The sequence below is a fragment of the Urtica dioica genome, chromosome 1, assembly GCF_054948205.1.
Source record: "Urtica dioica subsp. dioica isolate 48M chromosome 1, U.dioica_male_clone48M_v1_H2, whole genome shotgun sequence".
Taxonomy (NCBI): domain Eukaryota; kingdom Viridiplantae; phylum Streptophyta; class Magnoliopsida; order Rosales; family Urticaceae; genus Urtica; species Urtica dioica.
In genome coordinates, this window is record NC_142756.1 from 54,869,384 (window position 1) to 54,941,472 (window position 72,089).

At 45.2% G+C, this 72,089-nt stretch overlaps 1 protein-coding gene across 1 annotated transcript; it reads left to right on the forward strand.

The window, feature by feature from the left end:
• The first annotated feature begins 15,232 nt into the window (after positions 1–15,232).
• Positions 15,233–25,068, forward strand: LOC149408135 (indole-3-acetic acid-amido synthetase GH3.10-like). Its single transcript, XM_089616239.1, has 4 exons — positions 15,233–15,730; positions 15,893–15,994; positions 16,091–16,899; positions 24,337–25,068. Exons 1-4 carry the CDS (start codon positions 15,387–15,389, stop codon positions 24,870–24,872), a joined length of 1,791 nt encoding a protein of 596 aa, XP_089472365.1. The 5' UTR covers positions 15,233–15,386; the 3' UTR covers positions 24,873–25,068.
• The last annotated feature ends 47,021 nt before the right edge of the window (positions 25,069–72,089 follow it).

Here is a 72,089-nt window from a genome sequence, read left to right on the forward strand (position 1 = left end):
CGGCAAGTCTTCAAGCCCTCGCACAAACTCTTGACTCCTTGAGTCGAGCCTAGCCCCTCGAGTTGGGACTTGAGTCGGCTCCCCGAGTTGAGCCTCGCTCCTCGAGTTGAGACTTCATACAGTCTCCTCGAGTCGAGCTTCGCTCCTCGAGTTGAGCCTTGAGTCAGTCTCCTCGAGTCGAGCCTTGAGTCAGTCTCCTCGAGTCGAGCTTCGCTCCTCGAGTAGAGACCTTTATATTTCGCGTGGCAAGCATGGTATCTAAGACCCCTAAGGACCACACAAGAGTCCGACAAGACGGCCCATGCACCGCGCACCCCTCGGGGAAACCGCGCGCGCAGCACGTCGCGCCGGCCGACCAAGCACAGCAAAGCAGCACGCCGGCCGCGCGCCGCGCCAGGCAGACCGCGCGCCGTGCGCTCCATGCGCCGCGCATCCCGCGCCGTGCCCGGTGACCTGCGCGCCGTGCGCCTCCAATTGACGGCGCGCGCGCCCCTAGTCCCACATGGACAAAAAAGGGAACTTCTAAGGCCCTCAAACACCTATAAATACCCCTCTCATTGAGGGGAAAGCCATCCCTTTCATTCTCAAGGAACTTGAGACTTCTCTCTGCTTCTCTAGATGCCATCCTTGGCCTGAAGTAGATTCTCCTCGATTTCTCGTTCTCGGAGAATCTGAAGCGCTTTCCGGGGACTCCCGAGTGCCGCCTCTCTTGATCGAATGATTAATCTCGAGCCCACGAGTGCTCTAACGGTTTTCTACTGAAAATCGCCTACGCGTCTAGCACCCTAGACGCGTCCGCCATTTCTGACAAGAAATCGCCTACGCGTCCTGCATTTCTAACTAGGAATCGCCTACGAGTCCGGAATCTTCGCCACGACAAGGAACTCTTGACTTAGAGTATTCCACGTCTCCAAAAGAGAGAAAACACACATTCTCTCTCGCGCATGCGATCTCCGAAGTTCTGAGACGCCGCCGAGGACTCCTCCGCGCACCGTCTCCTTTGTCGAGTAAGCTTCTCAACCAAGGCTCCGTGCCTCATACTGCGTCTTACACGCTTGAACTACGTTATGACCTGATCCCACACACGGGTACGTAGGCAGTCGACACCCAAGGAACGGTCACTCCTCCTCCTCACCCCATACCTCTCCCGAGAGGCGGGTTGATCGGAGAAAACCTAGCTCGAGACCATCGAGTTCACACTTTTGGCCCGGGTGCGATCACTTGGTCCGGCCTTGGATCGAACCGCCCGAGGTATATAATAGTTGTTCATTTTCGTGCGACAACATTTTGGCGCTAGAAGGAGGGGACTTCCCGACCTGTTCAGCTAGAAATCCCTTCTGTTCATCTTCTTCTTTTCTTCTACAAACTCAACTTTCTCGAACTTGAGAAAAGATGAGTGGTCGACCACCCGTACGTTCTGAGGGCATGAACAACCCCGATAACGTCACTGGGTCCAAAAAATATTTCTTGCGCTCCCACGCGCATGGTGACGAAGAGTCGCTCCACGAAGAGAGCTCGACCCGCTCACCATCTCCATCTCCAGATAGCAGGGACGACCGCATCATGGAGTTGGAGGAGAATATCCGCCAACTAAAGGCGAAGAACGTGAGGTACCACAGCCGACTGGCTGCGAAGCAACCCGCGCATGACACAATGATCCCCAATGGGGATCCTGAGAACCTCAACGAGGAAAGCCGTGACCGCGACCCTGATTACGAGGGTACTGGCGATTCAGAGGATATCGAGACTTCTCTCACGAAGGACGGGGAACACCCCGCCGTGTTTGAAGCCAGTCCTTCGAATCCCCTACCCCGGATAGGCGACGCGCCGACTGCTTCTCAAGAGGGAAATTCTCGACGTTCGGCCCTCGACCGACTAGGTCAAAGGGAGAATGTTACGGAGAGTCAGGGCACGCGGAGAGCGCGCCGTCGCAGACGAAGCCTGCGCCTCCGTACGACCAGCCCTGATCTTAGGGATCACCTCTCCGCCCAACGCATTGAGCATGGCGATGACTTAAGAGAGCGACTAAGCTCTCGGCTAAACATCCTCGTAGCAGCCCCAACTAACGGGAACCGCCGCACGGGTCAAGGGTCAAATGAAAGACGACATGTGACTCCTCCCGAACAGGGAGTTACTCCGACTACCGGTCTCGATGTGATCACTGTGATCCACAATCTTCGAAATGAAGTACGAGATCTCCGAGAACATGGAATAGGCGGAAGTGCCTATGGGGTTGTTGAGGAGAGTTCCTCACCTTTCACGGCTTAGATATTGGTCGAGGTATGCACGCGAAATTTCAAACTCCCGAACCTTGCTCCATATGATGGAAAAGCAGATCCCGCTTACCATATCCAGCACTATGAAACCTGGATGATGATGCAGGGTGTCGCTCCCGGCGCCATGTGCCAAGCTTTTAGTCTTACCCTCGCCGGACCCGGCTTCGAGTGGTTCCAGAACTTAAGGCTGGGAAGCATCCGATCGTTCAAAGACCTGAAGGACATGTTCCTAGCACGCTTCGCTACATCTATGGTCCAAAAGAAGACCAAGATGTACCTGTGGTAAATCAGGCAAGAGAATGGCGAGTCTCTTAGACGATACCTCGCCCGATTGACTGAAGAATCGAACAAGGTCGACCGCTTTGACGACAAAGACGCAATCACTGCCATCATTGAAGGCTTGCGCACAAGTGACTTCCTTAAGTCAATCGTCGGCCGTGTCTCTTCTATTATGGCTGAGTTAATGACTCGAGCCAAGACCTTCATGGGAGTCGAAGATTACCTCGATGGCCGCAAGGGCAATAATCAAAGCCCTCACCGCCGAGATGAGCCTAGCAACGAGTAAGGCCACTCCCGTAAAAGACGAAACAGAGGGTACTCGTCGTTCACGCCATTGAACACGCCGCCATAGCGGATCTTGGCTTTGGCACGTGACAAGTTCACTCCCCCGGATCCAATAAGCAAAGATCCCGCGACTCGCGATAGATCTAAATATTGTGAGTTCCATCAGGAATACGGTCACTTGACCTCCGAATGCTACAGTCTTAAAAGGGAGATCGAGGCATTGATCCAACGGGGTGAGCTAAAAGAGTTCGTGTTACGCATGATTAGCGTTGCGGGCCCCACCTTGAACAGACCACAGTCTGGCAAGGGAGGAGGAACAGCCGCTTCTGCCGACCGAACCACGACTACTGCCGATGCCAATCCATAACTCCACATTGTAACCACCATACTAGGTGGCCCACAAGATGGAGATTCAGCACGACAACGGAAAAGATTCCTAAGGGCCGTGGCTCAAGAAGACGCTGCTATGCACGTCAACCTTCGTCCGTGCCTCACGAGACGATGTACTTCACCAACGAAGAGGCCAAGCGAGTTGCGCATCCGCACAATGACGCAATAGTGCTCAAAGCCCAAGTAGCTAATAACTTGGTGAAAAGAGTTCTCATCGACAACGAAAGTGCTGCCGACATAGTTTTCAAGTCCACCTTAGAGCGCATGAAGCTCGGGGGGCTACGCCCAACACCGACCCAAACGCCTCTATTCGGGTTCACTGGGGAGAGAGTCATGACCGAAGGCATCATCGATCTTCCGGTCACCTTCGGAACTCCCAGGGGCATTGAAGTCGTTCACATGGTCCCATTCCTAGTGGTTGATCAGGAGTCGCCGTATAATGTCATCATTGGGCGACCCACGCTGAACCGACTAAGGGCCATTACTTCAACATACCACCTACTGTCGAAGTTCCCCACCGAGGGCGGAATCGGCATCATGGCTGGAGACCAATACCAAGCCAGAGTATGCTACATCCAAGGAATCGATGAAAAGACCGCTAGAAAGACGGTTAACACGATCTCCCAATTCAGAGATAGCGTCGAGTCGACCAAGGTCCTCCGCGAAATCCACGAAGACCTCTGCATGACACCCAAGTGCAAGGTGCCGGCGTCCTCATCCCAAACAGGGAGGGACCCCACAAAGTCTGCCAAGTCATACATGACAGGACATACTACATGGACGAGACACCGATCCGTCGCCTGTGGAATGTGGAACACTTGAGATAGTACTACCACTAGCCAGCGCTCCCCCTATTTTATTTCTTTGCTTTCCAACATTCAATAAGGCCTACGAGCCAATGTTATAGGATTTCATATTTTTTCAATATTAATAAAGTTTGAGGTTTTTCTTTCAAAATCCGCTTTATCAAAGTTTTTCGATAACATTTATAAACCCAAAAACTCAGGGGGCTAGTGACATAGGCCACGGTAAATACATTCAAAATCCTCAAGAAAGTATGCTCCACCCAAAGAAAGTACGCTCCACCAAAACAAAACACCCGAACATAAACGGGAACGAGCGTTCAACTAAGACGCCTCCACGGCGTGCCATAAGACATCCCAGAGATGCAGGCTAAGATGCCTCCGCGGCGCACCATAAGACATCCCAGAGATGCAGGCTAAGACGCCTCCGCGGCGTGCCATAAGACATCCCAGAGATGCAGGCTAAGACGCCTTCGCGGCGCGTCGTAAGACATCCTAGAGATGCAGGCTAAGACGCCTCCGCGGCGCGCCATAAGACATCCCAGAGATGCAGGCTAAGACGCCTCCGCGGCGCGCCGTAAGACATCCCCGAGATGCAGGCTAAGACGCCTCCGCGGCGCGCCGTAAGACATCCCCGAGATGTAGGCTAAGATGCCTCCGCGGCACGCCGTAAGACATCCCCGAGATGCAGGCTAAGACACCTCCGCGGCGCGCCATAAGACATCCCAGAGATGCAGAATAAAGTCGTCCCTCGTGACGCACCAAAGACGCCTACATGGCGCACCTAAGACGCCTACATGGCGCACCAAAGCCGTCCCTCGCGATGCACCAAAGACGCCTACATGGCGCACCTAAGACGCCTACATGGCGCACCAAAGCCGCCTACATGGCGCACCTAAGTCGTCCCTCGCGACGCACTTAAGATGCCTACATGGTGCACGTAAGACGCCTACACGGCGCAGCCAAGTCGTCCTTCGTGGCGCACCGAAGCCGCCTACATGGCGCACCCAAGACGCCTACATGGTGCACTCAAGACGCCTACATGGCGCACGTAAGACGCCTACATGGCGCTACCACGTCATCCCTCGTGACGCACCTAAGACGCCTACATGGCGCACGTAAGACGCCTACATGGCACAACCACGTCGTCCCTCGCGATGCACCCAAATAGCCTACGTGGCGCATCTAGGCCATCCCTCGCAAGATGCCTATGACTCCTAAACGATGCACAGAGCCGTCTCTCACGATGCCCTCTTAGTCGCCACAAGGCGTTGTATGTGATGACTAATCGCAATGCATTTGAACCGCCAGAAGGCACACCCAAACCACCATACAAGGCGAAGGTCCTGCCATCCTCGCCACCATCAACAGAGCGCGATCACACTTGCCTTGGGAGACTCCCCGTTCCACGCGACCTAATTGAAGCTGCTCACAAAGACTCGCGAACTCCGCCTCTGAGCAAGAACTTCGCTCGGCCTGAGCTAACTGAGATTTCGCTTGAGCAAGCTCCTCCTGGAAGAGTCACAGGCGACGAAGAAGGTCGTGTAGAATCTCCTCGAGTCGAGTCATTCTTCTCGAGTCGAGCTTCGCTCCTTGAGTCGAGTCATTCTCCTCGAGTTGAGCCTCGAGTTGAGTCATTCTCCTCGAGTCAATCTTCTCTCCTCGAGTCGAGTCATTCTCCTCGAACCGAACCATTCTCCTCGAGTCGAGCCCCGCTCCTTGAGTCGAGTCATTCTCCTCAAGTCGAGCTTTGCTCCTCGAGTCGAGTCATTCTCCTCGAGTCGAGCTTCGCTCCTTGAGTCGAGTCATTCTCCTCGAAGTCGAGCTTCGCTCCTTGAGTCGAGTCATTCTCCTCGAAGTCGAGCCTCGCTCCTCAAGTCGAGTCATTCTCCTCGAGTCGAGCTTCGCTCCTTGAGTCGATTCATTCTCCTCGAAGTCGAGCTTCGCTCCTTGAGTCGAGTCATTCTCCTCGAAGTCGAGCCTCGCTCCTCAAGTCGAGTCATTCTCCTCGAGTCGAGCTTCGCTCCTTGAGTCGAGTCATTCTCCTTGAAGTCGAGCTTCGCTCCTTGAGTCGAGTCATTCTCCTCGAAGTCGAGCCTCGCTCCTCAAGTCGAGTCATTCTCCTCAAGTCGAGCTTCTCTCCTTGAGTCGAGTCATCCTCCTCAAGTCGAGCTTCGCTCCTCGAGACAAATCACTGTCCTCGAGTCGAGTCATTCTCCTCAAGTCGAGCTTTGCTCCTCGAGTCGAGTCATTCTCCTCGAGTCAAGCTTCGCTCCTTGAGTCGAGTCATTCTCCTCAAAGTCGATCCTTGCCCCTCGAGTCGAGTCCCGCTCCTCGAGCAAACACCTGGAGCGACCTGAAGAACAGGTCAGCCAAAGTAGAGACTCGCGCTCGCGCCTGGGGAATAAGGGCCGATCTTCCGAATGCAGACGGGGAAGCGTCACCAGGGTGGGAATGGCGGATGCCCCGTGAGACCGACTTATGCTTGATGCGTGGTCAAACTTTTAGCGTTGATCCCCGAGCAGTCGAAGCCCTCCGGTGCGACAGAGCCTCCCACCACGTGACACTCCGTCTTCTCGAAGCATTATCCCGCATCATCAACCTCCATCCCCGAGACCTCGGAATGAGCCCGCCATTGCGAAGCGCAAAAGTGCAGTCGCCTTCCAAGTTGGTCGAGATGGACGCCATGATCTTCCCCCAATAGGTCACGATTACACAATCTTCGCCCTGCTAGTCACCGTCAAGTCCCATGGACTCCGGGATGATGATATCGTCAAAACAAAACTCCATCGAAGAAAGACTTGGGCGTGACTTCACCAAAAGATCAACAAGCCGCGACACGCCGGGCCGCCTCTACACAAATACGTGCCCTGCTTGCCCACGCATATCCCCTTTGCTCCGGGGCTAGAGCGACGGACGCAAACGCGTCTGCCTTGCCCACGTCGAGCTACGTCTCCTATCCGCTTGGATCCTCCTCCACGTGTCGATCATACACTCGTGTCGAGAGAGACGGAAAAGCGAGAGAGAGCACTAGCAATTGTGAGAATATTCTTTATAACAAGCTTCGTGATAGTGAAGCTCTGGGAAGTCTATTTTCCTCAAACACCCGGCGGAAACAACTAAAAGTTCACCGCCCGGGGCCTCCCGAGCAATAAACTTGGGGGGCTAATGTTGTCGGTCGTTTTCGGAAAACTCGAGACGCCAAGAAGGCACGTCGCTGAAAGGGCCGATGGTCAGGCCGGAGGTCCTGAAGAGCGACAAGTCTTCAAGCCCTCGCCCAAACTCTTGACTCCTTGAGTCGAGCCTAGCCCCTCGAGTTAAGACTTGAGTCGGCTCCCCGAGTTGAGCCTCGCTCCTCGAGTTGAGACTTCATACAGTCTCCTCGAGTCGAGCTTCGCTCCTCGAGTTAAGCCTTGAGTCAGTCTCCTCGAGTCGAGCCTTGAGTCAGTCTCCTCGAGTCGAGCTTCGCTCCTCGAGTCGAGCCACTCTCGTCGAGTAGAGACCTTTATATTTCGCGCGGCAAGCATGGTATCTAAGACCCCTAAGGACCACACAAGAGTCCGACAAGACGGCCCATGCACCGCGCACCCCTCGGGGAAACCGCGTGCGCAGCACGTCGCGCCGGCCGACCAGGCACAGCAAGCAGCGCGCCAGCCGCACGCCGCGCAGCCCTCACCGAGCGCCGCGCCATGCAGACCGCGCGCTGCGCGTCCTGCGCCGCGCATCCCGCGCCGCGCCCGGTGACCTGCGTACCGCGCCCTCTGCGCCGCGCGCCGCGCGCCGTGCGTTGTGCGCCGCGCGCGCCGTGCCCCTCCAATTGACGACGCGCGCGCCCCTAGTCCCACATGGACGAAAAAGGGACCTTCTAAGGCCCTCAAACACCTATAAATACCCCTCTCATTGAGGGGAAAGCCATCCCTTTCATTCTCAAGGAACTTGAGACTTCTCTCTGCTTCTCTGGATGCCATCCTTGGCCTGAAGCAGATTCTCCTCGATTTCTCGTTCTCGGAGATTCTGAAGCGCTTTCCGGGGACTCCCGAGTGCCGCCTCTCTTGACCGAACGATTAATCTCGAGCCCACGAGTGCTCTAACGGTTTTTGACTGAAAATCGCCTACGCGAGGGTCACCCTAGATGCGTCCGCCATTTCTGACAAGAAATCGCCTACGCGTCCTGCATTTCCAACTAGGAATCGCCTACACGTCCGGAATCTCCGCCACAACAAGGAACTCTTGACTTAGAGTATTCCACGTCTCCAAACGAGAGAAAACACACATTCTCTCTCGCGCATGCGATCTCCGAAGTTCTGCTTTGGTCCGGCCTTGGATCGAACCGCCCGAGGTATATAATAGTTGTTCATTTTCGTGAGACAACAAGTCTCATGTATGTTATGCTTTGCACTAGAATTGATATCTAATTCACAGTTGGCGTAGTTAGCCGTTTACAATCCAACCCTGGACCCGAGCAATGGATTGCTGGTAAGCATGTTCTTAAGTATCTTCGAAGAACTAGGAACTTGAGGCTTACATATTCAAGTACTGACCTGACTATGATGGGATATACCGACTCCAATTTTTAAGCGGATAAGGATTCTAGGAAATCCACTTTGGGATCTGTGTTCATCCTTAATGGTGGAGCTGTTATATGGAGGAGTATTAAGCAATCTTGCATTGCTGACTCCACGGTGGAAGCAGAATATGTGGCTGCTTGTGAAGCATCCAAGGAGGCTGTATGGCTTAGAAAATTCCTTAAGTACTTGGAAGTCATTCCAAAAGTCGACAAGCCCATGACCCTTTATTGTGATAACAGTGGGGCAGTCGCTAACTAAAAGGAACCTCGAAGACATAAGCGCTCTAAACATATTGAGAGGAAATGCCATTTGATTCGAGAGATCGTGTAGTGCGGAGACGTGCAGGTGAAGAAGATCTCAACGGTGGACAACCTGACAGATTCATTCAGCAAGGCCCTAGCGAACTAGGTCTTCGACCAGCATCAGGAGGGATTAGGCATGAAGGACTACTCACATCTTCGTTGAGTGAAGTGGGAGTTTATTGTCATTGGTGCCCATAAGAAGAGTAGTAGTCTCTATTTATGTACATTTGATGTAATATAGTCTTACAAAGACTCTTGCTTGTAACTTCTTATTTATTAATAAAAGTTGAAACGTTCATTCATTCTTCCTTGTCTGTTTGAAGCTTTATGATAATCTATAGTCTATAGTCCTTAAACAAACCTAACAATACATGAAGAGACAAATGTAGACTTCATGAACAAACTCTTCATGCTTTGCTTAAAACTGCACATTCACGATCTAAGGATCAAAGGACTATTGATCTTAGTACGATTGTTAGAAGAATCTATGATGTCTGGTAATGGGAGATTGAGAGCTGGAGACTCTATAGTTCTTCTAGGTATCTTCTAAAGGTAATGAATTGACCAGTGCACTTCTAGAAACAGAATAAGAACAAACCATTTAACTTCTTATGTTTCGAAGTCACTACGTGTGAATTGCATCATGCTTACCTCAATCCTGAAATGAGACATGTCATTTCAAAGCATGAGGTGATATACATTGCATTTGAGCAGTCTTTGTACATGAATTCCATATCTACTCATGTCATCTTCATAATTTAGTACTTCACCAATTGGTCCTGTTCAGAAAACGTAACCTATGAAATGACATGTCTCATTTCAGGATTGAGGTAAGCATGATGCAATTCATATGTAGCGACTTCGAGGCATGAGAGGTTAAATGGTTGGTTTGTTCTTATTCTGTCTCTAGAAGTGCACTGGTCAATTCAATATCTTCAAAAGATTCCTAGAAGAACTATAGAGTCTCTAGCTCTCAATGTCCCATAACCAGACATCATAGATTCTTCTAACAATCGTACTGAGATCAATAGTCCTTTGATCCTAAGATTGTGAATGTGCGGTTTTAAGCAAACCATGAAGAGTTTGTTCATGCAAATCTACATTTGTCTCTTCATGTGTTGTTAGGTATGTTTAAGGACTATAGACTATAGATTATCATAAAGCTTCAAACAGACAAGGAAGAATGAATGAACGTTTCAACTTTTATTAATAAATAAGCAGTTACAAGCAAGAGTCTTAGTAAGACTATATTACATCAAATATAAATAAATAGAGACTACAACTCTGCTTGTGGGCACCATTGACAACCCGCCCAACTCCCTCTCTCACTCTCTCTAAGTTCTTTTCATTTTTGTTTTGGCACCTAGGTCCACATTTGACCTAGCGCTTTAGCTCTATGATTCTTAGACTTGTTCTTGAGTCGTCGTGTTTAAAATTGCTCACACACTAATTCCTTTCTTTCTCGAGTGATTGTTGTGATAGAAACTTTCATGTTTACTCAAGTTTCCCGAATAACGAAGAAAAACGAGCTGCGTGGGGAGACGAACGTTTCAACCTTCCTAAGGCTTCTTAACGTTCAAGCTTCACAAAGGTTAGTAAACGAGTAATGCTCTTAAATAGTTTTAATTTAAATATAAACATGTGCTTGCTCTTTGTCTAGGTTAGTATAATCGTTTTACTTGTTTAAAAGAAATTTTTTAAATTCTGCCGCTTGCTCGAAGCGTTAAATCTTTTCTTAACCCTAGATCAATTCCAACACAATGCACAAAATAATTTCCCTCTTTTTGATGATCGTGGCAACGGAATTTTGATCTAGAACAAGCTTATAGATGTTTCTTTATTTGTTCATGACAATACAAAAAAACTCCATGTAGAATTTTCACATAAAATTCCATAAAATGAAATTCAATCCTCAAGGCCCAAATCCTATTCATGACCGTGTGAATTAATTTACATTGTCATCATATGACAATATCCAAAATCTTATTTTGACATTTATATCATCTTATTGTCCTTATGGCCACGAAATTTTGATCTAGAACAAGCTTATAGATGTTTCTTTATTTGTTCATGACAATACAAAAAAACTCCATGTAGAATTTTCACATAAAATTCTATAAAATGAAATTCAATCCTCAAGGCCCAAATCCTATTCATGACCGTGTGAATTAATTTACATTATCATCATATGACAATATCCAAAATCTTATTTTGACATTTATATCATCTAATTGTCCTTATGGACAAAATTACCCATTAGACAATTTTCGTAAAATTCATCTTGTTCAACACTTGAACTTGTTTTGACTTAGCTCATAGTTTAACAAATCCTACTCAAATGACTAGTGGTAGTGACCTCATGGATCCAAATGAACAAAGCTTGAGCTAGCATGCTTGGACAAAAAATGTTTACAAACTTTTTCCAAGTTCTAGCTTAGATTGACTCCACTAAAGAGTTGACACTGAAAACCTCTAGGTTCAAATGAATATATTTTCTATTAAAAATTTCTACTTAATTGTGATGAGGTGATATACATTGTCTTTTAGCAATCTTGTACATGAATTCCATATCTATAGATCTTCACAAACTTGCTCATGACATCCTCATAACTTAGTACTTCACCAATAGGTATTGTCTATATCACATAGTGAATCTAGAACTCTGACTTTCTCAAATGAGAGTACGTAAGCTATGAAATGACATGTCTCATTCCAAGATTGAGGTAAGCACATGATGCAATTCATACATAGTGACTTTGAGACAGAAGAGGTTAAATGGTTTTTTCTTACAATCTATCTTGAAGTGCACTAGTCAATTCAATATCTTCAGAAGGTACCTTGGAAGAACTATAGAGTCTCCAACTCTTCACGTCTCATAACCAGACATCATAGGTTCGCCTAACAATCATACTGAGATCAATAGCCCTTTGATCTTTAGATTGTGAATATACTGTTTTAAGCAAATCATGAAGAGTTTGTTCATGCAAATCTATATTTGACTCTTCATTTTTTGTTAGGTTTGTTTAAGGACTAAAGACTAAGGTTTATCATAAAGCTTCAAACAAACAAGGAAGAATGAATGAAAGTTTCAACTCTTTATTAATTATTCAGAGTTACAGGCATGAGTTTTCGTAAGACTTTATTATATATAAGTTATGACTACTACTATTCTTGTGGACACCAATGCCAACACATCTAACTTCTATCCTCATAAAAACTCCATCTTTTACCACATTTCTCCCAATAAACCACAAAACACAATAAAAGTGTAGTATTTTCTTTCCTTTCTCTCTATAATTGGAAGAAAATTATCCTCACTATCTTTTGTCACATATTCACTCACATACAATCATAGGCTCTACAAAATGTGCCCTATTATTAACACTACTACAAAACTGGGATCCTACAACGCTTAAAAACAGTTGTAGAATGATTCTACAACGCTTATTAAGCGTTGTAGAATCCAGCGTTGTAGAAGCTTCTACAACGCTTAGATATCCGTTGTAGAATCTTGGCTTCTACAGCGCTTACACATCCGTTGTAGAAGCTTCTACAACGATAGAGTTCCATTGTCCAATTTTAAAAAATTCCAGAATTTCTCGCCGCGGCGATGTATATTTCTCGCCGCAGCGAGATATTCTACAACGGATAAGCTTAAGATATCCGTTGTAGAACTATCTCGCCGCGGCGAGAAATATACATCGCCGCGGCGAGAAATATCTGGGTTCTACCCCAATTCTCGTCGCGGCGATGTGTATTTTGTGGTCGTCTTCTAGTTTTTCTTTTACTGCTACAGCTAAAACTAGTAGTAATGGATGACATAAAATCTAAGAGCCACAATTTCAACTAAATATCAAATGCAAACTCAATTCCAACAAAAATATCAAACAAATATGATGTTTCAACCTAAATTATATCAATCCATACTCTCAATTCCAAACAAACACTTATTTTCAACCTAAATTATACATAATTCTCAACCAAAAATTAACCCGGAGTGTAGATGTGGAGCATGGAGGCGTGCAAGAAAGAGAGAGTCGGAGTTGCCGCCAGAGATGCCTAGGCTTGTGTGAGTTTGACGTGGTGGTGGAGTTTATGGGTTTGTGGTTGTGACTTTTGTTGGTTTGAGGTTTGGGTTTTGTAGGGACGGAGAAGAATAGTGAGGGCGGAGAGAGAGTAAGGGAGAGAAGAAGAGAGCGAGGGCGGAGAGAGAGAGAAGTGAGGGCGGAGAGAGAAAGAGAAGTGAAGGCGGAGAAGAAGAAGAAGAGAGAGAGAGAGAGAGAGAGAGAGAGAGAGAGAGAGAGAGAGAGAGAGAGAGAGAGGTGGAGAAGAAGAATGAAGAACAATGAAGAACAATGAAGAATGAATAAGAAGAAGAATAAAGAAGAATGAAGAAGAAAAATTGACTAAGTCTGAAATTTGGGCGGGCCTTTTGAAAAAATTTAAATTTTTAGGTTTTAAAACGCTTCTACAACGCTTAGAGTAAGCGTTGTAGAACTCTCGCCGCAGCGAAGACTATTTCTCGCCGCGGCAAAGCTACTGAAATGTAACCCCATAATTTTCTTGCCGCGGCGAGAGATAGCCTTCGCCGCGGCACGAAAATCTTCTCCAAAAAAGGCTTTCTGGAACTCTTCTCGCCGCGGCGAGAATCCTTCTTCGCCGCGGCGAGAACCTTCTATCCATTGTAGAAGGTTCTCGCCGCGGCGAAGAAGGATTCTCGCCGCGGCGAGGTCCATTAAATTTCACTAATCCTACAACTCTTAGATTATCCGTTGTAGAATGTTCTCGCCGCGGCGAGAAAATCACGTCACCGCGGCGAGGCTTCTACAACGGATAGTCTAAGCGTTGTGGGAGATTTGAAATATGGTGAAATTTTACAACACTTATAGTAAGTGTTGTAGAAACACCAAGCTTCTACAACACTTATAGTAAGTGTTGTAGAAACACCAAGCTTCTGCAACGCTTAGCCATAAGCGTTGTAGAAACACCAAGCTTCTACAACGCTTAGCCATAAGCGTTGTAGAAACAACAAGCTTTTACAACGGTTAGCCATAGGCGTTGTAGAAATACCCAGTTTCTACAACGCTTATTTTAAGTGTTGTAGAATCTCCAGTTTCAACAACACTTAGCTGTAAGCGTTGTAGAATATGGGTCGTAGAATCCAACATTTGTAGTAGTGTAACCTTCTCAAGATTTCTAGGTGCTTGTTGAAATCATATTCTAAAACTCCTCATATTACAAAGAGGAACATCCCATTTTTTACTATTTCAGTACTTGATTTAGAAAGAGGAGCGCGAAGGAGTCAAGATACTTAATCCCATGGAAAGTAGGTATTCGGAGGTTCATCGTCACCTAAAATCACGTCTCTAAGGCTCTTTGGAGATCTTTCCTTATCGATTTCATCCTCATCCGCCTCGATCTCTTTGTGACTAAGGAGAATGATCTTTACCATCACGATCATCCTTCCCAAAAAAATATTTGAAATCGATATCTTGCGGTCCCTACCCTTCAATAGCTCTAATTTCTTTGAAACCTAGGGAAGAAGATCGTCACCTCACGATGTGTGTAGCCAAAACTCCTCCGTGATATTCATGTCGTAAATTTTGTGTGAAAAACTATATTAACAGATAATATTTTTTAAAAGAATTATTTATCTTGAATAATAAGAAAATCATTCTCCTTTGATTATAAATTTGGAATAATATCAATATAAAGGGTAGTTTTTTTTTCTCCTTCACAAAATTCGAACGGCGGCTCAAGTATAAAATTTGTTTTTCAATATCTTTAACCTTGATATGTCCCAAAAATCCGTCAAAATAGTAAATATATTTAGCAAGGGAAACAAAACATATGTAACCCTATTTTTGTGGTCCGGCCAGGATGAGGACCCTTTTAGCCGTAGTGGGGGAATGGGGCTCGGTTGCTCATGATAAAGTGATAACTCGGTGTCAATTTCATATGTTATTATAAAAGGTCCATTAGATATATAGTTTTTTTTTACAGTTTCACATTGCTACATACTCAATGTTTCTTAATCTTAGATAAATAGTCACATCTATGTATTTACACATGTAAATTGACGTAAATACCCCACTTTTTTTTATTTCAATAAAAGGGTAAATCAGAAATGTGACGTCATCTTTATAGATATTTACTTAAAATTTACGAAATGTTGGCTAAGTAACAATCTCAAACAATTTTAGTTGGTTAGTTACACATTTTTTTGTTTCGTACATTTTGTTTTCTCTTTATTAACATATTTTATTTAGCCTCTTTCCTATCTTGCTTGTGGTCTACAAACAGTCGTATAAATTCTATGATAACTCTCTCTCTCTCTCTCTCTCTCTCTCTCTCTCGTGGGGCACAAAACTTTTTAATTTTCCACTATATACCATACAAATAAATATCTGTAACGCACAACACACACTATTTTTTGTGCACACAACAAGACAAGTCTGTTACAACAAAGTTTTGTTATCCAAAATGGAAGATCATAATTATCAGAATCGGAACGGCATTAGTAACTGGAGCGATGAGTATGATGACGTGACGGGGTGGTTCGAGGGAGTGTCGGAGATGGCCGGTCTGGTCCAGACTCAGACTCTTCGCCGGATATTGGAGCTCAATTGGGGTGTCGAGTATCTGAAGAAATGGGTCGGCGACGGAGAGGAAATTGCTGAGCTGGAAGATTCCGAGTTGGAATCCTTGTACAGAAGGCTGGTTCCCCTCTCGACCCATGCAGATTTAGAGCCTTACATTCACAGAATAGCTGATGGAGACACATCACCTATACTCACACAACAACCCATCACCACTCTCTCTCTAAGGTATGCGATAATAATAAAAATCATAATAAAGGTAATAAGATCTTGTTTATCACTGTTTTTGATCTCCCATGATTATAAACAAAATGAAATCAACATGTTCCTCGTTTCATTATATCATACACTAAATAACTTTCGTACTTAAAATATATAATTATTAAATAGCTCAGGAACTACAGATGGAAGGCAAAAGTACGTCCCGTTTACAAAGCACAGCGCTCAAACAACGCTTCAAATATTTAGATTGGCAGCTGCGTATAGGTCAAGGTCAGCATTCCATTAATTTAAGTATCAATCCGCTCACTTTGATTATTTTTTTTTTTTTTTGTTAGTTAATTTAATTCGGGTGGGTGTGTGTGACAGTGCTTATCCAATCAGAGAGGGAGGTAGAATCCTGGAATTCATATACAGCAGCCGACAATTAATGAGCAAAGGAGGGTTAGAGGTGGGGACAGCCACGACGCACTACTACAACAGCGAGGAGTTCAGAATCAAGCAAGAGAAGACAAAGTCATTCACTTGCAGTCCGAAAGAAGTGATCTCGATCGGCGACTACAAACAGTCAACGTACTGCCATCTCCTCCTCGGCCTCTTCTTCTCCGACGAGGTCGAGTTCATAACCTCCACTTTCGCCTACAGCCTCGTCCAGGCCTTCGCGGCCTTCGAGGACCTCTGGGCAGACCTGTGCTCGGACATCAGGCACGGCACCCTGAGCCCAGGGAGGGTTCAGGCCCCCGGGCCCAGGGAAGCTGTGCTCCGGGTGCTGCGTCCGAGCCCGGGTTTGGCCCAGAGGATCGAGCAAGCCTGCCAGGCTTTGGTGGGCCGGGCCTGGCACGGGCTCGTCCCAGCCCTCTGGCCCAACGCCAAGTACCTGTACTCCATCATGACCGGGTCGATGCAGCCCTACCTCAGGAAGCTGAGGCACTATGCGGGGGATCGGATCCCATTCGTCAGCGCGGACTACGGGTCTACGGAGAGCTGGATCGGGGCGAACCTTGACCCTTGTGTTCCTCCGGAGGACGTGGCTTTCGCGGTCGTCCCCACTTTCTCGTACTTCGAATTCATCCCATTGTCGAGGAGCAATGGCGATGACTTTGTTGAAGGCAGCCCGGTTCCGCTATCTCAGGTCCAGATCGGGCAAGAGTACGAAGTCGTCCTCACTACTTTCACAGGTATGTAACTACTAATTATCATATGTGATATGGTTTTCATCGTCGTTAAATTTCAGCCTTCCTCAGCCTCCTATTTTGTTTTTTCCAGTATTTACAAATTTTCAATTTCTTAAGAAACTTTTTTTTTTTCAAGTATCTCTAGTTTTTGTTACTAACTAAATATATTCTAAGCCATTTCTAAGTATATTACTGTATAATATATCAGAATCATTAGACAAGTTTAAAAATAATTAACGTTTTTATAATTAGTTTTTTTTTATTAACCTTAGAAACTGCCAAATATACGAATTCAAGTAAGACAGTATTACTCTATATATGTTAATAACCGTGGTGTAATAAGAGTGTCTGTGAAATTGGATGGGCCGAAAAAGATTCACAACAATATGTTATAGAGAAAATTTGGATGTGAACTTTATGACAGCATATAATATTATTAAATCAGGACAGGCCTTTCATTATATGAAAAGATCTAGAACATGACCCACTTGTTGTATTTTGGAAGGCTTTTCATGGGTTTTTCGGAAAATTGTGGAAACATATATCATTGATACCGTGATATGAAAGTAATTGGTCACGTTTGTTTACTTTAATATGTGCATATATCATCTATCATTTTTCCTCGCTAACATATTGTTTTATATTATGTTCACATGTTATGTTTTGACTCTCTCTCTCTCACACATACTGTCATAAGTCATATCTCCCCATTAATTAAAATCACATGTAAAATCACACATACTGTCACTCACCACTATGTTGCACTGCTCATATTGGAAATAGATTCGATTATCACAACAATATAGGAGTTTCAGCTGCGACATTTGCCACTACAATTTCCTTGGAAGGTTGCGGCTGCGCAAATAACATAATGAAATTAGAAATAGTTTTGACAACTCATAGTTGAATCATTAATTGTCAAGGCTAAAAAGTCGTGGATATTTACCCAAATTATTGTAGACAGTGTATATGTGCATACGATATGTTTCCTTCTTTATTATATAAATATTTTTTTTCCAAGGAAGATAAAACAAAAATTGTCATAATGTTATGTTTTTCTTGATTCTAACCAAATATTTAAAACTTAAAAGTTTTAAACTATACAAAATACACACACACACACACACACACACACACACACATATATATATATATATATATATATATATATATATATACCTTCATCGTGGATTTATTTCTTTTTTTTTTGTTTGTCTTTAAAGATGCTTTTTTTTTTTCACATTCGATTTGTATATAATTTTTTTTAAATAATCAAGTTTAATAATAGAAGAAGCAACATTAATACTATATATATATATTTAAAATTTTCATAAATTTAAACTTTTTTGTTATTTTTTATTCTTGCCTTATCATATTGTTAGAAAAGGTTGACCTAAACTCTAAACTCTTCAGAGGCAATGAAACAAACAGAAACAAAGCAAATGAAGAACACAACGAGATTGTTGACGAGGTTCAGCCAAATCGGTCTAATCCCCGGAATTCACCACGGAATTCGTTGAACTATGTCTTTCCAATCAAAATACACCCTGAAACCTTAACAGTTCCACGAAGACTCGCAATCCGAGTTCTTCGCGCCCAAACACAGAAGTAACGTGCGACCTAAGCTACCCGAGAAGAAGACGATTTCCCAACCTTACACGCTTAGATCTCTCAATCCCAATATCTCTGTGTTTTTAGTGTTTTCAATTGACCAAAACAAAAGACTCTGATGATAAAACTAGCTAGACTAAGCGGTGCTTTATATTAGCACGATTACAGACTCGATGACTCTAACTAACTCTAACAAATAATGCCACGCTGGCATCTGACTCACTACATTTTGAATGAAAGAAAAGGGGAAGGGGTTTGAGAGCTTTCAGTGCCTTACAACGGATACCAGCTCCACCGCAGCTGCCTTGCTAGCCAGTGCAGCCGGAACTCCAGTGGATCATCATTCGTCCAATTAATTTCTCTTTACCACCCCGAGTAAGTTCAGACAATGCTTAACTTTCCTAGGGGTAGAACTTTAGTGCCACAATCTGCAGGGTTATCTTCAGTTGCCACCTTCTCAAGCTTGACGACATTCTAAGCCAGCTTCTCCCTGATGAAGTGATATTTTATCTCCACATGCTTTGTCCTGTCATGAAACATAGGATTCCTACTCAAGTGTATTGCACTCTGGCTGTCAGAGTAAATGATTGCAATACCATCATACAACATCAACTCTTTGATTAACCCTTGGATCCATATTCCTTCCTTGACTGACTCAGTAGCAGCAATATACTCTGCTTCAATGGTAGAAAGTGTCACAACTGACTGTAGCTGAGATCTCCAACTCACACAGCTACCACAGACAGTAAAGAAGTAGGCTGAAGTAGATCGTCTGGTGTCCCTATCACAAGCATAGTCATAATCCACGAAACCTTCAATAGTCACTCCTTCTGACTTACCCTGCTTGTACATCAACCCTGTACTTGTAGAACCTGCCAGATATTTGAGCATACCCTTGATGGCAAACCAATGGCTCTTTCCTGGGTTAGCCATGTACCTGCTTAAGCAACTGATTGCATGAGCCAAATCTGGCCTTGTGCAAGTCATTGCATACATGATAGAGCCAACAGCTTGGGAGTAAGGCTTATCACCCATAAACTCTATATCTTCTAGAGTACTTGGACACTGATATTTGGACAACTGGATTTTAGGTCCGAGAGGCAACTTTGTGACTTTAGAATCTTTGACAGAAAACTTGTCCACAAGTTTTTCAATGTATCCCTGTTGATTCAAGAACAGCTGACCTCTCCCTTGATCTCTTTCAATCTTCATTCCAAGGATTTTGCATGCAGCTCCCAGATCTTTCATGTCAAATTCAGAGGATAGCATTTTCTTCATGGTTTCAACTCGACCTTTTTCCTTGCTAATAAGCAACATGTCATCCACGTAGAGTAATAAGTACTCAGCCTCTTCAATGTTGGACCCTCTGAAGTATAGGCATGTATCAAAGAAGCTTCTGTTGAAACCTTGATTAGTGATGAAGGTATCAAACCTTATATACCACTGCCGGGGAGACTGTTTCAACCCATACAAGGATCTCTTAAGCAGACAAACCAGATCCTTGTTCTTCTTCTTGACTTCATATCCTGGAGGTTGATCCATGTAGATGGCTTCTTCAAGCTCACCATGAAGAAATGTTGTTTTGACATCCATTTGCTCAAGCTCAAGGTTGAACTGAGCTACAAGTAACAACATGATCCTTATAGTCTTATACTTGACCACTGGTGAGAAGATCTTATTGTAATCTACTCATTCTTTCTCTGTGAACCCTTTAGCCACTAACCTGGCTTTGTATCTGACATTTTTCAGATTCACTGCTTGATTCTTTCACCTTGTAGATCCACTTGCAAGCAACTACAAACAGCTCTTTAGGACGGTCAACTATCTCCCAGGTCTTGTTTTTGTGTAAAGACTCCATCTCTTCATTCATAGCAGCTTTCCACTTCAGAGATTCAGAGCACTTTACTGCTTGTTCATAGGTCTCAGGCTCTGACTTGTGGATCTCTACAGCTGAGAAGAAGGCATAAGCAAGAAGATCTGTATAAGCAGAGAAGCCATATATCTCTACATGCCTTGAAGTCATTCTTTCTATATCTCTGACTAGCTGATAGCTTGTAGGTGACTGCGGTGAGTCTTCATGTACTTCCTCTCTGAATTCACTTGAGCTGTGACCATCACATTCTTCTTGTCTATGTACCATAGACTCTTCAGGCTTGCTTGTTCTGACTGAACCTTGACTAATATGAGCAGCCATGGGAATAACCTCAATGCTTTTGTAGCTGCACAAGGAACATTTGTATTTCTAATACTAGACTCGTTTAGACAAGGAAAGTCAGTTTCATGAAAGATTACATCTCTACTATTGATAGTTTTGAAACCCCTATCTCCTTTTAACCATAATCTATACCCTTTAGTCCCTTCACGGTATCCTAGGAACACATATTTCACTGCCCTAGGGTCTAGTTTTCCCTCTTTTTGATGAGCATAGGAAGAACAACCAAAGACTCTAAGATGAGATATATCTGGTGTTTTATCTGACCATACCTCTTCAGGAGTTTTGAACTCAATGGCACTTGAAGGACTTCTGTTGACTAGATAAGCTGCTGTGACCACAGCTTCTCCTCAGAAATTCTTTGGAAGCCCTGCACTGAAAAGCATACACCTTGACTTGTCCAGCAAGGTTATGTTCATCCGTTCAGCCATACCATTTTGGTGGGGTGTTTTTCTGACCGTGTCGTGTCTTTGGATGCCTTCACTCTTGCAGTACCTATCAAACACATCATTGCAAAACTCCAAGCCATTATCTATCCTTAATGTCTTTAACATTTTATCAGTTAAATTTTCAACAAGAATTTTCCAGGATTTGAATTTTCAAAAGCATCACTCTTATTTTTAATAAGAAACACCCAAACTTTCCTAAAAAGATCATCAACTATAGAGAGAAAGTAAGAGTTACCAACATGTGTTGTATTTGGCTCAGGACCCCACAGATCTAAGTGAGCATATTCCAGGATAGCCTTTGAGTTTTGTCTCCCAGTCTTGAACTTCAGTCTGTGATGTTTCCCTTGAATGCAATGCTCATATAACTCAATCTTGCTTATCTTGTCCTTCCCAAAATACTTCTGATCCTTCATGAGTTGCAGCCCCTTGTCACTGATATGACCAAGCCGCCTATGCCAGAGAACAGCCTGTTGATCTTCTTTGGCGTCAGTGATATTGACTGAGGAGGCTTCTTGAGTTTCCCCAATCATGTGGTACATACCATCCCTCTTTTGGCCTTTAATCACCACCATGGAACCACGTGATATCTACATGACACCCTTTTCAATCTTGTTCACATAGCCAGAGTCATCCAAAATTCCTAGTGACACAAGATTTCTGGTGAGGCTTAGAACCAGTCTAACATTTTGAAGAATCTTTGTACATCCATCAAACATCTTGATGCTGATGTTTCCTGTACCATCAACCTGACAAGTGTCACTATTTCCCAAGACAACACTACCACCAGTGATGTCTTTGAAATCTGTAAGCCACTCTTTGTGAAAGGTCATATCGTATGTACACCTGGAATCAAGAATCCACTCGCTTCTATGACTGTTGGAATACACCAGAAGGACCTCTCCACTATCATAACCATTCCCATAGTTTGCAGCATCTTGACTCTCAGTAGTAGAGGTGGTTGCTTTATCATAACCATTCCCATAGTTTGCAGTCTTTCTTCAAGTGTCCCGGTTTCTTGCAGTAGAAGCAAGTTCTGAGCTCTTTTTCCTTGTCCTTTCATTTGTTTGAGTGATCTTGACTCTTGTTGTTACTCTTTGTTTGTTGGTTCTTGCTTGAGGACTTTCTTGGACTCCTTCCTCTACCGTAGTTGCTTTCACCACTTGAGTTGTTACGTTCAGTTTTCAGCTGGAATTCTTTGGACCTAAGAGCAGATACCACCTCTTCACGAGTGATCTCAGTGCGTCCATACTTGATTGCAGTCTTGAATTCTTTATAGGCTTCAGGGAGCGAGTTGAGGATAATGATCGCTTGATTTTCATCGCTCAGAGCTTCTTTATCACCCGAGTTCACCAGCTTGATCGTCATCTTGAGGAACTCATCAAGATTTTCCTCTAGGGACTTGGAAGTACTCATCCTGTATCCAAACAATCTCTCTTTAAGATTAATCTTGTTCGTGAGAGATTTTACCTGGAATAGAGCATCCAATTTCTTCCAAATTTTTGTCGGAGTGTCTTTGCCATCAACAAGGCGAATGATTGAGTCTGTTAGATAAAAGATGATTATCCCTGTAGCAGTTTCCAAGACTTTGTTCTTCTGTTCTTCGGTGGTTTCTTCTGGCCAAACTATTGGATCGTCAATCACCTTCAAGAGGCGCTGCTGAGCCAAGAGAGCTCGATCTTTCGACGCCAGATCCTGAAATCGCCATTTCCATCGAATTTATCAATGTCAATCCTCATATTTGGTACAAACCAGGAATCTTGACCAATCACTATCGCGCGATTGGGATTGGTGTTGATCAATGACGAATCTTGATATCTGATTTCTGGTTCGTCTCCACCTAATTCAGGTTTTGCCTCCTTGTCCGCCAGGGTGAAGAATTAGGTCACAAACCTTGAGATGATTTGTGAGGGATCGCCAACGCTGCTCTGATACCACTGTTAGAAAAGGTTGACCTAAACTCTTCAAAGGCAATGAAACAAACAGAAACAAAGCAAACGAAGAACACAACGAGATTGTTGACGAGGTTTCAGCCAAATCGGCCTAATCCCCGGAATTCACCACGAAATTAATTGCACTATCTCTTTCCAATCAAAATACACCCTGGAACCTTAACAGTTCCACGAAGACTCACAATCCGAGTTCTTCGCGCCCAAACACAGAAGTAATGTGCGACCTAAGCTACCCGGGAAGAAGATGAATTCCCAACCTTACACACTCAGATCTCTCTATCCCAATATCTCTGCGTTTTTAGTGTTTTCAATTAACCAAAACAAAAGACTCTGATGATAAAACTAGCTAGACTAAGCGTTGCTTTATATTAGCACGATTACAGACTCGATGACTCTAACTAACTCTAACAAACAATGCCACGCTGGCAGCTAACTCAACACATATGAATATTATAAGATACATAATTAATTTAATTAGAAATTATGTTTAAACTTCAACATAAAATATTTCATTTTTAAGGATTTTCGTCTCATAAGTCACGTAACTTCATTAGCATTGGACCTCAAATTGGTCAAAATATCAACGCTAGTGCCCTTTTAAAATATCTAAAAATAGACCTTTGACTAAGGAACAGAAAAAAAATACCCTTCCAGCCTATTTCCTCATTTTCTCTATTTTGTATGAATCTCATCGTACACCATCGTATACCAATGTATATCATCGTACACCATTCCATACAATCGTACATAATCGTACACCATTGTACAATATTGTAAATCTATATGAATTTCAATGTATACTATCGGATAATGTCGTACATATTCGTGATTTTTCTGAAATTCAATAACTTAACTTAAATGAATTTAATCCAAATCATTCAAAATCATCTATACTCAATAAAAACATGAAATAAACAAAAAAAAAATCATACATTTATATTTACATTTTAAAGGGGAAGAGCTCAAATTCATGTGAGAACATCAAACTCGCGTCAAACCCATCGAAATCTTCATGAAATTGGTGAATGAGAGGGAAAGAGAGTGAAAATGAGTGAAAAAAAATAAAAATAAAAATGTTTCTTTTGCTTAAATGGTATTTTTGTGCAAATTTGGGATAAAAGTAAAATTTCGGATATTTTTCTTCGAATGGATCTAACCTTGATATTTTGCTACTTTTAAGGCCTACTTTATGATATTTTGACAACTGTGGCGATCCCAGGCCTATACAGGTACAGACTTGGTGACGTGATAGAGGTGGTGGGTTTCCACAACGCAACGCCAAAGTTGAACTTTATTTGCCGGAGAAACCTCATCCTGACCGTCAACATTGACAAGAACACCGAGCGCGACCTCCAGATTGTCGTCCAGCGCGGCTCCGACCACCTCTCCGCCTCCGGAGCCGCTGAGCTTGTTGACTTCACCAGCCATGCTGATGTGGCGGCCAGCCATTACATCATCTATTGGGAGATTGACGGCCACGTGGCAGATGAAGTACTCGAGGAATGCTGCGCGACCATGGACGCCTCATTCGTCGACCACGGCTACGTCGTGTCTCGCCGAACTCACTCCATTGGACCTCTCGAGCTCCGAATCGTCAAGAGAGGGACTTTTAGGAAGATCATGGAGCAGTTTATCGCCGGAGGAGCTGCACTGAGTCAGTTCAAGACTCCTCGTTGTACGAGAAATACTGCGATTCTCTCCATTCTTGATGTTTGTACTCTTAACAGCTTTCGCAGCACGGCCTATAGTGAGTAATGAAAATAGAAATTAAATAGTTTTATGAAATTGTGTGTTCCAAGATTAAATTTCTTGAGTACTATTCATATAGTTAGGGATGTCAAAACTTGTGTGTGACGAGATAAATGTAATGCATGATCTTATATATCTTGTTCATTTTCATTTTATTTTCAGGGATATTCCCAACTAAAATCTGTGTTGACATGAGATTCTATTTGATTCAAATTGTCCAATGTAGAATATTTCAAATGAGAAATATCATAAAGGGAGCCTAATAAGCAACAAAATATCATGGTTTTACCCACTAGTTAGAAAATATCTAAAAATGATCTTTTATCTAAATAAAATTGATAAAAATACCCTTCAAATCGAATAATACATATTTTTTTCTTTTTCTTTTTCTCTTATTCACTTTTCTCTTACTCTCACTCGAGTTCTGTCTCTCACGCTCATAATTTTAGGACCATGTACAATAGATTAGCGGTTTATTTTGTTCGTCGCAAGTGAGAGGAAACGAACGTGAACTACAAGGACCCGCAAGGTTTCCCTTCAGCGAGCACTCCGACGCTCATCATTAGCAATGGTGTAATGTAATCATGTATGGACCGAACGTCTTTTAAGCTGATAAGCGTACTTGAGCGGATTAAGTGATTTAGAGTGAGGATCCATAGAGTATGGGCACGCTCAGGTTAGGAATGGCTTACAGATTGTGAGGCAGTGACTCCTATTTATATGAGCCGGTGTTGTCAATGGTGCCCACAAGAAGAGTAGTAGTGTCTATTTATGTCCATTTGATGTAATATAGTCTCACGAAAATTCTTGCTTGTAATCATTCATTAATAAAAGTTGAAACGTTCATTCATTCCTCCTTGTCTGTTTGAAGCTTTATGATAAAACCTTAGTCTTTAGTCCATAAACAGACTTAACAACTTACGAAGAGACAAATGTAGATTTGCATGAACAAACTCTTCGTAGTTTGCTTAAAACGATATATTCGCAATCTAAGGGTCAAAGGACTATTGACCTCAGTACGATTGTTAGTTGAATTCTTGAGTATAAAATAAATTAATTTGAACCGAGAGATTCTCACTGTCAACTCTTTAGTGGAGTCAGTTCACATTAACCTAATCTTGGGAAAGGTTTGTGAACTTTTGACTGCAAGTGTTTTAGCTAAAGCTTTGTTCATTTGGATCCATGAGGTCATTGTCACAAGTAGGAATAGTTAAACTAGAAGCTAAGTCAAAACAAGAACGAGACAAGTTTTACGAAAATTGTCTTAAGGGTATTTTTCTCATTTAGGACATAGGACGAAATGAATGTCAATAAATTTTTTGAAATTGTCATATGATGACAAATGATTTAAAAACCACTCGGCCATATTAAAGAATTTGGGCCTTGAAGATTAATTTCATTTCATAGAATTTTACTTGAAAATTCTTGTTATCGGCCCGACGAGGCCCGACGACGCGATCGACGTTTCGGACGGCCGGAGGAGCTCACTCGGCCAATGGCTGGCCCAGTTCACTCGGCCATTGGCCGACCCAAACAATTCACTCGGCCAATGGCTGAGTGAACCCACAGCCGGCCCATCACGCTCACTCGACCAATGGTCGAGTGAACCCTCAGCCGGCCCACCAAGTTCACTCGGCCAATGGCCGAGTGAGTTCCCTGCCGGCCCAACAGCTCACTTGGCCCAGGCCTTTCACTCGGCCCAGGCCTTTCACTTGGCGAATGGCCGAGTGAACCTCATCCAGCGTTCACTCGGCCAATGGCCGAGTGAATCTCACTCGGCGTCCGGCATTCACTCGGCCAATGGCCGAGTGAACCTCATCCAGCGTTCACTCGGCCAATGGCCGAGTGAATCTCACTCGGCGGCCCACATTCACTCGGCCAATGGCCGAGTGAATCTCATCCAACGTTCACTCGGCCAATGGCTGAGTGAATCTCACTCGGCGGCCCAACTTCACTCGGCCATCGGCCGACCGAGTCTCACCCGGCCGATGGCCGACTCACCCTCACTCGGCCAAGGGACTTTCAAAACGTCCCTTGGTCGCCTATAAATACCAGGGTCCCTCCCTCGGTCCAGGTAATCCGAATTTAAGTACTGAAACGCTGTCAAACTCGTACCTCGCTCGTTTCTCTCAAGTCTCGGCCTCTAATCACCTAAACCCTCTATATCCACCTCAATCCTACTAATGTTGAGCGTCGGAGAGGTAAACAGAGGCAACCCCTCTGTTTCCCCTTTGTAGTTCATCGTTGCCTTCTCTTGCAGGACAAACGACGGATGAGGCAAACACCAACCACAGCTAAGGGAAGGCTCGGGATACCGAGTCCGACACGCTCAAGCCCGAACGCGACCACTTGGTCCGGCCTAGGGTCGAACCGTTTGGGGCTTCTAAATAGTTGTCCGAGAAACAGCGACAACAATTCTTAATGGACTTTTCTTATGTTGTCATGAACAAATGAAGAAAAATCTTGAAGCCCCTTCTAGAAGGTGTGCACATCCAACCCAAGAAAAAGAGAGCCAATTTTGTGTATTAATGTATGAAGATACTTGCCAAAAGAAAAAGAGGAAACAAATTTCCTCTAGAAGAGAATAAAATGGGCGGCCAACCAAGATAATGAACAATAGAGGACACAAATCCAAGGCCTTCTAGAAGGCATTATGGACGTGTAAGGCAAGGGGAAAAGAGGAAATAAGATTTGCTCATGAATGCTTGGAAAAAAGAGGAAACTACTTCTTTCCAAGGCCGACCCTTCTCCTATAATTAGGACCTTTATTCCTCTCATTTCATTCATCCCACATAAGTTAGAGATTGAGAGCTTCTCTCTCAAGAACTTGTGGTTGCCGCCCCTTCCCTCTTCTCTCTAGTTTTCTTTTCGTTTTTGTTTTGACACCTAGGTCCACAATTGACCTAGTGTTTTAGTTCTTCGACTCTAAGACTTGTTGTTGAGTCGTCATGTTTAAAAGTGCCCACAACTAATTCCTTTCTTTTGTGATAGAAACTTTCGTGGTAGCTCGATTTCCCGAGGAAAGAAGAGAGACGTGTTGCGAGGGGAGACGAACGTTTCAACCTTCCGAAGGCTTCTCAACGTTCAAGCTTCTCAAAGGTTAGTAAACATTTGATGCTTATTAATAGTTTTAATTTTTATGTACTTGCTCTTTGTCTAGGTTATTAAAAACGTTGTACTTGTTTTAAAGAAAATTTTTAAATTATGCCGCTTGCTCGAAGTGTTAAAATTTTTCTTAACCCTAGATAATTTCCAATAGCCGGAGCACATGGGCTGGGCCGTGAGGAGAAGGCCATGGAGCACCCGTCTTGGTCACTGCGCGAGGCCCTATCGGTCTATGCGAGGCTTGTGCCACCGTCGGTGAGACCTGCGACGCCATGGTATGAAGTTGCCGGAGCATTGAGCTCCTAGGCGGGGTCTAGAAGCTCCGGGAAGACCCCCGTTCAGGTTCACTAGTTTAGACTCAGGCTGGGCCTCACTAGAGAGTGCGCATGTTGGCATTGGTGCCCACAAAAAGATTAGTAGTCATTACTTATATACATTTGATGTAATAAAGTCTCACGAAGACTCTTGCTTGTAATTGCTGAATAATTAATAAAAGTTGAAACTTTCATCATTCTTCCTTATCTGTTTGAAGCTTTATGATAAACCTTAGTCTTTAGTCCTTAAACAAACCTAACAACAAATGAAGAATCATATATAGATTTGCATGAACAAATTCTTCATGGTTTGCTTAAAACAGTATAATCACAATCAAAGGATCAAAGGGCTATTGATCTCAGTATGATTGTTAGGAGAATCTATGATGTCTGGTTATGGGACATAGATAGTTGGATACTCTATAGTTCTTCCCAGGTAACTTCTGAAGATACTGAATTAACTAGTGCACCTCTAGTGACATTGTAAGAACAAACCATTTCACCTCGTCTGTCTTAGAGTCACTACGTATAAATTGCATCATGCTTACCTCAATCCTGAAATGAGACATGTCATTTCATATCTTACGTATTCTTATTTGAGAAAGCCTGAGTTCTAGATTCAGTATGTGATATAGAAAGACTTATTGGTGAAGTACTAAGTTATGAAGATATCATGAGTAACTTTGTGAAGTTCTCATAGATATGGAATTCATGTACAATATTGCTGAAATACAATGTATATCACCTTATGCTATGTTCCTTGGAATAATAAATGAACTGGCTAGTGTCCAACTTTAATCATGACTATTTTGGTGAAACAATGTCACTTGTTAGCTCCTCCTCAATACATTGTTTCTAACTTATTCACAAGCGACAAAGAAGTTGAGCAAATAACAGTTAGAAGGGTAAAATGGTAATTTTGTAAATCCTGACTATCTGATGATATTCATGAGGGGTAAACATAGATAATATTCAGTGGATCCACTCATCATAATTTAGTTGAATTCTTGAGTAGAAAATAAATTCATTTGAACTGAGAAATTTTCAGTGTCAACTCTTTAGTGGAGTCAGTTGACATTAAGCTAAACTTGGAAAAGGTTTGTGAACTTTTGAGTCCAAGTATACTAGGTCAAGCTTTATTCATTTGGATCCATGAGGTTACTACCACAAGTCATTAGAGTAAGATTAGTTAAACAAGAAAGCTAAGTCAAAACGAGTTCAAATGTTGAACTAGACAAGTTTTACGAAAATTGTGTAAATGGTAATTTTGTCCATTAGGAGATAAGATGCTATGAATGTCAATAAATAAGATTTTTGACATTGTCATATGATGACAATGAATTTAGTCACATGGCCAACATAATTATATTGGGCCTTAAGGATTGCATTTCATTTCATGGAATTTTATGTCAAAATTCTACATGGGCTTTTCTTATATTGTCATGAACAAATAAAGAATATCTAGAAGCATGTTCTAGAAGCCTCAAAACCATCCATACGATAGAGAGAAAGAGAGTTTATTTTGTGCATTGATGTATGAGGATACTTGCCAAAAGAAAAAAAGAGGAAACAAATTTGTTCCATGAAGCAATGAGATGGGCGGCAAGCAAAGGAGGGAGATAAATGAGGAATCAAATCCGAGGGATTGATGGACCATGTTTGTAGCGCGTACTTTTATTTAGTAGTTTGATAAAACTTAAAATACCATTTAAAATTTAAAATCATAAATTTTTTGCAAAAACATAATACTTTGTTTTTTGGGAGAGCGAGCATACTAGCCCAGTCAACCAACCAATATTAGGAGAATAGCCCAAGTTTGAATAAATTAAGTGAATAGCCCAATTAATATTTCACTACCTAAATTACCCTCATATATAAGAGCAAAACTCAATTTTCCCAAAACCTAAACCTAAACTCGTTCTCATCTTCGTCCATTTCACGTGTCACCGATCCACTTCACGCCGCCGATCGCCGCCGATCGCCGCCGATCTATTTCACGCCGCCGCGTCATCGCTAATCGTCGTCCATCGTCGTTGCTGATCCCTAACGTCGCCGGCGAGATCCACCATAGACGACGTCAAGATTTGCCATAGATGGCGTCGATTCCGTCGAGCTCCGGCGGCGGCGATGCTCTGAGAATCGATGGCTCAGGTTGGCTCGAAAATCGGCGAGGGGAGAGGAATCAGCGACAGAGAGGAAATCGGCGGCGATGGAGGGGATTGAGGAGAGGCACTTTGTAAATTCGTGAATCGGTTAATTTAATTAACTTACTGGAGTGAGTTAGGTTAATTAATTAACTGATTTGTGAAGGATTTGAAATTCACAAAACATTTACAAAAATCATAGCTTAAGTCAATTGATATTCAAAGAATTTAATTCATTAAACTAATTCCGAATTCAATCATTTAGTAAATTAACTTTACTCACAAAAAAATCATAACCTAAACTAATATTCAACCAATAAGTTAATTAATTAACCTAATTCACTCAAATAGGTTAATTAAATTAACCTATTCGCGAATTTACCAAGGGTGTTATGGTCTGAGCCGAAAATATGGGCTATTTGCTTAATAAAATGAAACTTGGGCTATTCCCTCAATAAAAATGACAAACTTGGCTAGTTACAACAAATTTGTGTTGTTTTTTCCATTCAAAATGCTAATATTCAACTATTAGAAGTCTAGAAGATAAAAGTGCAATAATTATACATCCTCAAACATAGTAGCGTGAGTGCGGAAATTGAAAACATAGACTTAGATTAGAAGGTCATAATTAGCATTAAAATTGATAACTAATTATATATTTGCCACTAGCCACGTCGCAAGTCGTCCCATCGTCTTCGTTCGGTAACCAACTACTCGTGTCCTTAAAAAGGGTGTGGGAAAAAGGGGAGATCTATAAAGCTCAGTAAGTAAACCTCATGCACGTGAATGATGACATGATAATGAAACTTATATCTCTAAATTATTTTGCATCTCGTTTATTTAAATATTTCTCTTTGATTCGAGCACTTGGTGTGTGCCTACTGTTGTCGGTCGTTTTCGGAAAACCCGAGACGCCAAGAAGACACGCCGTTCAAAGGGCCGATGGTCACTCCGGAGGTCCTGAAAAGCGGCAAACCTTCTATCACGGGTTGACTGGCGAGTCCTCGTACCAAACTCTCGCGCTCCTCGAGTCGAGCCTCGAGTCGTTCTCCTCGAGTCGAGCCTCGAGTCGTTCTCCTCGAGTCGAGCCTCGAGTCGAGCCTCGAGTCGCTCCTCGAGTCGTTCTCCTCGAGTCGAGCCTCGGGTCGTTCTCCTCGAGTCGAGCCTCGGGTCGTTCTCCTCGAGTCGAGCCTCGAGTCGTTCTCCTCGAGTCGAGCCTCGAGTCGCTCCTCGAGTCGAGTCTCGAGTCGTTCTCCTTGAGTCGAGCCTCGAGTCGTTCTCCTCAAGTCGAGCCTCAGGTCGTTCTCCTCGAGTCGAGCCTCGAGTCATTCTCCTCGAGTCGCTCCTCGAGTCGAGCCTCGAGTCGTTCTCCTGGAGTCGAGCCTTGAGTCGTTCTCCTCGAGTCGAGCCTCGAGTCGCTCCTCGAGTCGAGCCTCGAGTAGTTCTCCTTGAGTCGAGCCTCGAGTCGTTCTCCTCGAGTCGAGCCTCGGCTCGTTCTCCTCGAGTCGAGCCTCGAGTCGTTCTCCTCGAGTCTTTCTGCTCGAGTCGAGCCTCGAGTCGCTCCTCGAGTCGAGCCTCGAGTCGTTCTCCTTGAGTCGAGCCTCGAGTCGTTCTCCTCGAGTCGAGCCTCGAGTCGTTCTCCTCGAGTCGAGCCTCGGGTCGTTCTCCTCGAGTCGAGCCTCGAATCCCTCCTCGAATCGAGTCACTCTCGTCGAATAGAGACCTTCACATTCCACACAAGAAAGCAGGATGTCCAAAAGACCCTTAAAGGCCCACAAGAGACCGACGAGACGAGCCATGCGTCGCACGCGCAGAACGCCGCGCCGGCCGGCCACACAGCAAACCGCGCGCCGCGCCGGGCAGACAGCGTGCCGCGCGAAGATACGCCCGCGCCACGCGCCCGTGCGCCGCGCATTCCGCGCCGCGGCTGATGACCCGCGCACCGCGCCCCCTGCGCCGCGCGCCGTGCACCTCCATTTGACGGCGCGCGCGCCCCTAGTCCCACATGGACGAAAAAGACCTTCTAAGGCCCTCAAACACCTATAAATATCCCTCTCATTGAGGGGAAAGCAATCCCATTCATTCTCAAGGAACTTGAGATTTCTCTCTGCTTCTCTAGATGCCATCCTTGTCCTGAAGCGGATTCTCCTCGATTTCTCATTCTCAGAGGTTCCGAAGCACTCGCGGAGACTTCCCTGACGTTGCTCCCTCTGACCGAACGCCCCCCGGTGCTCAAGCACGCCCCTAGGGTTCTCGACTAGAGTCCCCCTGCGCGTCTAACACGCCAGACGCATACGCGATCTCCGAGGTTCTGAGACGCCGCCAAGGACTCCTTGTGCCCCGTCTCCTTCGTCGAGTACGCTTCTCCACCAAGGTTCTACGCCTAATACTGTGTCTTTCACGCCGGAACTACATTCTGACCTGATCCCACACACGGGTACGTAGGCAGGCGACACACAAGGCACGGTCACTCCTCCTCCTCACCCCCTACCTCTCCCGAGAGGCGGGTTGATCGGAGAGAACCTAGCTCGAGACTTTCGAGTTCACACTCTTGGCCCGGGTGCGATCACTTGGTCCGGCCTTGGATCGAACCGCCCGAGGTTTTCAATAGTTGTTCATTTTCGTGCGACAACATTTTGGCGCTAGAAGGAGGGGACTTCTCGACCTGTTCAGCCCGAAATCCCTTCTGTTCATCTTCTTCTTTTCTTCTACAAACTCAACTTTCTCGAACTTGAGAAAATATGAGTAGTCAACTACCCGTACGTTCTGAGGGCGTCAACAACCCCGATAACGTCACTGGGACCAAAAAGTACTTCTTGCGCTCCCGAGCGCATGGTGACGAAGAGTCGCTCCACGAAGAGAGCTCGACCCGCTCACCATCTCCATCTCCTGATAGCAGGGACAACCGCATCATGGAGTTGGAGGAGAGTATCCGCCGGCTAAAGGCGAGGAACGCAAGGTACCACAGCCGACTGGCTGCGAAGCAACCTGTGCGTGACACGATAATCCCCAACGGGGATCATGAGAACCTCAATGAGGAAAGCCACGACCGCGACCCTGATTATGAGGGTACTGGCGATTCGGAGGATATAAAGACTTCTCTCGCGAAGGACGGGGAACACCCCGCCGTGTTTGAAGCCGGTCCTTCGAATCCCCTACCCCGGACAGGCGACGCGCCGGCTGCTTCTCAAGAGGGAAATTCCCGACGTTCAGCCCTCGACCGACTAGGTCAAAGGGAGAATGTTACGGAGAGTCAGGGCACGCGGAGAGCGCGCCGTCGCACACGAAGCCTGCGCCTCCGTACGACCAGCCCTGATCTTAGGGATCACCTCACCGCCCAACGCATCGAGCGTGGCGATGACCTAAGGGAGCGACTAAGCTCTCGGCCAAACATCCCCGTAGCACCCCCAACTAACGGGAACCGCCGCACGGGTCAAGGGTCAAATGAAAGGCGGCAGGTAACTCCTCCCGAACAGGGAGTTACTCCGACTACCGGTCTCGATGTGATCACTATGATCCACAATCTTCGAAATGAAGTACGGGATCTCCGAGAACACGGAATAGGCGGAAGTGCCTATGGGGTCGTCGAGGAGAATCCATCGCCTTTCACGGCTCAGATATTGGCCGAGGTATGCACGGGAAATTTCAAACTCCCGAACCTCGCTCCCTATGATGGAAAAGCAGATCATGCTTACCATATCCAGCACTATGATGTTTGAATCGATCTAGGGTTTGAGAAAATAATTAACGCTTCGGTAAGCGGCGGAATTTTAAAAATTTTCTTTTACAAGTAAAACAGTTTTTACTAACCTAGACAAGTGCAAGTACATGTAATTAAAAACCAATATGAGCTAGAAGTTTACTAACCTTTCTTGAAGCTTGAACTTTGAAGAAGCTTGTGGAAAGTATGCAACGCTCGTCTCCCCTCGCAGCACGTCTCTCTTTCTTTCCTCGGCACCTCGAGCAACCACGAAAGTTTCTATCACTAAATCACTCGAAAAGAAGGAATTAGGGAGTGGGCACTTTTAAACACTACGACTTAAGAACAAGTCTCGAAGTCGCAGAGCTAAACACTAGGTCGAGTGAGGACCTAGGTGCCAAGACAAGAAAAATCGAAAATAAACTTAGAGAGAGAGAGAAGAGGGGCGGCAACCACAAGTTCTAGAGAGAGAAGCTCTCAATCTCTAACTTATGTGGAATGAGAAAAATGAGAAGAATGAGGCTCCTATTTATAGGAGAGGTCTCACCTTCAATAAGGTAGTTTCCTCTTCTATAGAATATCACATATTCATGAGCCAATTTCCTCTTTTCCTCTATGATGCACTCGGCCAAGGTAGGCTTCATTAAGTCTTGGATTTGTTTCCTTTTTTGTTCCTTGCCTTGCTTCTTTCTCAACTTGGGCGCCTACCTCTTGTTTCCCTTAGAGGAAATTTGTTTCCTCTTTTTCTTTTGGCAAGTATCTTCATACATTTATGCACAAAATATTCTCTCTATCTCTTGGGTATGTTGGGCGCCTATAGTGATGCTAGAAAGGCCTTCTAGAAGCTTTTCCACTTGTTCATGACAACATGAAAAATGCCCATTAAGAAATTTCAATAAAATTCTTATGAAATGAAATTAATTCACAAGGCCCAATAAACAAGTTATGGCCGAGTGACATTAAGTCATCAAATGAAATTGTCAAAAAATTTATTGACATTCATTTCATCCTTTGTCTCAAAAGACAAAAATACCCTTTTAACTATTTTCGTTCTTGTTTTGACTTAGCTTCCAGTTTAACTATTCCTATCGATGTGATTCGTGACAGTGACCTCATGGACCCAAATGAACAAAGCTTGAGCTAAACACTTGGACTCAAAAGTTCACAAACCTTTTCCAAGTTTAGCTTAATGCCAACTGATTCCACTAAAGAGCTGACACTGAAAATCTCTCGGTTCAAATGAATTTATTTTCTACTCAAGAATTCGACTTAATTACGATGAGCGGATCCACTGAATATTATCTATGTTTACCCTTCATGAATGTCATCAGCAAGTCGGGATTTACTAAATTACCATTTTACCCTTCTAGCTGTTATTTCCTCAACTCCTTTGTCGCTTGTGAATAAGTTAGAAACAATGTATTGACGAGGAGCTAACAAGTCACATTGTTTCATCCAAAAGAGTCAGGACTCAATTTGGACACTGGCCAGTTCATTTATTCACACTCCAAGGAACAAAGCATGAGGTGACATACATTGCATTTCAGCAATCTTGTACATGAATTCCATATCTATGAGAACTTCACAAAGTTACTCATGACAGACTCACAACTTAGTACTTCACCAATAGGCCTTGTTCGAATCACATAGTGAGTCTGAACTTTGACTTTCTCAAATGAGAATACTAAGGTGTGAAATGGCATGTCTCATTTCAGGATTAAGGTAAGCATGATGCAATTCATACATAGTGACTTCGAGACATAAGAGGTTAAATGGTTTGTTCTTATATTGTCTCTAGAAGTGCACTGGTCAATTCAGTACCTTCGGAAGATACCTAGAAGAACTATAGAGTCCCAAACTCTTAATGCCTCATAACCAGACATCATAGATTCTTCTAACAATCATACTGAGGTCAATAGTCCTTTGACCCTTAGATTGCGAATATATCGTTTTAAGCAAACTACGAAGAGTTTGTTCATGCAAATCTACATTTGTCTCTTCGTAAGTTGTTTAGTTTGTTTATGGACTAAAAGACTAAGGTTTTATCATAAAGCTTCAAACAAAGAAAGAATGAATGAACGTTTCAACTTTATTAATGAATAGATAGGCAATTACAAGCAAGAGTCTTCGTAAGACTATATGACATCAAATGTACATAGATAGACACTACTACTCTTCTTGTGGGCACCATTGACAACAAACTCCCACTTGACTCAAAGAAGGTGTGTGTAGTCCTTCATGCCTAATCCCTCACGATGTTGGTCGAAGACCTTGTTCGCTAGGGCCTTGGTGAATGGATCTGCGAGGTTGTCCACCGTTGAGATCTTCTTCACTTCCACGTCTCTGCGCTGCACGATCTCTCGAATCAAATGGTATTTCCTCTCAATATGCTTAGAGCGCTTATGGCTTCTAGGTTCCTTTGAGTTAGCGACAGCCCCACTATTATCACAATAAAGGGTCATGGGCTCGTCGACGTTTGGAACAACTTCCAAATACTTAAGGAACTTTCTAAGCCATACAGCCTCTTTCGATGCTTCACAAGTAGCCACATATTATTCTTCCATTGTGGAGTCAGCAATGCAAGATTGCTTAATACTTCTCCACACAACAGCTCCACCATTAAGGATGAACACAGATCCCGAAGTGGATTTCCTGGAATCCTTATCCGCTTGAAAATCGGAGTCGGTATATCCCGTCATAGTCAGGTCAGTACCTGAGTATGTAAGCATCAAGTTCCTAGTTCTTCGAAGATACTTAAGAACATGCTTAACAGCAATCCAGTGCTTAACAGATGTCAGGTCTAGTGCAAAGCATAGCATACATGAGGCTTCCTACGGCAGAGGCGTAAGGAATCTTCCTCATGTCTTCAATCTCTTGTGCAGTCTTGGGAGACTGGTCCTTAGAGAGTGAAACTCCATGCCTAGAGGGTGTTTGACCCCTCTTGCAGTCTTGCATCGAGAAGCGATCCATCACCTTATCAATATAAGATGCTTAAGAGAGCGACGGGGTCCGGTTTTTCCTATCTCGAAAGATTTGGATTCCCAGAATGTACGCGGCATCTCCAAGATCCTTCATATCGAATTGCTTTGCTAGCCAGACCTTAACCTCAGATAACTTACCTACGTCATTACCAATGAGTAGTATATCATCGACATATAGTACCAGAAACACAACTTTGCCTTCGTGTATTAACTTGTAAACACAAGGCTCATCTATTGACTGTTCAAAGCCGAAGCTCTTTACAGTTTCATCGAATCTAATATTCCATGACCTAGATGCTTGCTTTAGTCCATAAATGGATTTAAGCAACTCACAAACCTTGGTCTCTTGACCTTTATCCACGAAACCGTCTGGTTGAGCCATGTAAATGCGCTCGTCAAGATTGCCATTCAGAAAGGCTGTCTTGACATCCATTTGCCAGATCTCATAGTCGAGAGCTACAGCTATGGATAGGAGTATGCGGATGGATTTAAGCATTGCGACTGGCGAGAAGGTTTCTTCATAGTGAATCCCTTCTTGTTGGGTATAACCCTTCGCCACAAGTCGTGCTTTGAACGTCTCGACGTTCCCATCAGGACCCCTTTTCTTCTTGTATATCCACTTACACCCTACGGGTTTAATCCCTTCAGGAAGGTCTACAAGTTTCCAGACATTGTTGACATACATCGAGTGCATTTCAACTTTCATGGCATCAAGCCAAAGGTTTGATTCAGAACAAGCCATCGCTTGGCTATAGGAAACAGGGTCATCCATGTCGGAGACGGCTACAAGAGAGTCTCCATAAGACACGTACCTGTCAGGCTTTTGAGTAGCCCTCCCACTACGTCTAAGTACTACTTGACGAGATTCTGATGAGTTAGGTTGTGTTTCAGTTGGGGTAAGAATAGTTCTTACAGATGAGGTAGAAGCTTCCTCACCCAACTTTTCTTCAAGCACAATTTTGCTTCTAGGTTTCGCATCCTTCATGAAGTCCTCCTCAAGGAAACGAGCATTCGTGCTAACGAAAGTCTTATCATCCTCGGGACTATAGAAAATGAAACCTTTGGTTTCCTTTGGATATCCCACAAACAGGCACAATTCTGACGTACTAGCCAACTTGCTAGTCTTTTGCCTTAGCACATGTGCAGGGCAACCCCAAATTCGGATGTGGCCCAAACTTACTTTACGGCCAGTCCATCTTTCATAAGGAGTACCAGGAACCGTTTTTAGACGGAACTTGGTTCAGAATGTAAGCGGCTGTTTCGAGGGCATATCCCCAAAAGGAAAGCGGGAGTGATGAGTAACTCATCATTGATCTAACCATCTCCATAAGAGTTCGGTTTCTTCTCTCTGACACTCCGTTTTGTTGAGGTGTGCCAGGTGCGGTAAGCTGAGAAGCGATACCTTCTTCTTTAAGAAAGTCATCGAACTCTCCAGACATATACTCACCACCTCGATCAGATCGAAGGGTTTTGATCACTTTGCCAGTTTGCTTTTCCACTAAAGCCCTAAAGACCTTAAATACGTTAAAGGTCTCGGATTTGTGTTTAAGCAAATAGACAAACCCATATCTTGAGTAATCATCAGTGAAGGTAACGAAGTATTCGTATCCTCCACGTGCATGTTGGTTGAGCGGACCACATACATCAGAATGTATTAGTTCCAGCAACTCAGTGGCTCTTCGACCCTTATCGGAGAAAGGTCGCTTAGTCATTTTTCCTTCTATGCAGGATTCACAAGTAGGTAGTGAACCTATTGCAGAGGCTTGGAGTGGACCATCCCTCACAAGTCTCTTAATCCTATCTAGACTGATATGACCAAGTCTTAAGTGCCAGAGGTATGTTGATTTTGTTAGATCGGAGGATTCAGAAAGTTTGATCCTCTTTGGCTCCCTAATTAGATCGTTATCTATTTCGGTGTCTAAAAGAGAAGGTTTAGTGGGATAGATGTAGAAAAGAGCATTCTTCATACACGCATCAGTGACAAAAGAATTATCAGGAAACGAAATACGAATTCCATTCTTAATGAACTTTAAACAATAATCTTGCTCACGAAGACGAGCAACGGATATTAAGTTCTTCCCAAAGGTAGGAACAAAATAAACATTATTCAAGTTTAAAGTGCGGTCTTCAAAAGACAGCGTCACGGATCCCACAGCCTTCGTGGACACCAGGCTTCCATCACCCCATTTGAAACAAAACTCGCCTTCCTCTAAGCTTTTGGTTTTCTTGGAACCATTCAAGGAACAACAAATATGGTTAGTAGCAGCGGAGTCAAGAAGCCACGTTGATACATTATCAGCTACTAAGCATGCTTCGGTAACTAGTACAATACTATGTTCCTTTGCTTTGAGATAGGTAGGACAGTTCTTTTTATCGGCTTTGTAAGGTATGTTCTTAGTTCCAGAGGCGGAGGCTTTTTGCTCAGTAGCATGTGCTTCTCCTTGATTCCTCTTTCTCTTAGTGAGACCTACAGCAGTGTGAAGTTCCTCCATAAGCTTGGTAACAGTGTACTCTAGCTTGTTAATGGAATAGTTCATCATGGAGGTATCAAGAGATGCGGGGAGAGTTTCTAAGATCACATCTATGACATTCTTCCCATCAATCTCAGATCCTAGAATTTCCATTTTACTCAGATGACTAATGATCAATATCATAAAGTCTCCAACAGGAGTCCTAGCCTTCATGCGACAGTTCATAAACTGTCGGACTGCTTGTTGCCTTGTTTGACGCCTTTGCCCTCCAAAAATCTCAAGGAGATTGTAGAGCATGTCAGCGGCAGTCTCGATGTCACGATGTTGCTCTTTCAGCATATTGTTCATAGATGCCAAGATATAGCACCTCACAATCTCATCGGATCGAAGCCAAGCCGCTAAGGCGTCATTGTCCTCTTGAGTTGAATCATCATTCGTCAGAGGAGGACACGGGGTGGTGAGTACCGATTTGTGCTTGTTAACGGTAGGTATTATGTCGAGGTTACGTTTCGAATCAACGTAGTTTTTGTTTTCGAGTTTATTCGAGGAAAGAAAGATTGAGAGATGTTTGAGAGACATATTGCCTATTTAAGTTGAAACAAGTTTATGATTAGTCTTTGGTTTAGGATTTAAGTTTTATTAAGACTTTTGTAAAATCCAAAGGTGTTATAAACCAAACGATAATTTACTCCCTCAAGAGAAGGCCGCAAAAAATCTCCATTTATAAGTAAATGACACATCATTAATGCTAAGCCAAGATATCAATACATCTATTTTGACTAGCCACCTTTTAAATTGGTTTGATCACTCACATCCTTTCGCAGGGCCTCAAGGGAGGATACTAGGGATTGAGCCTAAGCGTGCAACCAACCACTTAGTCCAAAAGATCAGCTTTGAAAAACAATCCCCCATGGGGAGGCCTTGCCATCATTGCATCACTCTCGGACGTAGCTCATTGAGCAATGATTGAAGCAATAACGCCTTGGAGTACTCACATTTAAGTGAGGGTCGCAAGAGCGGCTCTTAGTCCCACGTTATTGCATCTTTCATTAGTGTTGGGGATCGTGGGTTACAAACAACGAATATAACCCTCCCACTTAGTTTTTGGAGTTGGTTCATCGACTCTTATAATTTCGGAAACAAATTTCCTAGTTAGAGAGCGACAGAGCGGACAACTAGAAGAGAATCCTAGATCGACATGTTCAGAGCAGTATTAGTGCATAAAAGCACAAGGTACATACTCGATCTTTTCCTATTTTCTATTTCGGGAAAGTGCGTGAGGGAAGTGTGAACTTCAACTCACTCGAACACTTGAAAGTTTGAGATTACACATCTTTTTATTTTTCGGCTTGTCTACAAGGAGACCTCCCACTCAAATTTTCAAGAGCATATAGATTTTGAACATATGTGATATAGATATAGTTTTGAAAACATTTTGAAAATTTATTCGATTTGGATGACAAAATATTTTCAAGTTTGAAAGTGAAAACGGTTTTTCAAAATTCAAACTAGTTTTGTAAAAATTCAATTTCAATTAAACTTTCAAAAATCAAAACATTTTAATCTTACACATCATGTTTATAATCATATGAAAAACATTTTTGCTCAAGAAAATTTTCTCATTAGAGTTCTATAACTCATGGTAGTGGGGTTTGAAAATCCGGATTTCTAAAAAACTGGAGTTTCAGACAGCCGCGCACCTTGGAGTAAAATCGCCATATCTGGCGGCTCCGATGTTCTTTTCAGCCGAAACCGGTGGCATTCCACAGAGGACATACAGAGCTTTAATTTGATTCAAGAATCATTAAATTTAGATTTCTGAGCAGAGAGTTATGCCACTTTTAATGCGGGTTTACTCCAGCTCGAAGAAAAAGAAATAAATTAAAGATTGGTCCTACTTAGGTGCGAAAAAGAATCAAGTGTAACGGAACGTTTTAAGATGTTGTTTAAAGCTTTTATTTGTGTTTTATTAGCAGGGTAATAACATAGAATAAAAGAAATAACAACAAGCATAAAACGAATACGGTAAATAAAAGAAACCAGAAAGACAAAGTAACTAGTCACAAAATTTACCGAAAATTCTCAAACCTTTAAAACACGTTTTTCAATATAAAAAATTAAAAACTTTTAGAACTGATTCTAATGTGTTTTAAAAACATCCCAAACTCATTGAAAATCAACATGCTTTTTAATTTAAAGACTAGAGCATTAAATTAAAAAAAATCTAAGATTACAATTCTAACTTGTCACAAAATTAGTAAACTTTCGAAAACGATTTTCAAGCTCATAATTTTAAAAACATGTACATGCATCTCTTTGACCATAGCTCTGATACCATTTGTTGGAATCGATCTAGGGTTTGAGAAAATAATTAACGCTTCGGTAAGCGGCGGAATTTTCAAAATTTTCTTTTACAAGTAAAACAGTTTTTACTAACCTAGACAAGTGCAAGTACATGTAATTAAAAACCAATATGAGCTAGAAGTTTACTAACCTTTCTTGAAGCTTGAACTTTGAAGAAGCTTGTGGAAAGTATGCAACGCTCGTCTCCCCTCGCAGCACGTCTCTCTTTCTTTCCTCGGCACCTCGAGCAACCACGAAAGTTTCTATCACTAAATCACTCGAAAAGAAGGAATTAGTGAGTGGGCACTTTTAAACACTACGACTGAAGAACAAGTCTCGAAGTCGCAGAGCTAAACACTAGGTCGAGTGAGGACCTAGGTGCCAAGACAAGAAAAATCGAAAATAAACTTAGAGAGAGAGAGAAGAGGGGCGGCAACCACAAGTTCTAGAAAGGCCTTCTAGAAGCTTTTCCACTTGTTCATGACAACATGAAAAAGGCCCATTAATAATTTTCAATAAAATTCTTATGAAATGAAATTAATTCACAAGGCCCAATAAACAAGTTATGGCCGAGTGACATTAAGTCATCAAATGAACTTGTCAAAATTTATTGACATTCATTTCATCCTTTGTCTCAAAAGACAAAAATACCCTTTTAACTATTTTCGTTCTTGTTTTGACTTAGCTTCCAGTTTAACTATTCCTATCGATGTGATTCGTGACAGTGACCTCATGGACCCAAATGAACAAAGCTTGAGCTAAACACTTGGACTCAAAAGTTCACAAACCTTTTCCAAGTTTAGCTTAATGCCAACTGACTCCACTAAAGAGCTGACACTGAAAATCTCTCGGTTCAAATGAATTTATTTTCTACTCAAGAATTCGACTTAATTACGATGAGCGGATCCACTGAATATTATCTATGTTTACCCTTCATGAATGTCATCAGCTAGTCGGGATTTACTAAATTACCATTTTACCCTTCTAGCTGTTATTTCCTCAACTCCTTTGTCGCTTGTGAATAAGTTAGAAACAATGTATTGACGAGGAGCTAACAAGTCACATTGTTTCATCCAAAAGAGTCAGGACTCAATTTGGACACTGGCCAGTTCATTTATTCACACTCCAAGGAACAAAGCATGAGGTGACATACATTGCATTTCAGCAATCTTGTACATGAATTCCATATCTATGAGAACTTCACAAAGTTACTCATGACAGACTCACAACTTAGTACTTCACCAATAGGCCTTGTTCGGAATCACATAGTGAGTCCGAACTTTGACTTTCTCAAATGAGAATACTAAGGTGTGAAATGGCATGTCTCATTTCAGGATTAAGGTAAGCATGATGCAATTCATACATAGTGACTTCGAGACATAAGAGGTTAAATGGTTTGTTCTTATATTGTCTCTAGAAGTGCACTGGTCAATTCAGTACCTTCGGAAGATACCTAGAAGAACTATAGAGTCCCAAACTCTCAATGCCTCATAACCAGACATCATAGATTCTTCTAACAATCATACTGAGGTCAATAGTCCTTTGACCCTTAGATTGCGAATATATCGTTTTAAGCAAACTACGAAGAGTTTGTTCATGCAAATCTACATTTGTCTCTTCGTAAGTTGTTTAGTTTGTTTATGGACTAAAAGACTAAGGTTTTATCATAAAGCTTCAAACAAAGAAAGAATGAATGAACGTTTCAACTTTATTAATGAATAGATAGGCAATTACAAGCAAGAGTCTTCATGAGACTTTATTACATCAAATGTACAAAATAAAGACTACAACTCTTCTTGTGGGCACCATTGACAACATATGAAACCTGGATGACGATGCAGGGTGTCTCTCCTGGTGCTATGTGCCAAGCTTTTAGTCTTACCCTCGCCGGGCCCGGCTTCGAGTGGTTCAAGAACTTAAGACCAGGAAGCATCCACTCGTTCAAAGACCTGAAGGACATGTTCCTAGCACAGTTTGCTACATCTATGGTCCAAAAGAAGACCAAGATGTACCTGTGGTCAATCAGGCAAGAGAATGGCGAGTCTCTTAGACGATACCTCGCCCGATTCACTGAAGAATCGAATAAGGTCGACCGCTTTGACGACAAAGACGCAATCACTGCCATCATTGAAGGCTTGCGCACAGGTGACTTCCTTAAGCCCATCGTCGGCCGTGTCCCTTCTACCATGGCCGAGTTAATGACTCGAGCCAAGACCTTTATGGGAGTCGAAGATTACCTCGATGGCCGCAAGGGCAATAATCAAAGCCCTCACCGCCGAGACGAGCCTAGCAATGAGAAAGGCAACTCCCGTAAAAGACGAAACAGACGGGGTCAGACTTCTAATAGCCGACCTCCGATGCCCCAAAAGCCGCGATTTGCGGAAGACTTTAAGGGCTACTCGTCGTTCACGCCATTGAACACGACGCCGGATCAAATCCTAACTTTGGCACGTGACAAATTCACTCCCCCGGCTCCAATGAGCAAAGATCCCGCGACTCGCGATCGATCTAAATATTGCGAGTTCCATCAGGAATACGGTCACTTGACCTCCGAATGCTATAGTCTTAAAAGGCAGATCGAGGCATTGATCCAACGGGGTGGGTTAAAAGAGTTCGTGTTACGCATGATTAGCGTTGCGGGCCCCACCACGAACAGACAACAGTCTGGCTAGGGAGGAGGAACAGCCGCTTCTGCCGACCGAACCATGGCTACTGCCGATACCAATCCACAACTCCACATTGTAACCACCATACTAGGTGGCCCACAAGATGGAGATTCAGCCCGAGAACGGAAAAAATTCCTAAGGGCCGTGGCTCAAGAAGACGCTGCTATACACGTCAACCTCACCTATGAAGAACCTCCGTCCGTGCCTCACGAGACGATGTACTTCACCAACGAAGAGGCCAAGCGAGTTGTGCATCCGCACAATGACGCGATTGTGCTCAAGGCCCAAGTGGCTAATAACTTGGTGAAAAGAGTTCTCATCGACAACGGCAGTGCTGCCGACATAATTTTCAAGTCCACCTTAGAGCGCATGAAGCTCGGGGGGCTACACCCAACTCCAACCCAAACGCCTCTATTCGGGTTCACTGGGGAGAGAGTCATGACCGAAGGCATCATCGATTTGCCGGTCACCTTCGGAGCTCCCGGAGGCATTAAAGTTGTTCACATGGTTCCATTCCTAGTGGTCGATCAGGAGTCGCCATATAATGTCATCATTGGGCGACCCACGCTGAACCGACTAAGGGCTATTACTTCTACATACCACCTACTGGTGAAGTTCCCTACCAAGCATGGAATCGACATCATGGCTGGAGATCAATCCCAAGCCAGAATATGCTACATCCAAGTAATCAATGGAAAAACCGCTAGCAAGACGGTTAACATGATCTCCGAGCTTAGAGATAGCGTCGAGTCGACCAAGGTCCTCCGCGAAGTCCACGAAGACATCTGCATGACACCCAAGTGCAAGGTACCGACGTCCTCATCCCAAACAGGGAGGGACCCCACAAAGTCTGCCAAGTCATACATGACGGGACATACTACACGGACGAGACACCGATCCGTCGCCTGTGGAATGCGGAACACTTGAGAAAGTACTACCATTAACCAGCGCTCCCCCCATTTTATTTCTTTGCTTTCCAACATTCAATAAGGCCTACGAGCCAATGTTTTAGGATTTCATATTTTTGCAATATTAATAAAGTTTGAGGTTTTTCTTTCAAAATCCACTTTTCCAAAGATTTTCGGTCTTCAAAATACGATCGCAAACCCAAAAACTCGGGAGGCTAGTGACATAGGCAACGAAAAGTACACTCAAAATCCTCAAGAAAGTACGCTCCACAAAAAGAAAGCACGCTCCACCAAAACAAAACACCCGAACATAAACGAAACGAACGTGCACTCAAGACGCTTCCGCGGCGTGCCATAAGACATCCCTGAGATGCAGGCTGAAGACGCCTCCGCGGCGCGCCATAAGACATCCCAGAGATGCAAGTTGAAGACGCCTCCACGGCGCGCCATAAGACATCCCAGAGATGAAGGCTGAAGATGCCTCTGCGGCGCGCCATAAGACATCCCGGAGATGCAGACTAAGATGCCTCCGCGGCGCGCCGTAAGACATCCCAGAGATGCAGGCAAAAGACGCCTCCGCGGCGCGCCATAAGACATCCATGAGATGCAGGCTAAAGACGCCTCCGCGGCGCGCCATAAGACATCCCAGAGATTCAGGCTAAGACGCCTCCGCGGCGCGCCATAAGACATCCCCGAGATGCAGGCTAAGACGCCTCCGCGGCGCGCCATAAGACATCCTAGAGATGCAGGCTAAGACGCCTCCGCGGCGCGCCGTAAGACATCCCCGAGATGCAGGCTAAGACGCCTCCACGGCGCGCCATAAGACATCCCAAAGATGCAGGCTAAAGTCGTCCCTCGTGACGCACCAAAGACGCCTACATGGCGCACCTAAGACGCCTACATGGCGCATCAAAGCCGTCCCTCGCGACGCACCAAAGACGCGTACATGGCGCACGTAGGACGCGTACATGGCGCACCTAAGACGCCTACATGGCGCACCAAAGACGCCTACATGGCGCACGTAAGACGCCTACATGGCGCAACCAAGACACCTACATGGCGCACCTAAGCGCCTACATGGAGCACCCAAGACGCCTACATGGCGCACCTAAGACGCCTACATGGCGCACCAAAGCCGTCCCTCGCGACTCACCAAAGATGCCTACATGGCGCACGTAAGACACCTACATGGCGCGACCAGGTCGTCCCTCGCGACGCACTTAAGACGCCTACATGGCGCACCTAAGATGCCTACGTGGCGCACGTAAGACGCCTACATGGCGCAACCACATCGTCCTCCACGATGCACCTAAGAAGCCTACATGGCATATCTAGGCCATCCCTCGCGACTTGCCTAGACGGCTAAACGACGCACAGAACCATCTCTCACGACGCGCTCTGAGTCGCCACAAGGCGTTGCGTACGATGACCAATCGCAACGCACTTGGAGCCACCAGAAGACACACCTGAACCGCCATACAAGGCGTAGGTCCTGCCATCTTCGCAACCGCCAACTGAGCACGATCACACTCGCCTTTGGAGACTCCCCATTCCACGCGAGCTAATTGAAGCTGCTCGCAAAGACTCATGAACTCCGCCTCTGAGCAAGAACTTCGCTCGGCCTGAGCTAGCTGAGACTTTGCTCGAGCATGCTCCTCCTAGAAGAGTCCCAGGCAACGAGTGAGGTCATGTAAAATCTTCTCGAGCCAAGCCTTGTTCCTCGAGTCGAATCATTCTCCTCGGGTCGAGCCTCGCTCCTCGGGTCGAGTCACTCTCCTCGAGTCAAGCCTTGGTCCTCGAGATGAGTCATCCTCCTCGAGTCGAGCTTAGGTCCTCGAGTCAAATCATTCTCCTCGAGTCGAGCCCCGTACCTCAAGTCGAGTCATTCTCCTCAAGTCGAGCTTCGCGGCTCGAGTCAAATCATTCTCCTCGAGTCGAGCCCCGCTCCTCGAGTCGAGTCATTCTCCTTAAGTCGAGCTTTGCTCCTCGAGTCGAGTCATTCTCCTCGAGTCGAGCTCCGCTCCTTGAGTCGAGTCATTCTCCTCGAAGTCGAGCCTCGCTCCTCGAGTCGAATCATTCTCCTCAAATCGAGCTTCGCCTCCCGAGTCGAGTCATTCTCCTCAAGTCAAGCTTTGCTCCTCGAGTCGAGCTTCGCTCCTTGAGTCGAGTCATTCTCCTCGAAGTTGAGCCTCGCTCCTGGAGTCGAGTCATTCTCCTCAACTCGAGCTTCACTCCTCGAGTCGAGCCCCGCTCCTCGAGTCGAGTCATTCTCCTCAAGTCGAGCTTTGCTCCTCGAGTCGAGCTCCGCTCCTTGAGTCGAGTCATTCTCCTCGAAGTCGAGCCTCGCTCCTCGAGTCGATTCATTCTCCTCATGTCAGCTTCGCTCCTCGAGTAAAATCACTGTCCTCGAGTCGAGCCTTGCTCCTCGAGTCGAGTGATTCTCCTCGAGTCGAGCCTTGCTCCTCGAGTCGAGCCTTGCTCCTCGAGTCGAGCCATTCTCCTGGAGTCGAGCCATTCTCCTGGAGTTGAGTTTCGCTCCTCGAGCAAACACCTGGAGTGACTTGAAGAACAGGCTAGCCAAAGCAAGACAATTGCAAAATAAAGCAAAAAGACAAACAGAGGAAAACTTGCCCTCTGAGCGTGGAAAACGCCATCACAGGAGAAGTCTACATCATTACTCGTTACGACGTCCCTCCGCATCTTTAACAGAGACTCGCACTCACGCCTGGGGAATAAAGGCCGATCTTCCGAATGCAGACGGGGAAGCGTCACCAAAGCTAGAATGGCGGATGCCCCGTGATACCGACTTATGCTCGGTGCGTGATCGAACTTTGAGTACTGATCCCCGAGCGATCGAAGCCCTCCGGTGCGGCAGAGCCTTCTGCCAGGTGCCACTCCGTCTTCTCGAAGCATCAGCCCACAGCCTCCGTCTCCGAGACCTCGGAATGAGCACGCCTTTGCGAAAACGCAAAAGTGCAGTCGCCTTCCAAGCTGGCCGAGACAGAATTCATGATCTTCCCCTAACTGGTCACGATTACACAGTCATCACCCTGCTAGTCACCGTCTAGTCACATGGACTCCGGGTTGATAATATCATCAAACAAAATGCCATCGAAGAAAGACTTGGACGTGACTTCGCCAAAGATCAACAAGCCGTGACACGCCGGTACGCCTCTGCACAAGTGCGTGCCCTACATGCTTGCGCATGTCCCCGTTGCTCCGGGGCTAGAGCGATGGATGCAATCACGTCCACCTCGCCCACGTCGAGCTATGCCTCGTATCCGCTTGGACCCTCCTCCACGTGTTGATTACACGATCATGTTGAGAGACACAGAAAAGCAAGAGAGCATACTTGCAATTGTGAGAACATACTTTGTAACCACAAAAGCTTCGCGACGGCGAAGCCCCGGGAGATAAATTTTCCTCAAACACCCGGCGAAAACAACTAAAAGTTCACCGCCCGGGGCCTCCCGAGCGATAAACTTGGGGGGCTAATGTTGTCGGTCGTTTTCGCAAAACCTGAGACGCCAAGAAAATACGCCGTTCAAAGGGCCGATGGTCAGTCCGGAGGTCCTGAAAAGCGGCAAGCCTTCTGTCACGAGTTGACTGGCGAGTCCTCGTACCAAACTCTCACGTTCCTCGAGTCGAGCCTCGAGTCGTTCTCCTCGAGTTGAGCCTTGAGTCGTTCTCCTCGAGTCGAGCCTCGAGTCGCTCCTCGAGTCGAGCCTCGAGTCATCCTCCTCGAGTTGAGCCTCGAGTTGCTCCTCAAATCGAGTCACTCTCGTCAAGCAGAAACCTTCATATTTCACGTGGCAAGCGTGATATCCAAAAGACCCTTAAAGGCCCACAAGAGTCCGACGAGACGAGCCATGCGTCGTGCGCGCAGCACGCCACGCCGGCCGGCCACACAGCAAGCCGCGCGCCGCGCCAGTAGGCCGTGCGCCGCGCATCCCGCGCCGCGGCTGATGACCCGCGCGCCGCGCCCCCTGCCCCTCGCGCCGCGCGTTCCGTGTGCCTCCACTTGACAGCGCGCGCGCCCCTAGTCCCACATGGACGAAAAAGAAGCCTTCTAAGGCCCTCAAACACCTATAAATACCCCCGCTCATTAAGGGGAAAGCCATCCCAATCATTCTCAAGGAACTTGAGACTTCTCTCTGCTTCTCTAGATGCCATCCTTGGCCTGAAGCGGATTCTCCTCGATCTCTCGTTCCCAGAGGTTCCGAAGCACTCACGGGGACTTCCCAGACGTCGCTCCCTCTGGCCGAACGCCCTCCAGTGCTCAAGCACGCTCCTAGGGTTCTCGACTAGAGTCCCCCTGCGCGTCTAACACGCTAGACGTGCACGCGATCTCTGAAGTTCTGAGACGCAGCCGAGGACTCCTCCGTGCCTCGTCTCCTTTGTCGAGTACGCTACTCCACCAAGGCTCTACGTCTCACGTTGCGTTACATATGCTTGAACTATGTTCTGACCTGATCCCACGCACGGGTACGTAGGCAGCCGACACACAAGGCACGGTCACTCCTCTTCCTCATCCCATACCTCTCCTGAGAGGCGGGTTGATCGGAGAAAACCTAGCTCGAGACTTTCGAGTTCACACTCTTGGCCCGGGTGCGATCACTTGGTCTGGCCTTGGATCGAACCGCCTGAGGTTTTCAATAGTTGTTCATTTTCGTGCGACAACATGTGTTTTCTCTCTTTTGGAGACGCGGGAGACTATAAGTTAAGAGTTCCTTGTTGTGGACGCGTAGGCGATTTCCAGTCGGAAATGGTGGACGCGTAGGCAATTTCTTGTCAGAAATGGTGGATGCGTCTAGTGCGCTAGACGCGTAGGTGATTTTCAGTCAAAAGCCGTTAGAGCACTCGTGGGCTCGAGATTAATCGTTCGATCGAGAGAGGCGGCGCTCAGGAGTCCCCGGAAGCACTTCGGAATCTCTGAGAACGAGAAATCTAGGAGAATTCGCTTCAGGCCAAGGATGGCATCCAGAGAAGCAGAGAGAAGTCTCAAGTTTCTTGAGAATGAATGGGATTGCTTTCCCCTCAATGAGAGGGGGTATTTATAGTAGTTGGAGGGCCTTAGGAGGCTTGTTTTTCGTCCATGTGGGACTAGGGGGCGTTCTCCCTTCAAGTGGAGGCGCACGGCGCACGCGGCGCACAAAGCGCGGCACAGGGCGCGGCTCGCAGTACCCCTGGCGCGGCGCGCAGGGACTTGAGCGGCGCGGGATGTTCGGCGCGCAGGGCCTTGAGCGGCGCGGGATGTTCGGCGCGCGGCCGGCACGCGGCTTGCTGTGCGTGGCTGGCCTGCGTGGCTTGCGGCGTGTACGGTTTCCTTGAGAGGCACACGGCGCATGGCCTGTTTCGTCGGACTCTTGTGGGCCTTAGTGGTCTTCGGATATCACGCTTGTCATGCGAAGTATGAAGGTCTCTACCCGATGAGCGTGACTCAACTCGAGGACCGAGGCTCGACTCGAGGAGAACGACTCGAGGAGCGAGGCTCGACTCAAGGAGAACGACTCGAGGGCTCAACTCAAGGAGAATGACTCGACGCTCGACTCGAGGAGAATGACTCAAGGCTCGACTCGAGGAGAATTACTCAACTCAAGGAGCGAGGCTCGACTTGAGGAGCTGAGAGTTTGGAATGAGGGCTTGCCAGTCGACTCATGACGGAAGGCTTGCCGCTCTTCAGGACCTCCGGCCTGACCATTGCCCCTTTGAGCGGCACGTCTTGATGGCGCTCCGGGTTTTCCGAAAATGACCGACAACATTAGCCCCCCAAGTTCAGCGCTCGGGAGGCCCCGGGCGGTGAACTTTTAGTTGTTTCCGCCGGGTGTTTGAGGAAAATTTATTTCCCAGGGCTTCGCCGTCGCGAAGCCTTTGTGATTATAAAGGATATTTTCATAATTGGATGTGCTCTCTTTCACTTTTCCGTCTCTCTCAATAGGATTGTGTGTTCAACACGTGGAGGAGGATCCAAGCGGATGGGAGGCGTAGCTCAACGTGGGCGAGGCAGATGTGATTGTATCCATCGCTCTAGCCTTGGAGCAGCGGGGACATGCGTACGCAAGTAGGGCATGCGTGTGTGCAGAGGCGTGTTGGCGTTCTGTTTCATGATATCATCAACCCGGAGTCCATGGGACTCGACGGTGACTAGCAGGGCGACGATTGTGTAATCGTGACCTATTAGGGGAAGATCATGGCTTCCGTCTCAGCCAGCTTGAAAGGCGAATGCACTTTTGCATTTTGCAAAGGCGTGCTCATTCCGAGGTCTCGGAGATGGAGGTTGATGCTGCGGGCCGATTCGTCGAGAATGCACAGTGGTACCTGGTGGAAGGCTCTACCGCACCGGAGGGCTTCGACAGCTCGGGGATCAACGCTCAATGTTCGATCACGCATCAAGCATAAGTCGGTCTCACGGGGCATCCGCCATTCCAGCTTTGGTGACGCTTCTCCGTCTGCGTTCGGAAGATCGGCCCTTATTCCCCAGACTTGAGTGCGGGCCTCTGTTGAGGCCTTTGGAGCAGTGTTACTCCGATTCAGGCTAACTTTTCTGTCGATCCTAGGGCGGATAGTCTCCGCTGAAGGCGTGAAGGGAGATCGTAATGAGTAGCGATTTACACTTCTTCTATAATGGCATTTTTTATGCCCAGAGGGTAAGTTTCCCTCTGTTTGTTTGTTTGTCTTGCAATAGTCTCGCTTTGGCTAGCCTGTTATCGAATCGTTACAGGTGCTTGCTCGAGGAGCGGGACTCGACTCGAGGAGGATGACTCGACTTGAGGAGCAAGGCTTGACTTGAGGTGAGTGACTCGACTCGAGGAGCGAGGCTCGACTCGAGGAAAATGACTCGACTCGAGGAGCAAGGCTTGACTCGAGGAGAGTGATTTGAATCGAGGAACGAGGCTCGACTCGAGGAGAGTGGCTCGACCTGAGGAGCAAGGCTCGACTCGAGGAGAGTGGCTCAACCTGAGGAGCAAGGCTCGACTCGAGGAGAATGAATCGACTTGAGGAGCAAGGCTTGACACAAGGACAGTGACTTGACCCGAGGAGCGAGGCTCGACTTCAAAGAGAATGACGCGACTCAAGGAGCAAGGCTCGACTTGAGGAGAGTCGCTTGAAGAGAATGACTCGACTCGAGGAGCAAGACTCGACTCGAGGTAATGACTAGACTTGAGGTCCGAGGCTCGACTCGAGGAGAATGACTCGACTCGAGGAACAAGACTCGACTCGAGGAGAATGACTCGACTCGAGGAGCAAGACTCGACTCGAGGAGAATGACTAGATTCGAGGAGCGGGGCTCGACTCGAGGAGAATGACTCGACTCGAGGAGCGAGACTCGACTCGAGGAGAATGACTCGACTTGAGGAGCAAGGCTCGACCTGAGGAGAATGACTTGACCCGAGGAGCAAGGCTCGACTCGAGGAGAGTGACTCGACCCGAGGCGCAAGGCTCGACTCGAGGAGAGTGACTCGACCCGAGGAGCGAGGCTCGACTCGAGGAGAATGACTCGACCCGAGGAGCGAGGCTCGACTCGAGGAGAATGACTTGACTCGAGGAGCAAGGCTTGACTCGAGGAGAGAGACTTGACTCGAGGAGCAAGGCTCGGCTCGAGAAGATTCTACATGACCTCATTCGTCGCGTGGGACTCTTCCAGGAGGTGCTTGCTTGAGCGAAGTCTTTGCGAGCAGCTTCCACTAGCTCGCATGGAGTGGGGAGTCTCCCAAGTCGAGTGTGATCGCACTCAGATGACGGTGGCGAAGATGGCATGAACTGCTCCTAGTATGGAGGTTCAAGTACGTCTTGTGGCGGTTCCGAGTACGTTGCGATTAGTCATCGTACGTAGCGCCTTATGGCGACTCAGAGCACGTTGTGAGGGACAGCTCTGTTATGCCATGTAGGTGTCTTACGTGCGCCATGTAGGCGTCTTAAGTGCGCCATGTAGGCATCTTAAGTGCGTCACGAGGACAATTTTGTTACGCCAAGTACGCGTCTTACGTGCGCTATGTAGGCGTCTTATGTCACGAGGGATGACTTGGTTGCGCCATGTAGGCGTCTTACGTGCACTGCGAGGGATGACTTGGTTGCGCCATGTAGGCGCCTTAGGTGCGTCGCCAGGGATGGCTTGTTTGTGCAATGTAGGCGTCTTAGGTGCGCCATGTAGACGTCTTAGCCTGCATCTCTGGGATGTCTTATGGCGCGCCACAGAGGCATCTTCAGCCATCATCTCTGGGTTGTCTTATGGCGCCCCGCGGAGGCGTCTTCAGCCTGTATCTCTTGGATGTCTTATGGCGCGCCGCGGAAGTGTCTTCAGCCTGCATCTCTGGGATGTCTTATGGCGCACCGCGGAGGAGTCTTCAGCCTGCATCTCTGGGATGTCTTATTGCACGCCGCGGAGGCGTCTTCAGCCTGCATCTCTGGGATGTCTTATGGCGCGCCGCAGAGGCATCTTCAGCCTTCATCTCTGGGATGTCTTATGGCGCGCCGCGGAGGCGTCTTCAGCCTGCATCTCTGGGATGTCTTATGGCGCGCTGCGGAGGCGTCGTCCGTGTATTTGATGTAGTATGTCTCGTCATGTATGATTTGGCAGTCTTTGTGGGGTCCCTTCCCTGTTAGGGATGATGCATTGAGAGTTGGAGACTCTATAGTTCTTTTAGGTATCTTCCGAAGGTACTGAATTGACCAGTGCACTTCTAGAGACAAGATAAGAACAAACCATTTAACCTCTTATGTCTCGAAGTCACTACGTATGAAATGCATCGTGCTTACCTTAATCCTGAAATGAGACATGTCATTTCACACCTTAGTATTCTCATTTGAGAAAATCAGAGTTCAGACTCACTATGTGATTCCGAACAAGGCCTATTGGTGAAGTACTAAGTTGTGAGAATGTCATGAGTAACTTTGTGAAGTTCTCATAGATATGGAATTCATGTACAAGATTGCTGAAATGCAATGTATATCACCTCATGCTTTGTTCGTTGGAGTGTGAATAAATGAACTGGCCAGTGTCCAAATTGAGTCCTGACTCTATTGGATGAAACGATGTGACTTGTTAGCTCCTCGTCAATACATTGTTTTTAACTTATTCACAAGCGACAAAGGAGTTGAGGAAATAACAGCTAGAAGGGTAAAATGGTAATTTTGTAAATCCCGACTAGCTGCTGATATTCATGAAGGATAAACACTGATAATATTCTGTGGATCCACTCATTACAATTAGGTTGAATTCTTGAGTAGAAAATAAATTCATTTGCACCGAGAGATTTTCAGTGTCAACTCTTTAGTGGAGTCAGTTGACATTAAGCTAAACTTGGAAAAGGTTTGTGAACTTTTGAGTCCAAGTATCTAGCTCAAGCTTTATTCATTTGGATCCATGAGGTCACTGTCACGAATCACATCGAGTCGGAATAGTTAAACTGGAAGCTATGTCAAAACAAGAACGAAAATTGTCAAGAGGGTATGTTTGTCTTTTGAGACAAAGGATGAAATGGATGTCAATAAATTTTTTTGACAAGTTCATTTGATGACTTAATAACACTCGGCCATGACTTGATCATTGGGCCTTGTAGATTAATTTCATTTCATAAGAATTTCATTGAAAATCCTTAATGGGCCTTTCTCATGTTGTCATGAACAAATGAAGAAGCTTCTAGAAGCTCCTTCTAGATGAGAAATAGGCACCCAACATACCCATAGGAAGAGAGAATATTTTGTGCATAAATGTATCATGATACTTGCCAAAAAAACAAAAGAGGAAAAAAATCCAAGTACTTACTTGGTATGTCTTGTCGTGCCATCCATGGAGGAAAAGAGGAAATTGGCTCATGAATATGTGATATTCTATAAAAGAGGAAACTACCTTATTGAAGGTGAGACCTCTCCTATAAATAGGAGCCTCATTCTTCTCATTTTTCTCATTCCACATAAGTTAGAGATTGAGAGCCTCTCTCTCTAGACCTTGTGGCCGACTCCTCTCTCTCTCTCTCTAGTCAATTTTGTTTTATTGTTTTGGCACCTAGGTCCTCATTTCACCTAGAGTTTAGCTCTGCGACTTCAAGACTCATTCTTACGTCGTAGTGTTTAAAAGTGCCCACTCATTAATTCCTTTTTTCTCGAGTGATTTAGTGATAGAAACTTTCGTGGTTGCTCGAGTTAACGAGGACAGGAAGAGAGACGTGCTGCGAGGGAATCGAACGTTTTCAATCTTCCAGAGGCTCATCAACGTTCAAGCTTCTAAAGAGGTTAGTAAATTTATTATGCTCATATTAGATTTATTTATATGTACTTGCTCTTTGTCTAGGTTAGTAAAAAATGTTTTACTTGAAAAAGAAAATTTTTAAAATTCCGCCGCTTAACGAAGAGTTAAACTTTTTCTTAAACCCTAGATCAATTCCAACACTTCACACTGCTGTAGGTCTCACTAAGAGAAAGAGGAATAAAGGAGAGGCACATGGTACTGAGCATAAAGCCTCCGCCTCTAGAACTAAGAAGGACCTCACAAGGCCGATAAAAGGAACTGTCCTGCCTATCTCAAAGCAAAGGAACATAGTATTGTACTAGTTACCGAAGCATGCTTAATAGTTGATAATGTATCAACGTGGATTCTTGACTCCGCTGCTACTAACCATATTTGTTGTTCCTTGAATGGTTTCAAGAAAACCAAAAGCTTAGAGGAAGGCGACTTCTATTTCAAATGGGGTGATGGGAGCCTGGTGTCTGCGAAGGCTGTGGGATCTGTGACACTGTCTTTTGAAGACCGCACTTTAAACTTGAATAATGTTTATTTTGTTCATACCTTTGGGAAGAACTTAATATCTGTTGCTCGTCTTCTTGAGCAAGATTATTGTTTAAAGTTCATTAAGAATGGAATTCGTATTTCGTTTCCTGATAATTCTTTTTTCACTGATGCATGTAAGAAGAATGCTCTTTTCTACATCTATCCCACTCAACCTTCTCTTTTAGACACCGAAATAGATAATGATCTAATTAGGGAGCCAAAGAGGATCAAACTTTCTGAGTCCTCCGATCTAACAAAATCAACATACCTCTGGCCAGTTTCATCACATTGTTTCATCCAAAAGAGTCAAGACTCAATTTGGACACTAGCCAGTTCATTTATTCACACTCTAAGGAACAAAGCATGAGGTGATATACATTGCATTTCAGCAATCTTGTACATGAATTCCATATCTATGAGAATTTCACAAAGTTACTCATGACATTCTCACAACTTAGTACTTCACCAATAGGCCCTGTTCGGAACCACATAGTGAGTCCGAACTCTGACTTTCTCAAATGAGAATATGTAAGTTGTGAAATGGCATGTCTCATTTCAGGATTAAGGTAAGCACGATGCAATTCATACGTAGTGACTTCGAGACATAAGAGGTTGAATGGTTTGTTCTTATTTTGTCTCTAGAAGTGCACTGGTCAATTCAGTACCTTCGAAAGATACCTAGAAGAACTATAGACTCTTCAACTCTCAATGCCTCATAACCGGACATCATAGATTCTCCTAACAATCATACTGAGGTCAATAGTCCTTTGACCCTTTGATTGCGAATATATCGTTTTAAGCAAACTACGAAGAGTTTGTTCATGTAAATCTACATTTGTCTCTTCGTAAGTTGTTAAGTTTGTTTATGGACTAAAAGACTAAGGTTTTATCATAAAACTTCAGACAAGGAAGATTGAATGAACGTTTCAACTTTTATTAATAAATAAGCAATTACAAGCAAGAGTCTTCGTAAGACTATATGACATCAAATGTACATGAATACATACTACAACTCTTCTTGTGGGCACCACTGAAAACAAAGTCCTACTTGATTCAAAGAAGATGTGTGTAGTCGTTCATGCCTAATCCCTCTCGATGTTGGTCGAAGACCTTGTTCGCTAGGGCCTTGGTGAATGGATCTGCCAGAGATCTACTTCACCTCCACGTCTCCGCGCTGCGCGATCTCTCGAATCAAATGGTATTTACTCTCAATATGCTTAGAGCGCTTATGGCTTCGAAGTTCCTTTGAGTTAGCGACAGCCCCACTATTATCGCAATAAAGGGTCATGGGCTCGTCGACGTTTGGAACAACTTCCAAATACTTAAGGAATTTTCTAAGCCTCACAGCCTCTTTGGATGCTTCACAAGCAACCACATATTCTGCTTCCATGGTGGAGTCAGCATCAAGTTCCTAGTTCTTCGAAGATACTTAAGAACATGCTTAACAGCAATCCAGTGCTCAGGTCCAGGGTTGGATTGGAAACGACTAACTACGCCAACGACGAAACAGATGTTAGGTCTAGTGCAAAGCATAAGGAATCTTCCTCATATCTTCAATCTCTTGTGCAGTCTTGGGAGACTGGTCCTTAGAGAGTGAAACTTCATGCCTAAAGGGTGTTTGGCCCTTCTTGGAGTCTTGCATCAAGAAGCGATCCATTACCTTATCAATATAAGATGCTTGAGAGAGCGACAGTGTCCGGTTTTTCCTATCTCGAAAGATTTGGATCCCCAGAATGTACGCGGCTTCTCCTAGATCCTTCATATCGAATTGCTTTGCCAGCCAGACCTTAACCTCAGATAACTTACCCACGTCATTACCAATAAGTAGTATATCATCGACATATAGTACCAGAAACACAACTTTGCCTTTGTTTATTAACTTGTAAACACAAGGCTCATCTATTCACTGTTCAAAGCCGAAGCTCTTTACAGTTTCATCGAATCTAATATTCCATGACCTAGATGCTTGCTTTCATCCATAAATGGACTTAAGCAACTCACAAACCTTGGTCTCTTGACCTTCTTCCACGAAACCGTCTGGTTGAGCCATGTAAATGCGCTCGTCAAGATTGCCATTCAGGAAGGCTGTCTTGACATCCATTCGCCAGATCTCATAGTCGAGAGCTGCAGCAATGGATAGTAGTATGCGGATGGATTTAAGCATCGCGACTGGCGAGAAGGTTTCTTCATAGTCAATCCCTTCTTGTTGGGTATAACCCTTCGCCACAAGTCGTGCTTTGAACGTCTCGACGTTCCCATCAGGACCCCTTTTCTTCTTGTATATCCACTTACACCCTACGGGTTTAATCCCTTCAGGAAGGTCTACAAGTTTCCAGACTTTGTTGACATACATCGAGTGCATCTCAACTTTCATGGCGTCAAGCCAAAGGTTTGATTCAGAACAAGCCATCGCTTGGCTATGGGAAACAGGATCATCCATGTCATAGACGGCTACGAGAGAGTCTCCATAGGACATGTACCTGTCAGGCTTTTGAGTAGCCCTCCCACTACGTCAAAGTACTAATTGATGAGATTCTGATGAGTTAGGTTGTGTTTCAGTTGGGGTAAGAACAGTTCTTACAGATGAGGTAGAAGCTTCGTCACCCAACTTTTCTTCAAGCACAATTTTGCTTCTAGGTTTTGCATCCTTCATAAAATCCTCCTCAAGGAAACGAGCATTCGTGCTAATGAAAGTCTTATCGTCCTCGGGACTATAGAAAGTAAAACCTTTGGTTTCCATTGGATATCCAACGAACAAACATAATTCTGATCTACTAGCCAACTTGCTAGTCTTTTGCCTTAGCACGTGTGCGGGGCAACCCCAAATTTTGATGCGGCCAAGATTCACTTTACGGCCTGTCCATCGTTCAGAAGGAGTACCAGGAACCGTCTTGGACGGAACTTGGTTCAGAATATAAGCGGTTGTTTCGAGGGCATATCCCCAAAAGGAAAAGGGGAGTGATGAGTAACTCATCATTGATCTAACCATCTCCATAAGAGTTCGGTTTCTTCTCTCTGACACTCCGTTTTGTTGAGGTGTGCCAGGTGCGGTAAGCTGAGAAGCGATACCTTCTTCTTTAAGAAAGTCATCGAACTCTCCAGACATATACTCACCACCTCGATCAGATCGAAGGGTTTTGATCACTTTGCCAGTTTGCTTTTCCACTAAAGCCCTAAAGACCTTAAATACGTTAAAGGTCTCGGATTTGTGTTTGAGCAAATAGACAAAACCATATCGCGAGTAATCATCGGTGAAGGTAACGAAGTATTCGTATCCTCCACGTGCCCGTTGGCTGAGCGGACCACATACATCAGAATGTACTAGTTCCATCAACTCAGTGGCTCTTTGACCCTTATCGGAGAAAGGTCGCTTAGTCATTTTTCCTTCTATGCAGGATTCACAAGTAGGTAGTGAACCTATTGCAGAGGCTTGGAGTGGACGGTCCCTCACAAGTCTCTTAATCCTATCTAGATTGATATGACCAAGTCTCAAGTGCCAGAGGTATGTTGATTTTGTTAGATCGGAGGATTCAGAAAGTTTGATCCTCTTTGGCTCCCTAACTAGATCGTTATCTATTTCGGTGTCTAAAAGAGAAGGGTGAGTGGGATAGATGTAGAAAAGAGCGTTCTTCATACATGCATCAGTGACAAAAGAATTATCAGGAAACGAAATACGAATTCCATTCTTAATGAACTTTAAACAATAATTTTTTTTTCAGCTTGTCTACAAGGAGACCTCCCACTCAAATTTTCAAGAGCATATAGATTTTGAACATATGTGATATAGATATAGTTTTGAAAACATTTTGAAAACTTATTTGATTTGGATGACAAAATATTTTCAAGTTTGAAAACGAAAACGGTTTTTCAAGATTCAAACTAGTTTTGTAAAATTCAATTTCAATTACACTTTCAAAAATCAAAACATTTTAATCTTTCACATCATGTTTATAATCTTTTAAGAAACATTTTTTCTCAAGAAAATTTTCTCATTAGAGTTCTATAACTCATGGTAGTGGGGCTGAAAATCCGGATTTCTAAACAACTGGACTTTCGGAACAGCCGCGCACCTCGGAGTAAAATCGCTATAACTGGCGGCTCCAATGTCCTTTTGACCCAAAACCGGTGGAATTGGAAAGAGGACAGACATGCCTTTAATTTGATTCAATAATCATTAAATTTCGATTTCTGAGACGAGAGTTATGCCACCTTCACTGCGGGTTTTACTCCAGCTCGAAGAAAAATAAATATTTAAAGTTCGGTCTTTTTAGGTGCGAAAAAGAATCGAGTGTAACGGAATGTTTTAGGAAGTTGTTAAAGCTTTTATTTGTGTTTTATTAGCAAGGTAATAACATGGTATAAAGAAATAACAACAAGCATAAAACGATTCAAGTAAATAAAAGAAACTAGCAAGACAATATAACTAGTCACAAAATTTACTCGAAATTTTCTCAAACTTTTAAAACACGTTTTTCAATATAAAAAATTAAAAACTTTTAGAACTGATTCTAATGTGTTTTAATAACATCACAAACTCATAGAAAATCAACATGATTTTTTATTTAAAGGCAAGAGCAATAAATTAAAAAAAAAAATCTAAGAAAACAATTCTAACTTGTCACAAAATTAGTAAACTTTCGAAAACGATTTTCAAGTTCATAATTTTAATTACATGTACATGCATATCTTTGACCATAGCTCTGATACCATTTGTTGAAATTGATCTAGGGTTTAAGAAAAAGTTTAACGCTTCGTTAAGCGGTGGAATTTTAAAAATTTTCCTTTCAAGTAAAACAGTTTTTACTAACCTAGACAAAGAGAAAGCACATGTAAATAAAACTAATATGAGCATAATAAATTTACTAACCTCTTTTGAAGATTGAACGTTGATGAGCCTTCGGAAGGTTGAAAATGTTCGTCTCCCTCGCAGCACCTCTCTCTTCCTTCCTCGGCAACTCGAGCAACCACGAAAGTTTCTATCACTAAATCACTCAAGATAAAAAGGAATTAGTGTGTGGGAACTTTTAAACACTATGACTTAAGAACGAGTCTTGAAGTCGCAGAGCTAAACACTAGGTCAAATGAGGACCTAGGTGCCAAAACAATAAAACAAAATTGAATAGAGAGAGAGAGGAGAGGGGCGGCCAAGTCTAGAGAGAGAAACTCTCAATCTCTAAAACTTTGGATGAATGAAACAATGAGAATGAGGCCTCTATTTATAGGGGAGGGATTACCTTCAAAAGGTAGTTTCCTTTTCTCTTTTCTCACCTATATGGACGTCCAACATGAGCCAATTAAGGCCTTGGATTTGTTTCCTCATTTAATTTGCTCTCTCTTGGTCGAAAATACACTTGCTTCTAGAAGCAAATTTGTTTCCTCTTTTTCTTTTGGCAAGTATCTTCATACATTAATGCACAAAATAATCTCTCTTTCATACCATGGCATGCACGAAATTTAGCCTCTCTTTTCCTTGGGTTGGACGAAAATAAGGCTTCTAGAAGGACCTTCTAGATGTTTTTTCATTTGTTCATGACAACATAAGAAAAGCCCACTAAGAATTTTCAAGTAAAATTCTATGAAATGAAATTAATCCTCAAGGCCCAATTACACTAATATGGCTGAGTAATATTTATTTCATTTGTCATCATATGACAATGTCAAAAAAAATTTATTGACATTCATTTCGTCCTATGTCCAAAAAGACAAAAATACCCTTTTGACAATTTTCGTAAAACTGTCTCGTTCTTGTTTTGACTTAGCTTCTAGTTTAACTATTCCTACTCGATATGATTTGTGACAGTGACCTCATGGATCCAAATAAACAAAGCTTTAGCTAAATACTTGGACTCAAAATTTCACAAACTTTTTCCAAGTTTAGCTTAATGTCAACTGACTCCACTAAATAGTTGACACTGAAAATCTCTCGGTTCAAATGAATTTATTTTCTACTCAATAATTCAACCTAATTGTAATGAGTGGATACACAGAATCTTATCAGTGTTTACCCTTCATGAATATCATTAGCTAGTCGGGAGTTACAAAATTATCATTTTACCCTTCTAGCTGTTATTTTCTCAACTCCTTTGTCGCTTGTGAATAAGTTAGAAACAATGTATTGATGAGGAGCTAACAAGTCACATTGTTTCATCCAAAAGAGTCAAGACTCAATTTGGACACTGGCCAGTTCATTTATTCACACTCTAAGGAACAAAGCATGATGTGATATACATTGCATTTCAGCAATCTTGTACATGAATTCCATATCTATGAGAACTTCACAAAGTTACTCATGACATTCTCACAACTTAGTACTTCACCAATAGGCCCTGTTCGGAATCACATAGTGAGTCCGAACTCTGACTTTCTCAAATGCGAATATGTAAGTTGTGAAATGGCATGTCTCATTTCAGGATTAAGGTAAGCACGATGCAATTCATACGTAGTGACTTCGAGACATAAGAGGTTAAATGGTTTGTTCTTATTTTTTCTCTAGAAGTGCACTGGTCAATTCAGTACCTTCGGAAGATACCTAGAAGAACTATAGACTCTCCAACTCTCAATGCCTCATAACCGGACATCATAGATTCTCCTAATAATCATACTGAGGTCAATAGTCCTTTGACCCTTAGATTGCGAATATATCATTTTAAGCAAACTACGAAGAGTTTGTTCATGCAAATCTACATTTGTCTCTTCGTAAGCTGTTAAGTTTGTTTATGGACTAAAAGACTAAGGTTTTATCATAAAGCTTCAGACAAGGAAGATTGAATGAACGTTTCAACTTTTATTAATAAATAAGCAATTACAAGCAAGAGTCTTCGTAAGACTATATGACATCAAATGTACATAAATACATACTACAACTCTTCTTGTGGGCACAATTGACAACATCTGGTACTATATGTCGATGATCTACTACTCATTGGTAATGACGTGGGTAAGTTATCTGAGGTTAAGGTCTGGATGGCAAAGCAATTCGATATGAAGGATCTAGGAGAAGTCGTGTACATTCTGGGGATCCAAATCTTTCGAGATAGGAAAAACCGGACCCTGTCGCTCTCTCAAGCATCTTCCAAGACTGTACAAGGGATTGAAGACATGAGGAAAATTCCTTACGCCTCTGCCGTAGGAAGCCTCATGTATGCTATGCTTTGCACTAGACCTGACATCTGTTTCGCAGTTGGAGTAGTTAGCCATTTCCAATCCAACCCTGGACCCGAGCACTTGATTGCTATTAAGCATGTTCTTAAGCATCTTCGAAGAACTAGGAACTTGATGCTTACCTACTCAGGTACTGACCTGACTATGACGGGATAAACCGACTCCGATTTTCAAGAGGATAAGGATTCCAGGAAATCCACTTTGGGATCTGTGTTCATCATTAAAAAGTGGAGCTGTTGTATGGAGGAGTATTAAGCAATCTTGCATTGCTGACTCCACAATGGAAGCAGAATATGTGGCTGCTTGTTAAGCATCCAAAGAGGCTGTATGGCTTAGAAAATTCCTTAAGTATTTGGAAGTTGTTCCAAACGTCGACGAGCCCATGACCCTTTATTTTGATGTAATAAAGTCTCATGAAGTCTCTTGCTTGTAATTGTTTATTCATTAATAAAAAGTTGAAACGTTCATTCATTCTTCCTAGTCTGTTTGAAGCTTTATGATAAAACATTAGTCTTTAGTCCATAAACAAACTTAACAACTAGCGAAGAGACAAATGTAGATTTGCATGAACAAACTCTTCGTAGTTTACTTAAAACGATATATTCGCAATCTAAGGGTCAAAGGACTGTTGACCTCAGTATGATTGTTAGAAGAATCTATGATGTCTGGTTATGAGGCATTGAGAGTTGGAGACTCTATAGTTCTTCTAGGTATCTTCCGAAGGTACTGAATTGACCAGTGCACTTCTAGAGACAAGATAAGAACAAACCATTTAACCTCTTATTTCTCGAAGTCACTACGTATGAATTGCATCGTGCTTACCTTAATCCTGAAGTGAGACATGCCATTTCACACCTTACGTATTCTCATTTGAGAAAGTCAGAGTTCGGACTCACTATGTGATTCTGAACAAGGTCTATTGGTGAACAAGGCCTATTGGAGACGGGGCGCGAGGAGTCCTCGGCAGCGTCTCGGAACTTCAGAGATCGCGTGCGCGTCTAGCGTGTTAGACGCACGAGGGGAACTCTAGTCGAGAACCCTAGGGGCGTGCTTGAGCACTGGAGGGCGTTCGATCAGAGGGAGCGACGTCCGGGAAGTCCCCGAGAGTGCTTCAGAACCTCTGAGAATGAGAAATCGAGGAGAATCTGCTTCAGGCCAAGGATGGCATCTAGAGAAACGGAGAGAAGAGTCAAGTTCATTGAGAATGAATGGGATGGCTTTCCCCTTAATGAGAGGGGGTAGTTATAGGTGTTTGAGGGCCTTAGAAGGTCCCTTTTTTCGTCCATGTGGGACTAGGAGTGCGCGCGCCGTCAAGTGGAGGCGCACGGCGCGCGGCGCAGGGGGCGCGGCGCGCGGAGCAGGGGGCGCGGCGCGCGGGTCATCTGGTGCGGCGCGGGATGTGCAGCGCGGGATGCGCGGCGCATGGGCGCGTAGCGCGGGCGTGTCTTCACGCGGCGCGTGGTCTGCCTGGCGCGGAGCGCGGCCTGCCCGGCGCGGCGCGCGGCTTGCTGTGTGGCCGACCGTCGCGGCGTGATGTGCGCGCGGTGCACGGCCCGTCTCGTCGGGCTCTTGTGGGCCTTTAGGGGTCTTCGGATACCACTTTTTCACGCAAAATATGAAGGCTTCTACTTGACGAGAGTGGCTCGACTCGAGGAGCAAGGCTCAACTCGACGAGAGTGACTAGTGCTTGGCTCGAGGCTCGACTTAAGGAATGACTCGAGGCTCGACTCGAGGAACGACTTGAGGCTTGACTCGAGGAGAACGACTCGATGCTCGACTTGAGGAACGAGTCGAGGAACGACTCGAGGCTCGACTCGAGGAACGGCTCGAGGCTCGACTTAAGGAACGACTCCAGGCTCGACCCGAGGAACGACTCGAGGCTCGAGTCGAGGAGAACGACTCGAGGCTCGACTCGAGGAACGACTCGAGGCTCGACTCGAGGAACGACTCGAGGCTCGACTCGAGGAACGGCTCGAGGCTCGACTTAAGGAAGGACTCGAGGCTCGACCCGAGGAACGACTCGAGGCTCGACTCGAGGAGAACGACTTGAGGCTCGACTCGAGGAACGACTCGAGGCTCGACTCGAGGAGAACGACTCAAGGCTCAACTCGAGGAGCGACTCGAGGCTCGACTCGAGGAGCGACTCGAGGCTCAACTCGAGGGGCGTGAGGATTTGGCACGAGGACTTGCGAGTCGACTCGTGACAGAAGGCTTGCCGCTTTTCAGGACCTCCGGCCTGACCATCGGCCTTTGAACGGCGTGTCTTCTTGGCATCTCGGGTTTTCCGAAAACGACCGAAAACAGTAAACATTGATAATATTTTGTGGATCCACTCATTACAATTAGGTTGAATTCTTGAGTAGAAAATAAATTCATTTGAACCGAGAGATTTTCAGTGTCAACTCTTTAGTGGAGTCAGTTGACATTAAGCTAAACTTGGAAAAGGTTTGTGAACTTTTGAGTCCAAGCATTTAGCTTAAGCTTTGTTCATTTGGATCCATGAGGTCACTGTCACGAATCACATCGAGTAGGAATAGTTAAACTGGAAGCTAAGTCAAAACAAGAACGAAAATTGTCAAAATGGTATTTTTGTCTTTTGAGACATAGGATGAAATGAATGTCAATAAATTTTTTGACAAGGTCATATGATGACTCATTAACACTCGGCCATGACTTGATCATTGGGCCTTGTGGATTAATTTCATTTCATAAGAATTTTATTCAAAATTCTTAATGGGCCTTTTTCATGTTGTCATGAACAAATGAAGAAGCTTCTAGAAGCCCCTTCTAGATTGAAATAGGCGCCCATAATACCCAAAGAAAGAGAGAATATTTTGTGCATAAATGTATCATGATACTTGCAAAAATAAAAAGAGGAAACAAATTTCCCACACATGCATAGGGAATTTCGGCCACATGGGTCAAGGGAGAAGCAAATAAAAGATGAAACAAATCCAAGGACTTGCTTGGCAAGCCTTGGCCATGAATCTCATGAAAGAAAACAGGAAATTGGCTCATCAATATGTGATATTCTATAGAAGAGGAAACTACATTATTGAAGGTGAGACCTCTCCTATAAATAGGAGCCTCATTCCTCTCATTTCATTCATTCCACATAAGTTAGAGATTGAGAGACTCTCTCTCTAGACCTTGTGGCCACCCCTCTCCTCTCTTTCTCTATTCAATTTCGTTTTTATTGTTTTGGCACCTAGGTCCTCATTTGACCAAGAGTTTAGCTCTTCGACTTCAAGACTCGTTCTTAAGTCGTAGTGTTTAAAAGTGCCCACACACTAATTCCTTTTATTTCGAGTGATTTAGTTATAGAAACTTTCGTGGTTGCTCGAGTTGCCGAAGAAAGAAAGAGAGACGTGCTGCGGGGGAGACGAACATTTTCAACCTTTCGAAGGCTCATCAACGTTCAAGCTTCTAAAGATGTTAGTAAATTTATTATGCTCATATAAGTTTTATTTACATGTGCTTGCTTTTTGTCTAGGTTAGTAAAAACTGTTTTACTTGAAAAAGAAAATTTTTAAAATTCCGCCGCTTAACGAAGCGTTAAGCTTTTTCTTAAACCCTAGATCAATTCCAACAGGAAAGGGAAAGGAAAAGATGGTGAGCACAATCTTCTAGCTCGGGGACAAATTCCCATGCAAGATCAAGGAAAGGGGCACCTTCGGAGAATTGGACCAAAGGGAAAGGGACGATGTCGAGCGTCGGAAGGTGGAGACACCGGATGACCTCGTTCCCGTCGTGCTGGACGACGCCAAGCCTGACCAAGTAGTCAAGGTAGAAGTCCAGCTCCCGTCTGAAATCCGACTGCAGCTCGCAGCCTTCGTCTGCGAATTCAAAGACGTCTTAGCGTGGACACACGCCGACATGCCGGGGATCGACCCAGAGATAATGGTCCACCGCCTCAACGACGACAAGAGGGTGACCGAGCGCATCCAACTGAGACGGGCGTTCAGTGGAGAGAGGTACCAAGCCATTGGTGAAGAATTTGACAAACTTCTCGCCGCCAACTTCATCAGGGAGGCGGAACACCCCAAATGGGTGTCCAATGTCGTTATGGTTAAGAAGCCAAAGGGGAAGTGGCGAATTTGTATCGATTACAAAGACCTCAACAAGGCCTGCCCGAAAGACAGCTTCCCTCTCCCGAGAATCGAGCAACTTGTGGAAGCCATGGTGGGCCACGAGCTGCTAAGCTTCATGGATGCCTACTCAGGCTACAATCAGATCCGCATGCACGAGCCGGACCAAATCAAGACCACCTTTGTTACGAACCGCGGACTTTACTGCTACACGGTCATGCCCTTTGGCCTAAAAAACGCGGGAGCAACGTATCAAAGGTTGGTGAACTGAATATTTGCCAATCAAATTGGCAAAACGATGGAGGTCTACATGGATGCTAGTCAAAAGCCTAAAGGTCCACGACCACGTTCGAGACCTCAGGGAAATGTTCGCAATCTTGCGGCGCTATAAGATGAAGCTCAACTCCAATAAGTGCGCCTTTGGGGTTGAGTCCGGAAAATTCCTGGGCTACATGGTGAGCCGCCGCGGGATTGAAGCCAATCCCGAGAAGATTAAGGCGATCTTAGAGATGTGGTCGCCACAGAAAGTCAAAGAAATACAAAGTTTGACGTGAAGGATCGCCGCCTTAACGCGATTCGTTTCCAAGGCAACCGATAGGTGCCAACCATTTTTCAAGGCGTTAAAGAAGACCGACGGGTTTGTGTGGACAAAGGAGTGTGAGGAGGCGTTCCGCGAAATGAAAACGTACTTCAGCTCCTCCCCCCCCCCCCCCCCCCGTTCCTCGCAAAACCGTAGGATGGCGAGACCTTGTATGTCTACCTCGCGGTTTCCGACAGGGCCGTGAGCGCAGTTCTAATACGCGAAGAAGACAAGGTACAATGGCCGGTTTACTACGTTAGCAAGGCATTCCTCGACGCCGAGACTCGATACCCGGAAATCGAGAGATTTTCCCTCGCCCTTGTCACGAGCGCGAGAAAACTTCGCCCCTACTTCCAAGCGCACCCAATCGTGGTACGTACGGGACATCCCATCGAGAAGACCTTAAAAAAAAGGGACATCGTCTCGAATGGCCATATGGTCCCAAGATTTGGGCGAATACGGGGTCGAGTTTCAACCGAGAACTGCCATCAAGGGCTAGGCCCTCGCTGGCTTCGTGGCCGAATTCACCAACACACCCTCAACAGACGAGGGCAACAAAGACAACGAGAACCAGGAAGACAAGGAGAACGACCACGACGGGTCGTCGAAGAAGAGGACCAATAACCCGATAGGGCCGGTCTGGGACTTACATGTCGATGGCGCGTCAAACACCCGGGGGGTTGGCGCCGTCGTTGTGCTCACAAATCCCGATAGGGAAAAACTGAGATACGCCCTGCGATTCGAGTTCAAGGCTTCCAACAATGAAGCAGAGTACGAGGCTCTGATCGTTGGCTTGGAATTGGAAAACAAACTAGGTGTCCAAAACCTGTTCATCCACTGTGACTCACAGTTGATTGTGAACTAGGTTAAGGGCGACTACGCAGCCAAAGAGCCAAACATGGTCGCATATTTGTCAAAGACCCAGAAGAATCTAGAGGCCTTGTCATGGTTCGAGATAGTCCAAGTTCCCCGAGAGGCGAACATTGACGCCGACGCCCTGGCGCACCTCACCTCCGGGATAGACGAAGAGGGAGAAGGCAGCTTCCCGATAGAAGTACTGACCCAACCTTACGTCTCGAGAGGTGACGTAGGGGTGGTTGACGGAACTCTACCCCCATGGATGACATCACTCGTGAAGTACCTAAGGCGAGGAGTAGTCCCTGAAGACAAAGAAGAGGCTAGAAAGCTGAGAAGCTTGGCGCCGAAATATACGATGAGGGAAGACAACTTGTTCAAGAGAGGATACTCCATGCCCCTTCTCCGATGCCTGACCGAAGTCGAGGAAAAGAAAGCGCTCCGCGAGGTGCACGAAAGGGTGTGCGGAAACCATGCCGCCGGACAATCTTTGGCCCTGAAGCTACTAAGGCTCGGATACTTTTAGCCTACCCTAAAAAAGGATTCTCATGAGTGGGCCAAAAGGTGCGACAAATGCCAAAGATTTTGCCCACGTCCTGCGCCAAGCGCCGGCCTCACTATGCCCGATCATTGTACCTCGACCCTTCGCGAAGTCGGGAATCGACCTCATCGGCGAGTTGCCTACGGCCCCAAGGTAGTACAAGCACGCAATCGTGGCTATCGATTACTTCACGAAATGGGTAGAGGCCGAACCACTAGCGAAGATCACTGAGGCGAACACGACGAACTCCATCTGGAAGAATATTGTCTGCCGCTTCGGAATCCCTGCGTCAATTGTGACCGACAATGGAAAGCAATTCGATAATGCGCGCCTCCGGGACATGTGCGAACAGTTAGGCATCAGCAAGACTTTCTCCTCTCCCCGCCATCCTCAAGCCAACGGTCAGGTCGAGGCAGTTAACAAGACAATCAAAGAGAACCTGAAGAAGAAGCTGGAAGAGAGAAAGGGGGCTTGGGCCGAAGAGCTTCCCATGGTCCTCTAGGCATATCGGAGCACCGCGCGTAACGCGGCCGGCGAAACCCCTTTCGCTCTTGCATTCGGTATCGAGGCCGTGGTACCTGTTGAGACCAAGATGCCAACCTTTCGCATCGAAGAGTATGAAGAAGCCGCCAACGACGAAGCAATCAGGCTCGAGCTGGACCTCATAGACAAGAAGAGGGCGGACGCACTCTCCCGCCTTGCTCCGTAGAAGAGGAAGGTCGAGAAGTACTACAATTCCAAGGTCAAGCTGCGGAAGTTCGCCGACGGAAGCCTCATCCTTAGAAGGGTGTTCCAAAACACTAAAGTGCAAGGGGCAGGAGTTCTGGGCCCCACCTGGGAAGGCCCGTACCGCGTGCGCCGAGCCATACATAACGGCACATACGAGCTCGAGAATCTAGAAGGGCTCATGTTCACCTACCTGTGGAACGCGGAGCACCTGCGACAATACTACCAATAAAAGCCCGCTCCCGTCTTCTTTATGTTTAATTGTTTTCGCCTTATTTCCAATTTTAGCAAAAGACAATTTCAAGTTTCAAATAAGGCCAATGGCCTGGGAATGTAATTTTTAATTATTTTTGACATGGTAATCGGATTACATTTCGCTTTGAAACCTTTATCCTATAGTATCATAATTTCTAGTCTCCTCTACGAGTACACAAGAAACTCGAGGGGCTAATGGGTAACAGGTACACATCTCTCATGCGACGCTCTCGCACGATTCGACGCTTCGCACACCGAAAGGTAGCGAAATGTCAACGGGTCGGATCTGCGCACCGGACCTCTGACCGTGCACATCTCTCGCACGATTCTCGCACACCGATAGGTAGCGGGACATCGACTGATCGCATCCGCGCACCGGACTGTTGATCTTGGCAGCCAAAGCCGAAAGCGTGACGCGCATACCGACAGGTATTGCACTCGCCGGGAACTGCGCTTGCCTCAAGCCCATTCTGGCGAAAAACGCGCACGCCGACAGGTAGCCCACGTGCCGAAAGGTGGGCGCGATAGCCGCTCAGCTCGCACGCGCCGATAGGCAGCGAGTTACTAATGAACGACAAAGACTTGCATCCGCCCGACGAAACTGGTCTAGCCAGCGTCTGCAGAAAACCTCACCGCTAGGTGCGGCACTAAGCCGTGCAAATCGGTTACGCTAGATATAGTAAGCCGGGGATCGTAAGACACGCACTAATCAGAACGCGCAAATCGATTACGCTAAGCATAGTAATCGAGAAAATAAGACGCTTGATAAACCGGGAAAAGCTTTAGCTAAAACAAGCAATGTTGCATAAACAACCCAACGAAAAGAATATGGAAACACGACGAATATCCAACGGAAGAAATCATAACAAATATCCGAAAGGAAAAAAGGCAAAGCGCTAAACAAGTGCGCAGAAAACCAAAATAGAGTCGACTACTCGGAACCGAAGTCGATCTGCTCCTCATCATCCTCAAGACGAGGGGCCCCCGACCCATCGGTAGCCTCTCCGTCAAGCAGGCGGTTCGTCGATTGAGCAGCCTCCGCGGGAACCTGGGGACGCGGGTCGCCCACCTGTAGCGCGTCGTCCGGAAGAGGAAACATGGCGTCAAAAAAGGAAAAGGTGGTCCCGCGAGACGCGTTCTCCTTCGCGGTCGCATCTCGAACTTGTACGGCCGCCGCGTAACGAGCCTCTTCCAACGCTAGGTCCCAATCGTCCTCTAGGTCCGCCTTGGATCGCAAGGCGTCGTCCTTCTCCTCGATGAGGGTCTGCATCTCCACTAGTAGAGAATCCCTCTCCCTCTCAGCCTTGACCCGAGAGATCTCGCTCGCTGATAATCGAGCATGGACGATGTTCAGCTCCTCGTCTCGGCTCGAGAGCGCCTCTTGGAGTTTCTTCGTCTCCCCCAAGAAGGTGTTGGCGGCTTGCTCCGCCTTCTCCCGAGACGCCTGCTCAGCCACAAGCAGTGATCTCTCGGCCATCAATTCCTCGCGGGTTCGCTTCGACTCCTCTTTGAGCGCCTGAAACTCTTGGGCTGTTCGAACCCCCACTAAAGCAGCAGCGTGGTCGGCCGCCGCGCTCTTCATGTCCCTCTTCATGATCTGCATTCGCCGCAACAGGT

Excerpts from the sequence above, each read along its gene's own strand:
- LOC149408135 (XM_089616239.1), top strand. The coding sequence starts at position 15,387 with ATGGAAGATCATAATTATCAGAATCGGAACGGCATTAGTAACTGGAGC. Across the intron at positions 15,995-16,090 it reads GCAGCTGCGTATAGGTCAAG|TGCTTATCCAATCAGAGAGG; the intron begins GTCAGCATTCCA and ends TGTGTGTGACAG. Across the intron at positions 16,900-24,336 it reads CGTCCTCACTACTTTCACAG|GCCTATACAGGTACAGACTT; the intron begins GTATGTAACTAC and ends TGGCGATCCCAG.